A 71865-nucleotide genomic window follows, 5' to 3' on the forward strand; every position below is an offset into this window, starting at 1 on the left:
GGGGGTGTTAAAGATAAAATTCCCACTCAGAAGTCAATGGAAATGTAGTTACTGGCAATTATTGTGTGTTCTCTGTTTCCCTTGTAAGCGAATTGACCTTTAAAAATAAAATTGCTCTTGATTGTTTTTAAAATCTCATTATCTGTGCTTCAGAGATTGTTCCCAACTGTTGCCCATATATTTTTAAAAACTCCAAATGTCCTGTTGTAAATCACAGTAAGTAAAATTTCTTGGATTATTAACTTTCTAATGTATTTTAAATATTCATATTGTATAACTCACAATGAATAAACACATGAATTATCCAAAAATTGAATACTATTCAGTCATGAAATAGTATATTTAAAAAATATTTTATGATATGAAGAAATATTCATTATATAATCTTATATAAAAAAAACAGGATATAAAGCTTCACAAAGAGAAAGTTCTCCATTTGTTTCATTATGTTTAAAATAATGATTACAGGATTATGAATATAATAATGGGTGAGTTTTATTTCCTTCCTTATGTCTTAAAACAGTTCCTTTGTAATTTCTGAATACTCTTATAATCAGGGGAAAATTTATAAAAATGTCCAGCTATCTGTTCAATAGAATTTAATTTGTCTTTAAGGTAGATAGGGGAATCAACATTGTTCTTCTCTTTTAAGGTCAAAATAGTGAGATCCTGAATATAATCACATAACTCATGGCAAAGAATTGGAATCTGAAAGAGAAACCAACCTCTTAGATTGACAGGGCCTCTTCCTCACCCCACTTAGTTTCACCTGGGAGAGACTTGCAGAGCTGATCTCTGCCCTGGTCCCTTGATGACTGGCTCTCTGGCACTGCTTTCCTCTTTGCACTGCTGCTTCTGGAGGAGGCCCAGAGCCTGAGTCTAAGGCTATGATTCCCAAAATGTATCTCTGGATTATTACAAGTTTCAAATAATTGGATCTTTGTAGTTGAGATCGTTTCAGGTACAGATGCTGTTGTTTCAAAGAGCACCATTAACATGTTTCTAAATTGCTAGAAGCCTAACTTCAGAACCAGCATGCTGTTCTCTCCTTGAGCACTTCTTGAGAACAAGGACTATGTCCATTCTTTTCCAAAGATTCTTAAACAAATTCTCAGTACAAAGACTTAATATTTGTCATGGACTCTTCTTCATCAACACTCATTAACTTACTAGTCAACAGCCTCAGAACATTGTACTTTGAGGCTACTAGTTCAAATTCGGACTTGGTCCACAGTGTATACAAAAAGAAACATTTCACTACCAGGTAAAATGACTTGATCATCAAATGGGGGATCACTAAATTTTCATTTAGAGAATAAAAAAAATTGTAACTTACTTGAAAGTGACTGTTTTAATTTTTTCAAATAACAACTATTTCTTTCTTTTGTTCCTGACTCTTGACAAGCAAAAACTTGGTTACCTGGTTTGTACACATGTAGATTTGACTTTAACTGGTACCAAGAAGAACCCAGGCATCAGTATTTTTTTTTTAAATCTCTTTTGACAATTCTAATGCTTTGCTAGGTTTGAGAACTACTGATTTAAACTGTGCATCTTTGCCTCTATGACATATTTAGTATCTGTGACTTATCCGATGCCAAGTCTTTGGTCAAGAATGCAGCATCCAATTATAACACAGATCCCACGGGTAAGATCAGTTTTAGGATTTTCCATGTGGTTTCCAGAAATGTACTACAGTGAGAATCAAGTATTGTTGGATATTTTATACTTTTCCAATGTCCAAATGCCCTCAAAAGAAGTACCTAAGATAAACCTGTTTTCTAGATGTCTGCAGAGGCTGTGAACAGCCCCCACAGAAAATCACAATATGGGTCTTCTACAAAAACCCAACCTTTTGTTCTTCATGGGATTCTGTGAGAAGGGCTTAAAAAAGCAAATGAGGCTACCAGAGAATCTCTGATGCCTGTGTTGGAAAAGGAAGTTTTGCTGGTAAGCCAATAGCCCTTATCCCCAGGGTATGAGACACACTGGCCCCTCCAGTCTTCCTGCATCCCTGTCCAGGAACTGGATCTAGAATCACTACTCTGTCCCCACCTGCCCATGATCCCAACTCTATTCCAAAGCATAAGGACCTGATTTTCTGATTTTCTGCACACTAAGTATGAATTTCAGTGTGGGAAGATGAGGTCCTATCTGATCAGAGCCCAGAGAAGAAAACATTTTGAATAAAGGCAGTGATGTGGTTAGCCAGATACTGCAGCAGAGAGAGAAACAGGAGTAGGCAAAGGAACAGGGAGACTTTGAGACACTGTCCATTTGGCAAGAGAGAGGAGAGTAAAGAGGCAATAATGTTTCATGGGCTTAAAATGTGACTGATTCTGGATCAATATCCAAAGAGTTCTATTGGACAGAAATTAGTTTTGAGAAACAAATTCATGAGCTTGAATGTTTGAGGACAGGATATTGTGGGTAAAATAATATGACATCTTTTCAAATTTAAGCAAGTGCCCCTTTATTGGATTAATAAAATAGATCATGAGGCAGAGGGAACATAAGGGAACCTGCTAGGAGTTAGTATGGGCCATGTGAGGCTCTCTGGCTATATCTCACTCCTTACTTTCTGCTCCTTGCATGTGCTAAGCCTTATCCCAGCTCCATATTCAGGCCCTGTCTAAACTACTGCCCTCCATCTTCTCTTCGAAATTCTCTTCCTGTTGGTTCCTCTTATTCTCCCTGACTCTTTTTGGAGACAAGATGGCCTTGAAGTGGAGCTGAGTGATGTCATCCAATACCCTGAGGAGCCCCCATGCAGATGTGATATGGGAGCCAGGGAACTGTCCTTGGAGAGAAAAGAGTCTTCCCAGAAAGAAGTGGGGATTCACCAGAGTTCAAGAACCCTGAAAAATATTTTTAACTTAATTTCACCTTGACATCATTTTGATAAAAGTAAGGTGCTTCCTTGAATTCTCTTATGTTGAAAAAAGTAGTGTGTGTGTGTGTGTGTGTGTGTGTGTGTGTGTGTGTGTGTGTGTGTTTTGAGGTATAGCTCTCTTGAGAAATGAGTAAAGTGAAGTTTTTATGGAATTATATAAGAGTTCAGGATATCATGGAAAATTATATTTTAAAAGAATTGGTTCTTTAAATTACATGTTTTAGATTACCCCCCTGCCCTTTTTTAAGATGCAAAACATTTCAATTCTTGAAGTTGACTCTTTTCTAGTTGCCTAAAGCTAAGAAAACATCATGGTGCTGAGGAAAGAGAAGGAGTTGTGGCTCTTGCTTTGATGTTAAGCAGCAGCCTTGTGACCTTAGAAAGCACTTGTATCCTCTCAGTCTCAATCCCATCCTGTAAGAAGAGGTTGGGCCGGGTTATTTCTGTTGCAGAATTCTCACTCCATAAGCTCAGTGTCCGTTCTAAAACCCAAAGTGCCTTGCCTGTAAGCTAGAGTTTTATCCAAAGCTCAGCTGCCCTCCCAATTCAAGAATCAAATGCTGCCTGCACAGTAGGCACTCAGTTCTATTGTAGATATTTCAGATATGAAAGAAATGGATTCAAGGGAAGTACAAGAACTTGCTCAAGACCACCCAAGTTCAAAGCAGCTGTTTCTTGCTCTATCATGTCCTAGGCAATAGAACATCAGCTCTTGGCATCAGCTCTGTGAAGGTAAGTAAAAGATGCACTTGGCCCAGACAGGTCTAGCTGGAGAGCTGCATGCAGAGCTCCTGACTCCTGTTCTCTTGGCATGCAGGGGTCTGAGGTGCAACCCTCACATGCTGATTATGCTGCATGAGCATGCTTCCCTTTGGGGAACCGGAGTGACTGACAGTATCAATAGCAGCAAAAAATCCGGTCAGGCCGCCCAGCCCTGTCTCCATTATTTGAGTAACTGGAAACAGCCTCCTGCATCCTCTAAGAGAGCAAGGTGATTTAAGTCACACATATTTCTGTGTCATGCATGTCTAAACAGGAAGCCGAAGGGAATTGGCCTTTCAGATTTTGTGTTTTTAAGACATGTGACTAGGAATGAACGAGACCAACAATTCCTGCTGCAATTCTCAGTTTCTACAGCCTGAGAAATCTAGCATGTATTGAGGTAACCTGATACAAAGTGGTTTTCACTACTTAGAAATTAAGGTTTCTCCACTGCTCATGGAATGTGAGCCTGTGTTTAGAAGTCAATGCAGGACCTTAGCTGACACTTCCATACCTGCCAAGAGCCACTGATGTGAACCAGGTGGCCTGCTTCAAGTAGAATTCAATTATCCAGATGGCAACTGTTTCTTAATTCAAAACTTTAACAGCACTTTTTTTTCTATTATGAAAAATGAGAGAGAGAGAAGAGAATACACTGAGTTTGAGCACTTCTGGTTTATGAGATTAGAGCCATAGGAGGAAAGCATGTCCCTGGCCTCCCCCAGCTCCCTGCAGTTCCAGCCCTAAGCACAAAGCCTGCCTGGATGCCTGTCTTATTCCTGGAACAGAAGTGATGGGCCTGAAATTCAGCCTCCTCTTGGGTCTGTTCTTCGGAAGCTAGAATAACTCTCCCTCTCTAATTAGCGATTGCATTAGCAGATGGTATTTTTTTTTTTTTTTTAAGTGAAAAGGAAAAATGAGAAAAGATCTTCAAGGGTTTAAATTGCATTTGGAGACAATACTTTCTTTTTCCTAAGGAGGTTGTTCAGCATCAGCCTCTGAACACAGAGCTGCCATGTTTCAGTGATCTTATTTCCCTGGTTCTCCCCAAGGGTTTGGTAATCACAGAGCCAGTTCAGAGAGGTGGAGTGTTCACTGACCTCTACCATCCAACTGGGTAGACCCAGCAGGCTGCGTTTCAGTAGACAGATTTCTTTGTTGGACTAGAGATTGTGGGGAAAGAGGAGAACTGGCATAAAGTAGATTCTGTTCTTACCCCTCCTCTAGACTGATTTTTGTGAATGCCTTCATCCTTCCTTGGCCTTTGCATCTCCCAGGCTTAGTAGGGATTTGGTATCAAGAAAAGATCATTCTTTACTTTTTCTGAACAGTTACTACATGGTGGACAATGTTCTAGTTCTTCATGTGCATCGTATCAACTGATCCTGATAGCAGCATAGTGATATAGTTACTATATAGTTTTTATGGATTAAAAAGTTTCATGTGAGTAAGGAAAATAATATTGTTTGAAGAAAATATTCGGTTGGGATACTGTTATTTGATCAACAGTTTTGGGTCCACTACTACCACCAGCAGCAGCATCTTCACTATCACCACCACGCTCTACTACTACCTCCATCACCCTACCATCATCACCATCACCAACTCACCATGGCCTCTACCACCACATTCATAATCTGGTGTCAAATGTTAAGTTGGCAGGGACTTATCAAAAAAGCAAAAAGCTGAGATTCATTGGCACACAGACATCTTTAACATGAGCTATTTGGACAATTGAAGCTAAATTATTCATTAATTTGGCCTCTTCCTCCTTTTTCTTTATCCTTTATAATTCTAATCTTTATATATGACATCCATTGCCAAGTGGCTTAAAATTTTCTTTAGTCAGTGGAATTGCAATAAGCTCTAGTCTCTGAGAGAAGCAGAAGCCAATAAATGTCCTTGGTCTATTTGGAATTTTGTTTAGAAAAAAACAAAACAAAACACAGGGAACCAGATAAAATCCCTGAATCTTTCCAAAAAAAATCAAACTATCTTTCAGGGTTAGGGAATTGTATGCTAACTGATGGTTAAAATTATGTCTCAATTACAGTTTCTCATCATATCCAGCTATTTGAAAGCCTCTGTTTAGGAGAAAGTAGGGGATAGTAATGGGAATTAAGGCATGTTGCATTTGTGCCACACACAAAAAAGAGGAAAATAAATTGAGTATGCTGTCACCAAAATATTCAAGAAGGTAGAGATGTCTTGAGATTCTGGATTCAATACTATGATCAGAGGAGCTTTGATTAATGGGTTGGTTATGGAGTCCTATCCCAGCGTTCTGGTACTGCCAGAGAAATCTTTCTGAAGCACAAATCTGATCATGCCACAACCCTGCTTAAAATCCTGCTGTGAGGCCCTGTGTCCCACTTGATAAAATCCAAGTCTTACTATGGCTTCTAAGTCCCCTACGGACTGTCCTCTGCTCGTCTCCCCAACCCTGCAGCTCTCCCTCTCCAACATAGGCTGAGCCATTTTGAATTGCTGGCCAGACCTCTGACAGACTGCTTATATCCCAAAACTTTCGCCCATGTACTGTTTTTGATAGTGTCCCCCTGCCCCCCAAACACACAACCACTTAGTGCCTCCAATCCATCTTTCAAGGTCCAGCTAGGGAAGCCTTCCCATTCCAGGCACAACTAGCCACTTCCTCCGACACATGTCTGAGATACCAGTATAGATACAGCTCCTCTCACTATGTTACTAACGTCTCTATATGTTTTTCTTTTATGTCAGACTGTGAGCTTTATGAGGGTAGAGAATACATTTTAATCATCTTTATACACCAGTACCAAGCACGGGGCTGGGCTCAAAGTAGATAACAAATAATGGTTTTTCCAGGTTTTTTTTTTTTTTTTTTTTTTTTTTTTTTTCATGAATCAACTCTTAATTTTGTTAAACAGTGTAAAAGTACCAGAGTTATGGGTTGGAGAAGGTTCTTTATGAGAGGGGAAGAAAAGAGGGAGTCCTTCCTAGAAGTTTATTTGTAAGAGTTCCTACGTGGAGGTTATCCATCACTTAAATGGCAGCACCCAGAGTAAAACATAAGCTGTTAAAAATGAATTGAGCTGGTTACTATTCTTGTACCTGACCTACTTTTTAGTCACTTTCTACAGCTGTTACAAAAACCTCCAGAATTTTATAAATGAACCAAACCACTTTTTGATGGCCTCAGTATTCACTGCTGTTAATGGTGGTTCTTTACTGAGAAGAAACATTTTCTGATACCCCCTTTTAGTGCAAAGGCATCGATAGGAAGGGAATTGCTCTCAAAAGGACCAACTTCCACAGAACATTCTCCATTGTTTTCCCATAGAAGATGTTAAGGCCAAGAATAGCAAATCCATACGTGCCAGTGATGGCACTTATTTCTTCAATGCCCTTGTCTGTACATCTTCTGAAGCAGGCAGAGTTGGATGACAGTCACCTCCTGCCACCACTTCTCTGTTTCCAGCTTGCCCATACTGGGTTGTAAGCATGCTCCAAGACATCTCCCTGGATGGATAAAGATAGAACACTGGTAGCAGAATAATTTTTCAGTTCAAATCTCTTCTTTGTTGTTATTTGATTTTCGTTTGCATAGTTGCTGATTTGTAGAAAACAATTAGTGAGTTTTTAAATGCCAGAATATCATAACATTTTATAGTGTTTTGAGTTGAAATGAGGGAAAGTGGTGTGTGCGTGTGTGTGTTTGTGTGTGTGTGTGTGTGTGTGTGTGTGTGTGTGTCCCTGTGTCTGGGGCAAAAGTGCTAGAACACAGAATCCTAGTTCTTAATTTCAAAATCCAATGTAAAACACATGGGAAACAACTAAAGAATCCTTTATTACTGTTTATGCATAAGAACTGCTGTTCATAAGAGCACTTTATTTAAGTGACAGTTGTGTTAAGGGGAGACTGAGTAAAATAAATGGAACTTAATTCCATTCTGATTGATCGTATCTAGAAGTTATGATGGTTGTCAAATAAATGCTGACACTTCTAAAATTTCCAGGGACAAAACGTGGTGAAGTCTTCCAAAAGGAATTAAAAACTGCATAGAAAATAGGGTTTGGGAGGAAAGTTAATGGGAGTCAGAATTATTTAACTGGCAGATTGTAATGGTTAGCAATGTGCCTAGAACTGTGCTTTGAAAGCAAGAGGCAATAGATCTGCTTCTGAACAGGAGAAGGGAAATAAATTTGCACAGGAGGTGTAGAAATGGGCTAGGAAGAATTTGGAAATGATGAGCAGAGCTAACTTTAAAGCAGGGAGAGTGGCTTTCTGGGGGAACCTGGGAAATGGGTAAAGGGTAGATGCCTGCTAATTAATGATTGTTTTCATGCTAACTGTAGGGCAAGTTAAGCCAAAGAAAATCCTGTCATTCCAGATTCCTAGCTCATTGATTTCCCACTTTTTTCCCCCTGTGGAAAATGCTAACTTGGGGTGGACTCCAACTCATATTCTAAAATCCTTAATTGCAGTGGTGTGTTTATTCAATCCAGCAAGTACTTACCCAAAGTGTTAACATTCCTGGCTCAAAATACCGACTTGCATCATATTTTTCAAACATCTGCTGACTCCATTCACAATGACTGGGTCAACCCTCCACGGCTGTGATCAAATCCTCCTTAAAGCTATCCAGGCTTGGCAGCCTTTAGGTCTATAAATGCTGGTTCTCTGGGCCAATCTGTTTAATTGTGCCCCAAGCGAGGAGCATAAAAGGGGCTGATAGGATAAGAAGCCCATAGAATAGAGAAACCTTACTTTCCTTGCCCTCTCTCTCTTCTAGAATCCACATTTGTTCCCTGTACTGTCTGGGAGTTAGAAAATGTACTTGAAAGTCCTATCACTGTGCTTGGAATATCCAGTGTTAGTCACTCCCTGAGTCTGTTTCTTCATCATAAAATAAGGAGAGCATTACATTTTGGATCTCTAAGGTTTTATTCAGAAGGTTTTATTTCAAAGGTTTTATTCTAAGAGTGGAAAAGAAGGTTTTTCCAAGAAAATGACTTTTCTACCTTTGACCACTTAAGTTTCAAAGTGTCCCTTTCACATCTGAGGATTCTGCAACTCAGTTTTGACCAGGTCTTCCCTTTTCTTGGTTCCATAGACATGACAAGAGATCCATATTTCAACGAGGCAGGGTTTCTTTCCATCATCCTTTCCCATTGAAAATTAGTTCTATGCTCAGATACCTAACATTAGAAGTAGGAAGATGGTCCCCATTTTGCAATTTGGAGACCAGACTTCCTCAATAACAAGTGACCTCATGAGAGCCCCTGAGCCTCTAGTTTCGCACTCTGCTTTGCAAATTTGGGAGAATTCAAGGACCTCATATATATAAAACTACCATATGAAACCAAAATTAAAATCCATACTTTAGTTAACATTCCCTCTATTTTCACCTTTTCTCCACCCACCCAAAGAGCACTAGATCTTTGGGGTCCTCCTGAGAGGACTTAAATAACCTGTAGCTACCAAATAAAAGTAGGAATGGAAATACCTTGATTTATCAGTGTTATTTTGTTAAATAAATGAGTGATAACTTATGGAGGGAGAGTAAGGAATCAGCAGGCAGGAGAAAGTTACATTGTTCAGACTGCTTTCAACATTGAGTTGTTGCTGCATTTAGAGCAGGGCCCAAGGGGTAATTAATCTTAAACAAGCTAAGAGATCTTTACCAAGTAAAATTCTGCTACAGAGTAACAGTAAAGGGGGCAGTCAGGCATAAAAATGTGCCATAACTGAAGGATTTTTTTAGAACTTTGATAACACTGTAACCTTTTGTTGAATTAACAGTGTTGGGAACTCTGTTATGAATTTGGGGGCTGTTCCTTCAGCAGTCATGACTTGAATTCTGTTTTCAATTCTGCTTTCCATGTCCTGGAATGATTAAATCAAAGTCTGAGGACACAACAGCCCTTAACTGTGTATCTTTGGGCAAGAGGAAGGGGACTCTTATAGAGCAACAGTTTCTTTCATAAAGGGATGAGATTTTACTAACTATGTAACTGATAACACAGTTGCTAGGTGTTTTTCCTATTTTCCTTCCCCATTTTTTTCAAACTTCATATCCTTGTTTGTTCATGTTGAATTAATTCTTGAAGTTGATAGGGTTGCTTTGATTTGCTTAGGAAGTTAACATTTTCCTTGTTTTTCATAGACATTTCCCAGACATGTGGAGTGACTTTCTCCTGTGAATCCTGTGGTTCCCCAGTGTACTTGACTTCCTGACAATTGTTGATAATACTTTTCTTTTTTATGTTGGAGAACTTCAGTCAATAAGGCCTCTGTTATGAAGCACCCAGGGTTGCAGGTGGGTGCAGTCTGGGCCCCTCGAAAATCCAAAACTGCCTTGGAGGAGTTATACTGTGCAGGTGGGCAGCATGGAGAAGCAGACAAGACTTCAACCACCTCCCCTTTGAGTCACCCTTTTTTGCTAAAGAATGTGTTTCTTGGGGTTTCAGGTTTTTTTCCCTGAAAAGAGAGTCCCCAAAATGGACAACTAGGTTTCATTTACACAGTAGTGTAAACGAATTCACTGGATGTCCTTTGAATTGTCATTTTGGGGTCTTGATTGGAGTGAGATGTGAGTTGCTGTGGGAGGTGGTGTGCTCGGGACCTCTCATGAGGCCAGTTCAGTCTCATTTTCTGGTGGCGGAGTCGGAAGTGAATACTAGGACCCCAGGTCAGAGGAGGAATCCGGAAAGGCACTTAGAACCTAGGGATGCCACCGCAGGTGGGCGTGGGTCCTGGATTCTGCAGAGAAGCAGAGTACCTCAGACGCATGCCAGTTACCGTCACAACCGAGGTCCCTGGTGCATTCCTTAGTCCCAGACTGACAAGCTGGAAAAGTCATTCCGTGCGAGCTTCTGTACCTAGTCTCCGGCAACTGGGTGAGCCCAGTACCGAGACCATACCGCATCCACTGTGAACTTTCAGTGCCCTACACAGCAGGTGGGTCACGCTGGGGCAGTGCCACGGAAGGAAGGGCGCGGGAGTACCACAGACTCTAAGTCTTTGCTGCCCAGTGAGGAAGCGCTCCCCACAACCCTCTCGGGACTTGGGCACGCGCACCCGGGGCCCCGGCGCCCTCCTGCCGGGAGCCGGGACTGGCCGCAGCCGGCGCGGTCCCGGCCCGGGGGTGGGACTTGGGGCGGGGGCGGAGCCAGGCCCGAGGCCGGTGTCAGGTTGCTCCGGTAACGGTGACGTGTGAGGCGTGGGCGGGGCCAGCACGCAGGTTGCATATTTTAGGAAGTGAGGAGGAGGCGCGGGCTTGAGCTGCGGCGGGGTCTGGGGCGCAGAGCAACGGCGGGAGGAGGCGGACACGTGGCAGCAGCAGCGGTAGCAGCCCCGGCGGCGGCGGCAGCAGCAGCGGCGGCGGCATCGGCCGGAGCCGCCTGCCGCCCTCCCTCCCTCCCGCCCCGCGGCAGCCCTAGCTCCCTCTGGGCTCCCCCGGCCCCGCTCGCTCGGCCGGGAGCTGCTCTCTTCTTTTCTCTCTATTCTCAAGCGACAGGACCGGGCGCCAGGCACAGAGCACCGCCAACATGGGGAAGGGGGTGAGTGTCTGGTGATCCCGGGGAGGGGCGCGGGGATCCCTGGAGGGGAAGAGGAGGAAGTCTGGAGGGCCACCGCGGCCAGCGGGAGGCCGCGGAGGAGGAAGCGGCGCGGCGCGGCGCGGCGCGGCTTAAAAGACGACGCACTTTGGAAATGGAGGGAGCGCCGAGGGGACGCGCGGCAGCGCAGGGCGGTGCACAGACCGCGGGCAGAAGCTGCGGGCCTCCGAGGCCGTGCGCGCGGCGGCGGGGGAGGTCCTGGGGACCGCGCTCGGGAAGTGGCGCCGGGAGGAGGGACGGAGGTAGCGGGGCCGCCCCGGGACGGAGCGGGCCGCCGGTGGCATCCCCGAGCCCGGCTCCCTCCCCCCGCCCGCACCTCCCGTCCCTCCCTCCTCCCTCCGTGCCCAGAGGAAAGGCGCGCCCCTCCCCTTCCCCTGGGGCGCTCCGCCGGGGCCCCCTCCCCGGCTGCCGTTCCCGCCGCGGCCCGGCGCCGGCGGGGGCAGCCTCCGGGTCGAGGCTCCTTCTACTGGAGGCGCTGGGGCTTAGCCAGCTCCCCGCAGAGGCGGCCGCCCTCCCCCAAAGGAAAAAACTGGCTTCCCCTTACTGCGGAGCCAGTCGGGCGTGCTGGTGCCAGAAAGGGTGTGTCTTCACCGCCCTAAGATGGCCTTTAAGGTATACTTTTGAGAGCTTTAATGGGCCACTTTCCATAACAGGATGCGCCCGTGGTAATCGGAGTTGCCTTGACAGTGGGGAGAGGTGTGCGAATTTATTCGAGGGATGGGCCTTGAAGGAGGACAGGCTAACCAACCAGGGCCTCTGGGTACAATAAACCCGAAAAACTTGGGCAGTACGTGGGGGTAGGAATGGCTTGCGGGTTTCCAGCACCCAAGAGGCATCAGGAGTCCAGGAGAGTAAGTGACACCAAGCGGGAAAAACATTGCTTTCTGTAATGCGCTGTAGCCACTGCAGAACGCTGAGTTTAGGACCCCAAAAGAGCCAACGACTAATTGAGGAAAAAAATTACGCAAAGCGACCCTGAAAATTATTTGTGGGATGAGAAAGCACCAGGTCATGAGAATACAGGTGGGAGAGAATCCACTCAGTCGTCTCCAAGGCTTAGCGCGCAATGCCCTGTAGATCTTTGCTGGCTCTAAGGCGCCTGGGTGTGGACAGAGTGATGGGGCAGAGGGAGGGCCTATTCTTCAGTGACTCTAAATGGATTTTGAAGAAGGTAATTGAAAGGCTTGGGCCTGGGGTGGAGAATAGAATTAATTGGGAATGCACAACATGTGTTGTTTTTAAAAGCATAAAATGTGGAGGTCTGGTCCTGGTCAGGTAGCATCAGAGCAAACAGCTGAATGCCGGGCTTCTTTCCCCCCTCCCTGCAATGGAAACTGGTTAGTGGCCTGTGTTGTACCACACCAGCAAACCTTTGGTCATTCCTGTAAATATTTCCTTCTTTAAAGCTCATTCTTTAATTTTTTTCTTCCCTTAAAAAAAGTTTCTTTCCCAAGTGGAGACATTACTGATTTTAAGGAGTATGGAGATCACAGATGTGTACTGAGGCCTAGGAAGGTGAAGTGACTTGCTCAAGGTCAAATGGTTGGTCAGTGAAAGAACAGGAGTCCTGAGTTTCCTGAACAGCAAGTGATCTCAAGCCTAAACATACACTTACACCTTCACCCTTGCCCTATAGGCATGCCTCTAAAGTTATTCTTCAGATGAAACTGAGGTATTTGTGATATTGAATTCTAGGCCAGGCAGATGTTTAGGTAAGTAAGTTAATGCCCATATGTCCACACTCATGCACAGCAGTGGTACAGTAGCGATACACCTTAGTAGTTAGTGGAGGTTCAATCTACATGTCTTATGATGAAGGCACTATTCAAATGTAGACATGATCTTGTTGTCTACTGGTGAGCAAACAGGTTAACATTGGATGGAACACTGCCTGTCTGCTGTGTAGTATTTAGTATTTGAAGTGCCCTGAAACTGATCATTAGGGTGTGTGTCCGTCCGTCCATCCATCCATCCGTATGCCTGCCCGCATGTTCACGCGTGTGCTTGTCCCAGTGGTGAATTGTGATGATCTAGATGTTCAGAAGGACATTTCATGCTGAAATGTTGGGATTTTTCCACATGGGGATTAGAATGTGGCTGGAGTGGTGAGTAAAGCCCTGCGGATGACTGGTTAACCAGGAAGCCTGTGCCGGCAGTTAATTTTAAGGTCATTGTTAATTTCTTCCCCTCCTCTTCTCAAGTGCCGTTTAGAGTTTAGGTCTTGATGATATTTCAGGTGATTTTTATGTCCTTAAAAATCTAGTTTCCAAGCATTTCATAAGAAAACAAAAGAATGGCTCTTGCTGAATCATTCCTGGATGAAATAGGATTTTGTCCCTTTTTTTTTTTTTTTTTTTTTTTTTTTTTTCTTATTGGGTGTTTTTGCCAGTGACTGGCTTAAGTCCTCAGCTAGGCCTACCACCCACAACTGTTTAGCTCACCAAAGGTACACACCATAACTGTTCAGAACTGCAAGAACTCTGTTCTCTCAAGTTTATTAAAGATGGGGGAGGGAGTTCTCACCATACTTTCACTGTAGTTCTAGATTTGGTTTGAATATTAACTTAGTCACCTGGAAAATAAATCATAGCTTATGGGTAGTGATTTAAAGAGGGGCAAGGGAAAGGATCAGGTGAAGGCTGCACAGGGGTACACATGTCAGCAGAAATCCTGGTTGCATGGTGACATTATCAGCTGCCCTTTTGAAGCTCAACTTGAAAGTGTGACTAAAATCCTTTGGCTGCTATAAAGCTAGTACTTTAGACTCAAAACATTGTAAGGCAGAGTCCTCTGAATGGAAAGTTGGCCGGCCAGTCCAGGAGCAGGTGGAGGGGTAACAGGAGGAGCTGCCCTGAGGGGTAGAGAGGAGTTTTGAGGTTACTTACCACCCTCCTTCTGTCAGTTGTTGAGTATATGCAAGTGTAGCAGTTCCTTGCCTCTTGGGTTCTTTCTGTACCCTCTTATCGGGTTGTATCCTCTTTTGGTAACTTTCTGTTTGTTAATTTGTAGTGTTCTCTGCCAGTAAGTTTGTAGCACTACAGTGACTCACCTTTCCGTGGGAGGGAAGGAAAAGGGGAGGCCTGCATCATAAACCTGAAAAGATGGGGAGCAGCTAAAAAGCAAGCCTAAAAAATAGAGAACTAAGAAGCTGCTTCAGAAAATTCAGTAAGGTGTTTATCCAGGTGAGGACTGAACTTTAAAAATGTAGACTGCTGGGAGTGTTATTCGTAAATCACATTTAAAGTTAAGAAGTGAATTCAACATCTTAAAGCACAGTAGACCTGGCACTCACCTATGTTCTATCCCAGAACCCTTCAGAATCATTGTCTGCTTATTCTTTTAGCAAAAACTCCACCAAGAAGTGACTTTGTCTTCAGATCAGGCTGTGCTCTTTTAAATAAATCTAAACTGAATGAAAAAGAGGCTTTAAATAGCTTTGAAAGATTCTGTATGGAAGAATAAGTGAAATAGTTGCTTCCTTTGAAAACAAATAGGTGTTTAAGAAGAAGAAAGAAAAAGTCCTGAAGTTTCAGTTTCTGATCTGGCCCCAGAGTACTCACCCCAAGGATCAAGTGGAGTCATCTGTGTTGTGTGTATGGTGAGTGCAGGGCCAGTGTGTGCTGTGGCTGTTGTTGCTGGGGCTTACAAAGTAATTGGAATTGAGAGGACATCAGACCTTAAACTGAGTTTGCTGTTCCTCAGTTAATTGGAGCCCTTTCAAAGCTAGAGAACAGTTTTCCTTTCCCCTGAAAAACATTAAAAGTTCAAAATGTTGGGAAAAACTGTTAGTTGCTCTTCAAAGGAAAAATCAAGTAGAATTGTCCGTTGATGCTGCTGAGAACTGTTATCTTTACCCAGAAGGAAAATCTGTTGAATAGCATCTTAGAGTATTCATCTACTTTCATTTTTCAAGTAAAGGACTTTCTTCACAATTGGTTATCATTTTTACATTTTTTTAAGTCTTTTGAAGTGAATTGAATTTGTCAGCTTTGTGATGCTAGGGAGCCTGGATCCAGGTCTGTACTGCTTTCTTCTAGCTGCCCAGGGCCTTCTGCCAGCCAGCAGGCCAGAAGGAGAAACACGAGTGTCAGATCAGATGGGCTCATGGTAATCAGAATGGCTGGGTTTGGACAGCAAAATACTGGGCAAAATGTTTCCCCATCACTGCCAGCGCTGTCCAAATCTAGATTGCTCTGAAAATAAGGTGTCCAGAAAGTGATAACACAGAATGAAGAGAACTTTAAAGTCTTCTCCTTTTTAAAACTCTCCTTTGTGAATGTGTTTTTGGGAAAGGAAACGTTAACCAAGTCAGGTCTGAACTTTCTCCCATTGCTTTGAATTGAGTGTATGAAGGGAAGTGTGTTCTTTGGCCCGAGTCAGAGAGAGACTGTTCTTTGCATATGACTCACCTCATTAATTGTGCTGAAATCCGTTGTTAGGAATCCACAAGAAGTTCCTCACATTTATCTGACTGATGTTTGGAAGAGCAGGTTCTGTTGGTGAGAAAAAGAGGTGCCCACCACCTTATACTTTGTCTCTGGTTTCATTTGGATCTGGAGCCAAGGGATTTTTATCTAATAGGCCTCATTCCCTAGTTTCTTTGTGAGTTTACAATGAAATATATCTGGACTTTATCTCTTTATCTGGTTTTATTCAAACCCTATTTAGTAACAATGATCTGATATTCTCTGTTGGTGATCTGAAAAGTTGATTCCCAGTGGCTTTTGCTTTATCTTTGGGACTTGAATTGTTTGGGGGCCTGATAATCAGCCTCAGGTTTTGTGATCAGTGGACCTCGGTGTTTATCTTTCTAGCCTGTAATCATGATGTTATCCGGGGCCCTAGGGCACTTTGGGGCTTATTCTCATGTTTTCTTCTCCATGTAATGTTTCCATAACACCATTTTTCTTTTATTTCCTTAGTCTTTGGATGCCTTCATCCTCCTCAGCCTGAGAGTCACTTTACTTCCTAGTCTGGGCTTCAGGGTATCAGTCGAGGATGCAGGGTACAATGGAGGGTGGAGCTCAGTGGTAGACCACTTTCCTAACATGGACAAGACCCTGGGTTTGATCCCCAGAATCCCCCTGCCCCCCCCAAAAAAAAATAACTTGGAATTTATTTGGCCCCCATGGTAACACTTCTGTGAGTTATGAACCAGATTGATCTGGCAAAAAAAAAAAAAGGTGGGGTGAGATGTAAAGATGATAGCAAGTAAAGGATGCTAAGAAATAAGCTGAAAGTTTTAACTCGCAGGTGCCTAATGTAGAGTTAGAATAAGTATCCCATTGAGAAATGTAAGAGGTATGTGTGCGTATTCATTTTTTGTTGTTGTTCATTTGTTTTTAATAAATAGAAAAACATGTTTCTTGGAGATAGCAACTCTACACTGTTTAATATTTTTGGAATTTTCATTTTTAAGCCATCATAGGTATATGCTATTGCAGTTAGGTAGGCTGGTAGGCTCATTAAAATTTACATGCAAGCGGAGAAAGGGGAGAAAGGTTAGGTCATATTACTTTTGAGATGAGGGAACTCCTCCTCCCCCCACCCCCCTTGTTCTTTTTTGTCCCCTGCTGGTTGATGGGCTGCAGTCCAGGTTTAGAGATAGTGAGCTGGTCTTACAAAGGGACCTGCAACTTTGGCCATACTGGAGTTGGATTCTCCAGCACGTGTGTCTGGGTACATGAGGGGAGGAAGAGTAAGGCATGGTAGTCCCTTGGTACTAGCTCCTGCGGTGAAGTGTCATTTGCTGGGACAGGAGAGCAGCTACTGTACCGTTACAGTGCGTGTCCTTTCCCCCTAAGACCAGGCCATCTCACAGCCCTCAGGTCCCTGGCTAGAATATATCTTGTATAACTAAACCACTTAGTTTTCGGAGCAAAAGGAGATGAAATAAACTGGACTCATATTCATTGATTGATATTTTCTTTAAGTTTTAATTGACAAGATGAAATTTTAAAATGCCCGAAGTAAGTTGTTTTTCTTTAAAGGTTTAAAGAGTTTTCTTAGAAAGTGAGGAATACCAGTAATATATGTTAATTGGAACCAAGTTAACATCATAACCCGTGTGTGACAGTGTGCAGAGGGCCTTTACATACACAACTGCATTTGGTGATGATTTAATAGTATATTACCCAGGGAAATTTGGAAACAGCCCCCCCACACCTTTCTTTTATATTAACCCCAAATAGGCAGTGCCGCTAGGGAACTGGCAGGATCAGAGCCTATCCCCTGGCTTCTATGCCAAGGTGGAATTTGCCAAATTGAGTTCAAAGGTGCCATTTCTACAACTCAGCCAACTTTGAAGTGGGCTGCATGTGGGGCAGTTACTTTTACCCTTCTTGTGTCCTCTCTTGCTAGTCAAAAGCTACTGTTTGTAGGTTTTAGAAACTTTTGTTTTGTTTTGTTTTGTTGTTTTTTTCTTTTGATTCATTGTATACAAATGGGGTACAACTTTTCATTTCCCTGGTTGTACATGAAGTAGAGTCACACCATTTGTATAATCATATGTGTACATAGGGTAATGATGTTTGTCTCCGGTTTTTAAGTGTGTCATTTTCAGATTTGATGGCAGTTCCTTGACTAATCAGACTATCAAAATGCCTTCTGTAGGGTCTAATCGTTATGCCAAGTGCTGTTCTCATTTTGGGGAGGAGTAGACTGAGGTTGACTGTTCAAGGTCAGGTAGCTGGCAGGAGGCAGCACTAGAATGACTGGGGCTGAGTTCAAAGCACCATCAGCAGAGCTGTCTAAAGGGAGTGGGAACCTCAGGCTTCCTATTTCCCTCTAATCATTTTCAGCAGAAATTCCAGAAATCTAAAACACTCCAGGATCCCTGCTGGCCACAGGACTTGTGCTGACATGGTGGGACTGTCCTTAATGCATGGTGGATGAGATGTTAGAGGCTGGGGCTGGGTGCTATTGGAGGTCACTAAGCTTAGGCAGACCTTCAGGGATATGCTCCTGGATGGAATCTCTCCCTAACTTTGTTGCACTTCTGTGTGTGGCCTTTCCCCCACCCCCACACTGCTTATTTTTGGATATTCTCTGTAGCTGTCATATCTGTTCCCCACCCTTCCCCCTTTAAGTGATTAATTACTGAAGAAGAGGAAGGAGCATCTTCCGCTCTAAAGGTTTTGGGGCAATCTCCCTCACTCATTGTGAGGATTCAGCATATATTTTTAAATGACTGAATCTTGTTACATGTTTTAACTTTGGTTCTTGTCAAGAATTTTCTCTTCCTAGGTCTATCTACCATTCCCTGCACATGAATCAAATAGCAAAATTCCTAGTGTATCTTTGAGAAGACAGAATAAAATAATGGGAAGCACAGAATGAAATAATGACACTGGCTGAAACTGTGTCACACTGGGTGAGCCCCTGCCCTTTCTGTGACTTCCCAGTTCTTAAATTAGAATGGAAAAGCAACAACAGCAAAAAACCACAACCAACTGTAGTTTTACCAGTGGCCCTTATGAGAATGGTGTGGCCTGTTGAGTGTCCCTTGCACTTTTCCTTATAACCATGATGCATGATGGGAATGAGGACTTATTTCTTCCATGCTCTGTGAGAGTGGGGAAGTGATCTGGACTTCCTAATTGGAAAAGGAGGATCTGCGTGCCCAGTACCCAAATGAGTGGGAGGTTGCTGAAGTTGATTGAATAAATGCAGTTTATCCTTCCCCCATACACTGACCTTTGTTTTCCCCAAATACTTTTAAAAGAAATAATAAAGAAAATCCTGTTTTATCCATTTTTACCAATGTTCCCTGTCTTACCCAGCACCCCAAACATACACACACTCGAGTCCTTTCCATTTTGAAATTATAGAAATTAAAACTGATAGGAACTTAAGTATTTTTTCTAGGAGGATAAGCTAGTATTGAATTATTTTACTTGTGGAGAAGAACTAAATTGAATAAACTGCTTAGTTTTGGACTAACACTGCCTGGTGGAAAAAAAATTAAAATTTTGAAGAAAATGCAATTTCTTCTGTTGATACTTTTCATGTGCTTTTCACAAATGACTTCATTTAAAACTATGCCTTATGTGGCATGAATTGATGAAGAAAGGGGAGTTTTTAGAGAATCGAGGTTCCCATCTAGCTCACCATTGATAGCTGTGGAGCTGCAAGCAAGACATCTATTTTGTGAACGGTGATAAGACTTTGGAATGTATCCAAGGCCTCGCTGCTCCAATAATTCTCTCTCCCTTCTTTTGGAGTGGAAAATATTGTAAAACCGAGAGTAATCAAAGCATTCAGTTGGTGAGGCTGAGGGGTTTTAACTCTGATTTCCATTTATTTAAATATGTTTTAATGGTACTCAGCTTGCTTAAAAATTCGTGAACTGGATTTTTAAAATCAATACAGACTGGCCACATAAAAGATCTTAGAAATCCCTGGTCAGTGTCTTTAAAATGATTTTGTAAGTGTTGTGCTTTCCCATGAAGTATGTGAAGGTAATGGCACTTCAGACTGTGGACTCCTCACTAGTAGAAGCCCTCTCTTTTCCTCCCTTTTGTTTAATTTGCCTCTCTGCTTCCAATGTGTGTGACTATTTTTCATTTTAACTCTGGCACCAAGAGCTATACTCAAAGAGGCACTCACAAATGTGGTTGCTGCACAGTGGAGAGAATGTCAAGAATGTTGACTATCTTTAGACCTGCTCCATTCTGAACAGATAAGATGAAAACTAAAGTACCCCACTCTCTCTTGGAAGAAGTTATTTGTCAAGTCACACTGCCAAGGACCACAGAAGTTGAACAATGTAACTGATATAAATATCTCCCACACCCACTAATTTAGAACAGGATTTCTCTTTGGAGTCTTAAATTCAAGTGGGAATATTGTATTTTATTTGCAGCTTGTTGAATTATGACTGAAACATACTTTCTTTCATTTCAGCACAATAAAATTGTAGACACATGAGTTCCTAAGTATTGCTTTGATATATTTCTGAAAGTTAGAAATGAGTAAGGGTAAGCCATAAAATAATAGTAGTAACTCCACTGATCTATTTTAAGAAAATTGCTAATACTTACCTTGCCCCCTAATTTGTAGTTGTGGGAGGCAGTCTTGTGGAGGGGGTGGGTGTCTGGAATGAGGGGCCTCTTTTGGCCCAGGAACTGACTTTAGAGCATGAAGTTGCGGCTTCATGTAGATAAGCTCAGGCGTTTTAAATGGGTGGGGGAGTGGAACAATCTAAATTTAAACTATAGAATCAACATTTTAAAAAAAATTCTTCCAGTTTTCTAGAGGCGTAGGTGGATCCTGTGAATTATGTGATAATACACACGTTTTTCCTACTTCCTGCTTATGTCAAAACATTTCCAGTGACTTTGATTTGGGGCATTTTATTTTTAGGTTACAGAATGAGGTGGGGACTCCTTTTTTGCGGGGGGGTCTCGAAGAATTTTGGGGACTTTTAGGCTGACTTTTTTAATATGAAGAGGTCTTATGTGAGTAGTAAAGATATTTAAAGTCAACACATAATGTCTTTGCAATGCGAAGAATTTAAACACAATGTAAAAGTAGCCAGCATTTAGGTATATCATTTAGTCTTCTCAGAAACCCTAAATGAGGCTGGCACTATTCTTATCTCCATGCTGTAGAGGAGGCAATTGAAACTTGAGCACTAGTGACTTACCCAAGCACACACACAACTGGACTGTTAGAGCCCAGAACTTGATCTCAGGCCTGTCCCGTTCAGAAGCAAACTCTGGAATCCTAGAATGCGCTTTAAATTAATAGTGTAAAGATGGTTCCATTCTTTCTGAGGGGAAGATGGAAGGCTGCTGAATAGGAATTTTGGCAGTGGCACTACTCTCCTTATTCACCCCAAATGGAAGTTGCTCTGGCAAGGCCATTCTGAGGCCTGCTGTAACTTCCCCACTATTCCTCATGCCCTTGAGTGGAGAAGGAGTGTCTTGTATGATGGTGGTAGATGGTTTGTCTGTGTAGTATGCTGTATCACTGCATGCATTCTTATGAATGGTATCCCAGTGACCATTCCAAATGATGAGGCCCACCTTAAAACTCCCAACATGCCCTGCTGCAGACCTTCAGTCTCCAGGTGCTGTCCTTAGTTCACAACCACCCCTTTCCCACATTGCCCTGTAGGTTGGACGTGATAAATATGAACCTGCAGCCGTTTCAGAACATGGCGACAAAAAGGGCAAAAAGGCCAAGAAGGAGAGGGATATGGATGAACTGAAAAAAGAAGTTTCTATGGTAAGTACCGGAGGAAGTTTGCTTTCTGTTCTTGTAAGCACACACACCCCTGCCCCAATCCTTCAGTCAGAGAATTGTTTTATTTTGGAAGAGGTCATAGCATCTGTATAGCTCTTACCCAGTTATAGAGATCAATACTTAAAATTTACATTTTAAAAAGTTTTTGAGTATCCAAATATTTATTCACCCATTCAGGCATAGACAAAAGTCCACAGAAGGAACTGAGGCTGATCTCAGGATCTTTGCTTTTCTCTGGCTTATTTTGGACAGACTTCCACAGATATACCCTGTCTAGACTCTAGAGAAGTCAAACAAGTCTTACTACATCTCTCAGAGTTGCTGGGTCTGTAATGGACCAGTTAGTAATGGGCCTCCATCAGCTGGTATTGACCAGCTCTGGTGAAGTCGTCGCTGTCAATAGCTGTGTAGTTACCATGCTGTTGGGCACAGGTGAGGGTATACCAACAGAAGAGAAACTCGTTTATAAGCTTAATGATGGGAATGAGCCATGATGTTCTCTTATGCTACATATTTAATTCTTTTCTTTGTTTTTGTTTTCCCTTAGGATGACCATAAACTCAGCCTTGATGAACTTCATCGTAAATATGGAACAGACTTGAGCCGAGTATGTTCTCGTTTGAGACTTGTGCAGGACCCTAGTTTCCCCTGTCACATTTTGCCTTGTGTCATAGGTTTGACCTTGGGGGCTCTCAGGAGAATGGGAGAAAGCCTTAATTCTTTTTGTAGATGGTTTGTAAAAAGGGAATGTGTTGAATGCCAAACAGATAAAGATAAGTAGTCACTGTTTCAGTGTAGACTCCCTGGCCACCCTGAGCTCTGAGAGGGGTCTCAATCAGTCTTCTGAAGTGTTCTGTGACCTGAGTCAATTACTGAAATGCTCTATTTCCTTACTTTTTTTTTTTTTTTTTTTTTGTACCCGGATTGAACCCAGAGGCACTTAACTACTGAGCCACATCCCCAACCCCTTTTATATTTAATTTAGGGACAGGATCTTGCTAAGTTGCTATGGCTGGCTTTGAACTCTCAATCTTCCTGCCTCAGCCTCCTAAGCTACTGGGATTATAGGTTGAGCCACCACAACCAGCTATTTCCTTACTTCTAAAAGGGGCTTATAATAGCTTAAAAAGAACTGTCAAAAAAAAAAAAAAAAAAAAAAAAAAAGGTTGATTAATTTAAAGCATGACACTCAGTACCTGGTGAGTAGATAGTGCTTAGATGTTTGATTGCTGTTTTGATTATTCTACCCAGGACTAATCCAGCATGGACTTGAGGCAGAGAGGGTCTTAAAGAGTTCCCTGTTTTTTTCTCTTACTGCTGCACTTTTCTTCCTGCTTCCTGCTTTCCCCAAACTCCTGAGTGGATTCTAATATTAAACATAACTCTGACCCAGAATATAAAAAGTCATTTTAGGCAAAAATGTGTTTTATATCCGTTGTGTTATTTTTTTGTCGTTTTGTAGTATTTTGATAAGAACAAATAATCTTATTTTCCCCTCTTGATAGGAGTCATATATCTGTATTGTCAGTGAACTCTGGCTTTAGACCCATCAGCAGATAGCAGGGCATCTGTACAGTGGACTTTCCCACTGACACTTCTCAACTGACAGTTTTACTGGGAGTTTGCTAAAGTATGCATATTTATTACTATCTTAATTACCATCCCAAGAATAAAGTTCTATACTTAAAACTTGGCTGTTAACCCAGTAAGAGATTAGATTCCTACAGAAAATTTACCTCCTGAAGTTTGTTTTCTCCTTTCCCTGACAGAATCAATCCACAGAAAACTCAAAGTTTTTAATTTGCAGAACTGAATTGAGTAGTTAAAATATTTATCTTTTTTGTAAAAATGCAATTTAGTATGAATCCTTTGATCTAAAACTTAGGGGAAAAACAGGTTGGATTCACATGTATCCTTGAATCATTTTTAAAAGTTTTAATTGACGTGTTTTGGGTTTGTCAGGAAACTTTGGTTCATTCATTTTCCCAAACCCTGTGGGGAATCAGCATCAGAGTTAGTCACGGGGGCATTGACCAGGTCCTACCTTGGCTCAGCAGCTCGAGAAGCTGTTTCCTCCCTACATCTTTTGTTGCAGCCTCCCAGCTACCAGGTGAGCACCTTAGTTTGCAGGGCTGGTGCCTGCCTTATCTTATATTCCTCTGCTCCTCAGGGCTTGACAACTGCACGAGCTGCTGAGATCCTGGCCCGAGATGGTCCCAATGCGCTCACACCCCCTCCCACGACTCCTGAATGGGTCAAGTTCTGTCGGCAACTCTTTGGGGGATTCTCAATGTTGCTGTGGATTGGAGCAATTCTTTGTTTCTTGGCTTATGGCATCCAAGCTGCCACAGAAGAGGAACCTCAAAACGATAATGTGAGTTCTGTAATTGTGCATGTGGGTTAGTAGGTACAGAGTCTCCATCTCCCCTGCCCACCCCCTTTTTTTTTTCAAGTTGCCGCTAGTTACTTGATGGGTTTAAGCATACATTCTTCCTGGTTCATTCACTTTTCTCCCTCCACCTTGCACTCTGGGTACTCCTACAAGATGTCCATCCTATGCAGCTACTATGAGCAGGCATCTCTGCTCAGATCATGACCCAGGTCTGGCTGTCTCTCATTAGATGACAGAGAACAGCTTTTTTGTTGGCACATGACACCTGTCCAGAAATATTTGGTAGCTGTTCTTGGAGAAGTCATAAGTTGTTTGAAAAACCTCTATTTTAGTAAAGCAGGAGAAATGAATTCATGTAGAATATTTCCAAAAGTCTAATATTAGTGAACAGGTGTCTGTGAAATTCTGAACCTTCTGTATGTAGGATCTAGAGAGAGAAGTAGAAGAAATGAGTTCTGTATTTCTGAAGCCTTGATCTCTCTGTTAAGTGTTTGCTTTTTATTCAGTCAAAAGAACCAGAATGCCCCCGGTTCTTTCCTAAGAGCCACAGTCCTAACTTGTCTGTTCCTTCTCAGCTCTACCTTGGTGTGGTGCTGTCAGCTGTCGTCATCATAACTGGTTGTTTCTCCTACTATCAAGAAGCTAAAAGTTCAAAGATCATGGAATCCTTCAAAAACATGGTCCCTCAGGTACCTAATGCTTTGTCCTTTCCCCTTGGGTGACCTAGCCCCTAAAATGTGAACTAATGTCAAGTTAAGGTTTTTCAACTATTAAGTGACTCCATCCAAACATAAACTGAAATCAAGCATAGTGTCTAAGAGTAATATCTCTTAGGTAATTAGAAGTATGGGTCATTTGTAATTTCATTTTCTTGTTTTGGACACTACCCTTTTCTGGTCGGTATTCATTTCACAGTATAAACTGTTTTCCCCTTCCAAAGCAAGCTCTTGTGATTCGAAATGGTGAGAAAATGAGCATAAATGCAGAAGAAGTTGTAGTTGGAGATCTGGTGGAAGTAAAAGGAGGAGACCGAATCCCTGCCGATCTCAGGATCATATCTGCCAATGGCTGCAAGGTAGATTTTTCTAAGCAAAACCTCTCATAGCCAGATCTGTTGCTTGGGCAGATCAAATTGGGGAGCAGAAGCCCCTGATGAGGCCAGTGTATTCACATGACTCTTCATTGTTTTCATGTACAGGTGGATAATTCATCACTCACTGGTGAATCAGAGCCCCAGACTAGGTCTCCAGATTTCACAAATGAGAACCCCCTGGAGACAAGGAACATTGCCTTTTTTTCAACTAACTGTGTGGAAGGTAAACTATTTTAAGGCACTATTTGGCATGATGTGGCATTTATCATGGGCACTAACAAAACAGAAGAACACTGCGTACAATTTCTCTTCTACCAGTGGTGGTCCCTTGCTGTCAGGGAAACCTAGGCAGCCTTGTGGCAGTTTTCCTCTTCCCTCTGCCTCCTCTATACCTCTCGTATTGACAGCAGTAGTCCCAGTATGGATATTGAAACTGCTGTCCTGGCAGTGGGTAGAAATCCCTTTGCCAAACTTATGTTTAAAACAAACAGCAAAAACAACCAAAAAGCTGGTCCTTTAAAAATGTGTTTTGCCCCTTTTTGAAACCAGCCTATGTGATTGTGCAAATTCCGTGGTGTCGTTCCTGTTCTGTACAAATTGGTTCAGCTCTCTCTTGCTTTCTTTTTTCAGGCACTGCACGTGGTATTGTTGTGTACACCGGGGATCGCACTGTGATGGGAAGAATTGCCACTCTTGCTTCTGGGCTAGAAGGGGGCCAGACACCCATTGCTGCAGAAATTGAACATTTTATCCACCTCATCACGGGTGTGGCCGTGTTCCTGGGTGTGTCTTTCTTCATCCTTTCTCTGATCCTTGAATACACCTGGCTCGAGGCTGTCATCTTCCTCATCGGTATCATTGTAGCCAACGTGCCCGAAGGTTTACTGGCCACTGTCACGGTGAGAAGCTTGGGGAAGTTGTGGTCACCCTTACTCAGCATCTTGCATGGGTGCAAGATACATGTGCTGGCCTCTTCTAAGGGGTTACCACTTAGGTTTTATCCCTCATGTTTGTATGTATTTTTTCTGCAGCACCATGTCACACAGTAAGCTTTGAAAGTGAGAAAACCTCAGCATGTGTTTATTCAGAACCCAAAAATATACATTTTGTTTTTAAATTATCATATGATCTAGAATAGTATAATGGAGAAAGAAGAACTTGGGAATTAGTGGCGGGGTTGGGGGCATAGAATGTGGTAAATTCTGGCCGTTATTATTTTTCTTATTATATTGCCTTTTTGAGGGGGGATGGGGAGGAAGCCCCATAAACATATAGTCTTTAGAGTTCCGAAGAAGGCTGGAAAGCATTTTAGACAAATTCCTTCCATATTAGGGTATAGCACCCTACCTTTGTGTGTGGAATTCTAGCCTGGTTCAGTGAAGTCATATTTTTCCTCATGTCACCTAGGTATGTCTGACACTTACTGCCAAGCGCATGGCAAGGAAAAACTGCTTAGTGAAGAACCTGGAGGCTGTGGAGACCTTGGGGTCCACATCCACTATTTGCTCTGATAAAACTGGAACTCTGACTCAGAATCGGATGACCGTGGCCCACATGTGGTTTGACAATCAAATCCATGAAGCTGATACAACGGAGAATCAAAGTGGTAAGAACCGAGGCTGCTTTGCGCTGTAGCTACCTGCCCGTGTTAAGCTTGCTTTTTGTTTTTTGATTTTTTTTTCTTGTTCTTAGGCTCATGACAGTTTTTTGGTTTGTTTGATTTTTATCATTTATAAAGAATGAAGGGTTTTTTTGTTTTTTTTGTTTTTTTTTTTGCATGTCAATAGAAAAGTTAATGTACCCTGCACACTCCTGAAAAATGCCTAAAACCTGGTTTCATTCATTAGCGAGTGAGACACATCATTTTAGACTTTTATGGGTCTTTACTGGGACACTGAGAATGTAGCATTCAAAGTTAATGTGTCATTTTCCCATGTGTTTTCTTGCCTCTGTCAGGTGTCTCCTTTGACAAGACTTCTGCCACCTGGCTTGCTCTGTCCAGAATCGCAGGTCTTTGTAACAGGGCAGTGTTTCAGGCTAACCAGGAAAACCTACCTATTCTTAAGGTATGCTCTGGAGGTTCGGGTTGGCCTTGCAGTTGCTTTGGTGTGGTGCTGTGGACACCACATAGGAACCACCCTCAGAGCAGTCCTGTTAAATGGCATACTACCTTTGTGTGTGCACAGTCACTTCACTGTAGAGGGCTTGAGCTGTCTGTATGAGGCTTCACTGTGTATAGCCCAGATTGTGTTGCCTACAGGTCTGAAGGATTTTAATGCACCAGGATCCATGTTGTTTGGAAAAAAGGGGAAATGTAGTAAAAATCTGACCCAAATGGGATGAAGGGGACGTGGGAGAGAGTCTTTCTTGGTGAAGATGTAATAATCCAGTTTTACTCTTCTTGACTTCATATGATATCACCTAACCTAGAAGACAGCGAGGGCTACTTTAGTGACTGGATAATCGTATTTTCATATTAGGATACACTAGATTCCAGTAAATCCCTTAAGCCATTTATTTTCTTAAAATAGCTCAGCTATTTCTCTTATCTTATTTGTTCTTAGCTTGTTAACTAATGATGCAAAAATAAGCTCATGGAATTCTCATGCAGTGTGGAATGACTGAGATTTTATTGTGTTGCCCAAGCAAAGACACAGGGTCAGAAGAACCATGAGTTGCATAGAGTCTTTGAGTTCAGCATGCCATGCAAGGCTCCCTGGGCCCCTCTGTCCACTGTGCTAGTTCTCCATATGAACAGAGTTGCCAAAACAACTATGGCCGAGCTGTAACTGAGCTGACTTCTATTGTGAAGATAGTGCTTGCTTATTCTTTAAAAGATATTTTCCTGCCAGGTGTGTATACCTGTAATCCCAGCAGCTCGGGAGGCTGAGGCAGGAGGATTGCAAGTTCAAATCCACTCTCAGCAACTTAGCAAGACCTGTCTCAAATTTAAAAAAATAAAAAGGGCTGGGTATTTGGTTCAGTGACAAAGTACCCCTGGGTTTAATTCCTGGTTCTAAAACAAACCAAAAAAATAAATAAATAAAAGAGGTTTTTTGGCATTGAATTGATGCTGGTTTATGGATGATGTTTATTTTGTGCCTAACCAGAGATACCTACTTCATGTTTTTCCTTATCTCAAAGTAGAAATTTTCAAGACTTCAGCATCAAAACTCACAAGTAGCAAATCTTTCCTGATTTAAAAACCCCAGAAAGATAAGAGGAGATATATTCTAAGCATTTGCAGAATTGGTTCATGTTAGTGATATTATTACCATAATCTTGTAGAAGAGGGGCAGTGGCTTCACTCTGCTTAATAACTGACTTTTCTGAATGACCCCACTTATTTTGTTTCTTACCAAACCCATCCACCTTCCTTCTGCAGGGCTACTGTATTGGTAAGCATTAATTTGTTCATCTGCATGTGCAGCCTTAAAGATCAGAGTTCTAAAATGCTTACCTGTATAAAAGTTATTTACAGCTAACTAGTAGTATTGTTAGTAAGACACAATACAAGTGTTTCACCAGTAAGCGTATCACACAAACTTAAGTTGTGAGTCTCCTGAAGTGGAGACTATAACAAAAGTGCTGGCTGATTACATTGCCGACGACAGCCTGCAGTTTACAACCTTCAGGCCCAGGTAATTTTGCACAATCAAATTATGTTTAGAATATGAATTCCTTTGCTGTGCCCTTAGCAGTTTGTTCCCAGTTCTGAGACTACTCCCTCCCTCCCATTCCATTTTTTAAAAGTTCTAGGGCAATGAGGGATGCTACAAATGTTTACTTTCTTATTTGGTATTTTCAGATTCATAACCAGAAATATGTAGTTAGGAAATAGCATTGGCTTTGTGACTTTTCAGCAGGCCAGGGGAAGATAAAAATAGGTGAAGCAGGTTGGGAGGGTGTTTTGCTTCTTCAGGGTAGGTGACACCTTCACACAGCCTGGTGCCAGAGCTGGTATGGGGTGGGGAGGGAGGATGGAGTTGGACTCTGCAGGCTGGGAACCCAGGAGTCTGGGTTCCTGTCACTTCCAGTGATGCTGCTTCCTCCTCACATGTCTGGTCTTATCTGACAGGATTAGAATATGCCCACAATTCTCTTTCCTGTTTTCCAGTGATGGCTCAGTGAAGCAAGGCTTTGGGGGTTAATTAGTGATGTTTCTGTTGGCAGCGGGCAGTTGCAGGAGACGCCTCTGAGTCGGCACTCTTAAAATGCATCGAGCTCTGCTGCGGCTCTGTGAAGGAGATGAGAGAGAGATACGCCAAAATTGTCGAGATACCCTTCAACTCCACCAACAAGTACCAGGTCTGGAGATCCAGGGGGGCGTGCAGTGGGCAAGGGCAGGCTGGGGAGAAAGCAAGGGAGGAACATAAGCCAGAAGAAGACATTTATTGAGTATCAGTAGGATAAATAACATCTCTTGCAAAATACATGTTTGTGGGTTGGTGGTGTAGGGAGGGATCTGAGTGCCTGTGCCAGTCCCCTTGTTTCCAGATTTCCTTCAGGTAAATTTTATTAACATACACACACAAAGTTGCACTTATTCACGTATAAACTTGTGAATACACCTATAGTGTTAGTTTTTCTATAGCATTCAAAGTATGTCACAATGCATGTACTTCAGAGTACAGAAAGGAGGTCTTGGTTCATTTTCTAACAGATACTAAGTTGTGAGTGAAGCCTGTTTTCCTCATGGATGGCCCCACACAGCACCCATGTTTCCATCTGAATGTTCCTTCACAGTTGTCCATTCACAAGAACCTCAACACCGGTGAGCCCCGACACCTTTTGGTGATGAAGGGCGCTCCAGAAAGGATCCTGGACCGCTGCAGCTCTATCCTTCTCCATGGCAAGGAGCAACCCCTGGACGAGGAGCTGAAAGACGCCTTTCAGAATGCCTACCTGGAGCTAGGAGGCCTCGGGGAGCGTGTGCTAGGTAAGCAGCTAGGCTGCCCGAAGCGCCCAGGCAGGACTCTGTCCAGTGCTCTAGTCTCAGACAGTCACAGATGATCATATTCACCTCAGCCTTGGTGTTCTGTTGACCTTCCTTCAAGTCATTCTGGGGCAGTCCTACTTCTTGATTTGCTCCCTCTTGCTTTGAAAACAGTAAGTGCTGGAGAAAGGATCAGTGTATTGGGCTGTGGGAAGAGGAGGCCTGATGGTTTGCTTCTGACTTGTACTTAGACCTGTGGGCTCATGCTGGTCAGTTCTACTAAAGATAGAGGAGGAAACTTTATTATCTAACCCTTGTTGCTATGGCCATGGTCTGCAAGTTTAATTAAATTAAAATTAATTAATTCTTAGTGCACCTAGGGTGAAGCCTTTCCTGACTGCTGTAGGACAGTTGTGCAGCTCCAGGGGAGCTGGTGCACCCGCTCGTAAACTGGACTAGCAGTGACCATTCAGGCGAGGCCACTCCCTGTGCTTTCTACCCTGACAGCTGCTGGGGCTTGGAAGTTCATTATGTGATTCTTCCCATTCTCCTGAGCATGGCTAACTTAGAACTGATTAGCTGGTCTCATTCTCTGGTGCATACGCCTTCCTGCTGTCCAATCCAAAGATCACGGTCTTCTCTGAAGTCATTGTGCTTCCCCTCCTTCCTCACCCCAAAGTAGCAGCAGCCTCTCTGTCTTGTGTCCACGTGCCACCTTTTATACCCCTTGAAAGACCATTGTGACCTTCTTATGGTATTCAAAGGAAGGTCTTGGACATCTTGGTTGTTGAAGTAATGACAATATTAGCAGTAAACCCCTTGGCAGAACATGTCTGATCTGCATTTAATCTCTAAGTAGCTAGCATGAGTCCCCACTTTCGTGCTCAGTAATAATATTTTGGATAAGTGAACAAGTGAGCAGAGATGTGACTCCCACAGGAAGCAGCTGAGACAGATAATTAAATGGTTTACCAAATCTAAACATTTTACTATTGGTGGGGTGGCAGGTCTAGAACTCAGATAGGCTGGTGCTCAAAATTAGTGTTAGCAATTCAGTCTATTCCACATTAAACAGATGCTATTTCAGATAATGCTTGGTAATGGGTTCTGTCTTTTGGGTGGTGTTTCTTTTTTCAACATTTCTGTCTTATTCCTAATGTCAAGTAAAATCATTACTCTGTTATAAAACTTGAGTTATAAGAAGCATTCCAAACTAAACACGTAGCAGGAGATTGGCCTGGTGGACAACAGGCTGTAGTTGTCCTTCGTACAGTACTGCAAGTCCTCATGGGGTCCCGACCTTCCTCGCAGGTTTCTGCCACCTCCTCCTGCCAGATGAACAGTTTCCCGAAGGCTTCCAGTTTGACACTGATGAAGTGAATTTCCCTGTGGATAATCTCTGCTTTGTTGGGCTCATCTCCATGATTGACCCTCCACGGGCTGCTGTTCCTGATGCTGTGGGCAAATGTCGAAGTGCTGGAATTAAGGTAGTGCCCAGCCACTTCCTTGGCCTCATCTGTTGGGACTTCAGGATGCCCACCTTGTGAATGTCACCTCTGGTGCAGGCAGTCAGCTGCTTCTCCCACCTGTACTATTAATTTCCCACCTCCAAAGCTTTAGTTGGAACCAGAAAGGTCACATATTATAAAAAGTTGGTGTAAACGCAGATGAAAGATTAAAAGGCGGACCTGCTTTTAAATAAAATAAATATAAGCTAAGTAAAAAACAAAAGATGTGGAGCTTTAAATTTGGAAATATTTGAATTACTCTACATCAATAGTCTAAGCATTATCACCTCATAATAACAACAGTTTTGAATCCTCGTTACAAGTTGTTCTCCTTCAAAATTGGGCAAGTTCCTGGAAGCCAACTAGCAATATATAGTACCTTTACAGTCCTACCAGCATCTGATTTTTGTCTTTTTCTTGCTGGGTTAGGTAAGTTTGATATTTTTATGTGACTGTATAAAAGGAAATATAGATACTGTGTGTGCATTGTGATGTGATCATGTACCAAGATAAAATCTGGGCATTGGCTTTTTGTTTCTGTGAATACTGTGTTTCAGCAAGTTGATGTTTATCAGCTCCATGTTTGCATTCTTTTCCTTTTGGTATTCCAGACTGAATTAGCCTAATTTCCCCTTGTCTACCTACATGTAAGACTTTTTTAAGGTCATTTGCTTGGCAGCTGCATTCAGTAAATTATCCCGTCTCTTATCACAGGTCATCATGGTCACAGGTGACCATCCAATCACAGCCAAAGCCATTGCCAAAGGTGTGGGCATCATCTCTGAAGGTAATGAGACTGTGGAAGACATCGCTGCCCGCCTCAACATCCCAGTGAACCAGGTGAACCCCAGGTAAGGTGGGAAGCCTGGTTCTGTAATGGGCTGGCCCTGGTTGGAAACCCTCCTGCACTGCCAGAGAGCTCATCACAATAGCCAACAGTGAGGTACTGCTTCCTGTTCTGAGTGCTGTTTTTAGTGACATTGAGATAGGTATGATTCCCATTGGAAAGCTAAAGCTTAGGAAGGTTCATAGCACCTCAAAACTGGTAGTCATACAGTAAATCTCTATAGTCCCAATTTCATTCACTTAACGACAGAGCAGTACTGTCTCAAATCTGGTACCTTGTCAATTTCCAGATCCATACCAACACAATAAAATGAGAAAGGGCCAATCGCCTGAGTAATTAAGGCCAAAAAGGGAGAAATAGTTGGTAAGAAAGTAAAATAGATAATGGAGACAAATATGTTTTGTTTTAGTAAGGTTTAAGGAGTCCTCACTGAATTTGGGAGTTAGAGTAAGATTTGGTCTTTCATCAGCTCTTCCACTTTCTAAAACTTGGCCGTGTTACTTTATTGTAAAAGGGAATGGGGAGATGGGGAAAGAAATATGGTAGACAGGCCTCCGCATTGGTGCTTGTGAGCCTTGAATGTGATAATATATATGAAAATGCCCTGTAGCCTGTAAAGTACTGCGTAAGAAATGCTCATAGATCATGAGGAAAGTTCCTTCTGTCTTTGTTCTGTGCATAAAGTATTCCGCATAGTTTAACACATCCCCTCTGGAAGTGATAGGCAGCATGCTGGTGAAGTGATGGGTAACCATTTTTATTTCTTTTTGGTTCTGATTCTAGAGATGCCAAGGCCTGTGTAGTGCATGGCAGTGATTTGAAGGACATGACTGCTGAGCAGCTGGATGACATTTTGAAGTACCACACCGAGATTGTGTTTGCCCGGACTTCCCCTCAGCAGAAGCTTATCATTGTGGAAGGCTGCCAGAGACAGGTCAGTGGGCTGCAAAGGTGGGGCTGCATCAGGCTTTGTTGGACTCAGTGAGTAGAGTTCCAGTGATAGCCAAGCAATGGTGGTGGGAGCCTGCGAGCTTCACCAGACTCAGTGTATTCCTGCCTGTCAGCAGCTCCCACATAAGGGTTGTTGGGGGAGCGGAATTAACTGTTAAGTGGTGACAGAAGTACTTGCCAGTGTAGCAGTAGAGCTCCCCACTATGGCTGAGAACCTGATCTCTGGAGTCATCTACATAAGGAGTATGAAGTCTTAGAAACTAGTCTAAGTATACACGGGGATGGCTAGGAGGCTCTGGTTTCCAACCTGGAAAAGTCTAGAGGGTATATGTCCCTATAGGAATGAGACTTCCAAGAGTTCCATTCACCAAAGCCATTCCTGAGTAACCCTAGTTAATATGGGGACAATAGTTTGTGGTCACTTCTGGACTGGTCTGTCCAGTCTCGGTGAGGAGGGGAGCAGTGACAGTAAGTGCTGAGTGGAGGCATGCATCACCTTTCTTTCCATCCCTGGAAGAGGTGAGTTTTATTAACCCATCTCCCTTCTTGTTCTGGGTAGGGTGCTATTGTGGCTGTCACTGGGGATGGTGTTAATGACTCTCCAGCTCTGAAGAAAGCAGACATTGGGGTTGCTATGGGGATCGCCGGCTCAGATGTGTCTAAGCAAGCTGCTGACATGATTCTTTTGGATGACAACTTTGCCTCAATTGTGACTGGAGTAGAAGAAGGTGAGTGTCATACTTAAGGATGTTCATGAACCAGATTCTCCGATTGACATCCGTTTCTGCCCTTAGTGGATATGTTCAGTTTCTAGTCTTCCTGCCTCTTTACACATACAGTAAAAAAGTCTTGCTTTCCTAGGTCGTCTGATCTTTGACAACTTGAAGAAATCCATTGCTTATACCCTAACCAGTAACATTCCGGAGATCACCCCCTTCCTGATATTTATTATTGCAAACATTCCACTCCCACTGGGGACCGTCACCATCCTCTGCATTGACTTGGGCACTGACATGGTAAGTGAATGTCACGACAACACATCGGGGTAGTAGTAATAGCTCCTCCAACACCAGAAGTAGTATTCATTCCTTGTTCCTGGGACCCACAAGGCTGGTGTTAGTGAAAGAGTTCTTAGGGGCATGAGCCAGGTTGTGTCCCAACCTCAGCATCAAAAAATCAGCACAAGAATTCTTCAGTCACACTTATCAGATAGGAATCTTCCCTTCTGTATGGTTTTGCCCTTTTTTAAAAAGAGGTATTCTATAATATTATTTCATGGGATTCAAAAAAAGATTTTTAAAAAGGGAAAGTAAGAATTTTTATAACAAGATCTCATAAAACCATCTTCCCTGTTTTTGGTAACTGTAAGTCCTTTCTCACCTCCTGCAGGTTCCTGCTATCTCCTTGGCATATGAGCAAGCTGAGAGTGACATCATGAAGAGACAGCCCAGAAACCCCAAAACCGACAAACTTGTGAATGAGCGGCTGATCAGCATGGCCTACGGACAGATTGGTGAGCCACAACACTGAGCGGGAAGCTGACACATGGAAAGGATCTGTAGTGGTCTGTCTGCCTCAGATCAAGGTGGATTTCTGAGATTTTAAATCCAGGTTGAGCCACATAATTTAGGGTTTAGACTGGAGTTTTTAAACATTTTCTTCTATGTGAAGAGAAATCTCTGGCTGTCTGCCCAGTGACTTTTATGGAAACTCTGGTTCTTTAGTCTGAGCACCCTATAATTTAGCTTGACTCTGCCTGAGAACAGAGGATGTCCTTCCTCCGTTCTGAGCCCTGCAGAACACCAGGCTATATGCTAAGGAACTATGTGTATCATGAACTCAAAGATAGCCTTCCCTGGGGATGGATGCACACTTAACTGTCACTAATTTGGATGGAGGGTTAAGCACTTTAGAAATTTACGGGTTTAACAGTGTGGCCAGTAGACACCACCAGTTGAGTGTAACCAACTGACAGGTAGTCTAGAGGTAGTGTGCAGTTAGTTGCCTTTCATTTTTAAATCCTTTGTTTGGTTTCCTTCAAGGAAACCTGGTGAAGATACCATGAGCATCTTATTCTAGATTAATGGGTTACCTTGCTGTGAAAACTAAGGTGAAGTAGAACAGATTAGCACTTTATGCAAATTATGACAGAATCTCATTAGACAGCTGCTGGCAGTAGTGTAATTGGCTGATAGCCCATGCCAACCTCCAGGACGACTTAAATTTGAGAGACAGATGGCCAGGCCTCTGGATGCATAGCATGAATCCTGTCCTGAAGAACTTGGGGTGTGGTGGTTGAATTGGACAGGACAGGAAGAAGGGTCCTGACACTGTGAAGGTAAGAGTTGTGTCAGAAGGTACTACAGTGGCAGGCAAAACAACAATGTGTAAAAGTCTTGAGGTGGAAAAGAAGTCACTGATTTTCTGATTAAAAAGGGGGAAGTCAATTTCCCCTTGGAGTTATGCCCTGATACAAGATGATGATCAAGTAAGGGAAGTAGCTGGTTTAAGAGCAAGGACCATCCATAACTCTTTTAAACTCTAAAAAGAGACTCATAAAGCAGAGAGGGCTGCAGCTCCATGCACCCTGGAGTCCTCAAGTCCATCACTCCTAGCCCACAAGTGACGAGGCATCTCTCTCCTAAGCCTTCATCAGCCAGCAACAAGGACCTCCCTGTGTGCTCCCTCAGGCAGCCACCATGATTAATGAAGGTTGTGGAGATGAGCTTCTGGCCTAAAGGTGGTTTTCCCAACTCCTTAGGTATGATCCAGGCCCTGGGGGGCTTCTTTACTTACTTTGTGATTCTGGCTGAGAATGGCTTCCTCCCAATTCACCTGCTGGGCATCCGAGTGGACTGGGATGACCGCTGGATCAATGATGTGGAAGACAGCTACGGGCAACAGTGGGTGAGTGAGGGCCTCTTACCTGACCAGCGTCGTCGCTCCTCAAGCCCACACCACCACCAGCCATGCTGATGAAGTGCCAAGGCTTACACTTCTGCCCTTTGCATTTCAGACATACGAGCAGAGGAAGATAGTGGAGTTCACTTGCCACACAGCCTTCTTCGTCAGTATTGTGGTGGTGCAGTGGGCTGACTTGGTCATCTGTAAGACTAGGAGGAATTCCGTGTTCCAGCAGGGGATGAAGTGAGTGATAAAGGGCACATCAAGGGGTCGGCTCAGAGAAGGGCTCTGGTGATTTTTCAGCCCTCAGCAAAAAGTCCAGCATCTGGCACACGTGGCCAAATTTCTGGAACCTCTAGCCTTTGGAGCAAATTTAGGAAGCAAAATGGAATTTTCTAGTTGTTTTCATCTGACCTCTCAGTGCTAATTACAGCTAACACGTATAAAGACCACTTAATGTATGGCATTAGAAGATTAACCTCTTTGTTCCCCTCTTTCAAGCTTTTGTTTTCTCCCCTTGAATTTAGGAACAAGATCTTAATATTTGGCCTCTTTGAAGAGACAGCCCTGGCTGCTTTCCTTTCCTACTGCCCTGGAATGGGTGTCGCCCTTAGGATGTATCCCCTCAAGTAAGTTGAGCCTCTCACATTCCTAAAAGTGTGGAAGTAGCATGAGTGATGTGCATAGTACCTATTCTTCTCAGACTTCAGATGGTGTGTATGAGAATTCCTATGGATTGAAAAGTTAGGAAAGCTTGACTGAGCAGTACATTAGGTTAGCTAATCTCGACATGTATGACTGCAGCTGGTGCTTAGGATTTGGCACGAAGTGAGAATAGACAGGCTCTGGTTCCTTGCAGTTGCTCAGTAGCTAACTGTTAGGCTCTCAGGTCCTGCACAGCTCTAGTCCAGCTGTCTTTAAAGACCACCCAGAGCTGTCCTGGAGTTTGGGGACCCAGGCTCAAATCCTGATTTGCTTACCCTAGTTGCTGTGTCATCCCTCACACGCCCTCCTCCTTTCTGGGTCTCCGCTCCCAAAGGAAGATGGTTGAAGAGCAGATCTGAGGCCCCTTTTAAGTTTTTGATCTGTCATAGTAGATCTGATTAGAGCAATCAGTCTGACTCCAAAAGTCTTCGGTCAGAATCAGGCGGCCTTACAACACATTGAATGATTTTGCACTTCTGTTTAAACTTAAATTTTCACACTCAGAGTTGACCTTCAACTCCGGTAGCTGTTTGAAACATTGAGTGTGTTTGGTAACTGTGTTGGTCAAGGTTAAGCAGCTACAACTTGATTAAAATATGTTAAGCCATAGAATGATGAACCTTTGAGAAAGCCTTTGATTGAAAGCATCAGTCTCCTAGGAATTCCCACTTACCCCATCTTTGCTCAGACTCATCCGGACCATCTCTCAGCCAGCCTATTGCCAGCACTACCATTCACCGATCTCATCCTTATACTAATCAAAACCCATTGGGCTCATTTGTTGCCTGTTGCGTGTGTGCAGGAGGCACCCGTCTATGGTGCAAGGTGAGACAGGCATCCAGGGAATGTCTTGCCATCCCAACCTGTTCTTTAGCCTTATCTTGTACCTGTATAAGCCTGTGGGGGGTGAGTTCAATATTCCCCTCTGTTCCACCTGTGTTTGATAAGATTGCTCCCTTCTGTTCCCTCTCACCCCATCAATCATGATAGTCCTTCAGGGCTGATTGCCCTCTTGGTCCTGGACAGTATACCCCTTTCTTTGGCATAATCATGAAGGCATTACCTGCCGTGTCTGTTTTGTCTTTGCTTCCCCAGTGCCCTGAATAGAGTTGGCGCACAGAGAGGCAAGACTTGACTAAGTTGAATTCTATCAGCTTGGGCCAATGTTTTATCAGGAGGAGGCCAGGAAAGGTCACCGAGCTTTCTAAAAGAATGAAATGGAAAATCACACTAAAAGATAGCCATGCCTCAGGACATTTTCTAGGCCCTTCAATCCTTTGTGACCCCATAGAGAACTTGTTCCTGACAGGCTCTGTCCAGTTGTGGAAAATGGTTTGGTTCCTCTGGTAGTTGAGTCAAGTGTGGTCACCTTTTCCCTGCTGTGGAGGACACACAGGAAGAGGAGGTGACGGCCAGGGCTCTGCCAGAGCCAGCCTTCCTCACATGGGAGCTCAAGAGAGCAACCGGAGGCTGCCTGGAACCTGTCTCCAGGCTGGGGACCATGTGGTAGCAGCCTCCAGGGCCCTTGAAGGCCTTTGTCATCTGTTAAGGCTCAGCTTTTCTTGATCCCCAGGAATAGGACTCAGAACACACAACTGGCTATCTCAAATTCCATTGTCAGGGACCAAATTTAGGGGATGAATAAACTGAGTTTGATCCACAGTGGCAGGTCTTCAGATGCCAAGACTTGAGACAAATGTGTTCAAAAGCTTAAGCTTAAGCACTTTAGAAAAAGAAGAAAGAAGATATCCAGTTGCTCCAGATCATCAACAGAAAATGTATTTGACTTACCTGGTAAACCAGTTCTTATGGAAACCAAACTGAAGATGGACAGGGCTTCCTTTAGGAAGCCCACAGGCTGGCTTCTGCATCTCTAGGCCCTGGGCACATGCAGCAGCAATCTGCTCTTGAGGAGTTCTGTTTGTTCTGTGATGACTCAGTAGTTACCTGCGACTGCTCTTTGACTGACCGTTGCCTGGTCATCGTGGTGGTGAGAGTCTCTACCTTCAAATTGGGTTTGTGTGCGTGTAACTGGAACCTGGTTCTACTTCCAGGCCTACCTGGTGGTTCTGTGCCTTCCCCTACTCCCTTCTCATCTTCGTGTATGATGAAGTCAGGAAGCTCATCATCCGGCGACGCCCTGGCGGTAATTTCAGCTTTTTAACTTTGGTTGGAGCGGGAGGAGGCTGGCCTGTGATTTTCTTGGCTTTGGTCAGTTTGCATCCTGATTGCTGAGGCCTTTACACCAGCAGACTGAACTGACTGCATTCATGTCTGCAGCCCCTGAATCTTCTTAGGGTTTGAGAATAGATCATGAAACTGCGAAACACGTATAATGCAGATAATACTTGTCAGAAGCCCAAACAACCTTTCCAGATAACAGTATTTCTCAAGAGTTCAATAAATACACTTAGCCAGGCATGGTAGCACACATCTGTAATCCCAGCTGAGGCAGGAGAATCATGAATTCAAGGCCAGACTCAGCAACTTAGGGACACTGTCCCAAAATAAAAATGGTCTAGGGATGCAGCTTAGTGGTAAAGCACCCTGGGTTCAATTCCAGATACTGCAATAAATAAATATATACCTAACATGCATATATACATACAGTTGAGGTCCCATGTCGAATTGGGGTTATAACATCCCATCCTACCTCTGTTACCCTCAGGTCAATTCTCATTCCTCTAGAATGCTGGAGCAAGGGCTCACTTTAGTATCTTTTTCTCTGTCACTCACAGGCTGGGTGGAGAAGGAAACCTACTACTAGTCCCCTGTCCTGCACGCCGTGGAGCATCATGCCACATACTCTGCATCCATCACCCACCCCCTCTCTGTGTACTTCAGTCTTGGAACTCGGAACTCTACCCTGGTAGGAAAGCACCGAAGCATGTGGGGGAAGCCAGACGTCCTGGAATGAAGCATGTAGCTATAACGGGGGGTGGGGGGAGGGCTGCCTGAAAAACATCCATCTACGGAATGACATCGGGGAAGGTTTTTATGTGCCTTTTTGTTTTTGTAAAAAAGGAAAACCTGGAAAGACTGAAAGAATACATTTTATATCTGGATTTTTACAAATAAAGATGGCTATTATAATGGACTTTGTCTTGTGTCCTTGTCACTTCGTGTGTGTGTGTATGTGTGTGTGTGTGTGTGTGTGTGTGTGTGTGTGTGAGAGAGAGAGAGAGAGAGATCATCTGTGGGTCCCTAGGCCAGCAGCTTCCCCTGGGGGCTTGTTAGGAAGGCCAGCCCAGACCCAGAGAGTCCAATCAGCAGTGTGCTTAATGTGCTCTCCAGGTGCCTGGTTCATGTTCAAGTTTGAGACGCAGGCTTAAGAGGAAACCCTCTGCTTGTGCTTATTTGTAGTAGGTGAGCCTCCCTGACCCATTTTTCCGGGCACTGCCTCGGGTGCTGCGCTATGACTCCACCTGCTGCCTGTGCTACTGGTTTCTTGTTGACAGGAAACTTCAGCTGAGGGACTTCCAGACCTGCAGTGTAATGAGCCCTAGCTCAGGCCTTCATGTGCCTTCATGAGGGTCACAGCCCCTCAGGCCTTCCCCACTGGCTCTCTGAAGACCACCACAGCCTCCAGTGCCCCAGGCTCAGGTTTGTCTGAAGCAGGAATCTTCATGCACCATGTCAGACCTGTGTGATCATCAAGTGCTTCTCCCCATCTGACTCTTCCAAAGTTGGCACCAACTGAACCACTGCAGGAAGTGGTCATGTGCTAGAGACCCTGATAAAAAGATGAAAGGGATTCAGCTGCTTCAGGGTTGCAGCTGAAAACACCTGCTTTTAGGGGTCCTGCAAGGTTCCTCAGGCTGTCTCTCGTCTCTCTGAGGACTGGTAACTGCCAAGCACTTCCGGTAGATGTCATCACCAGTTGTCCCCTTTGAGCAAGGAGCAAGTATAACAGGAAGTACTCACCTGTGGCACCAAACAGTGGTGGTCTGCCAGAAGATCATCGTATTTTTTTCTTCTGAAAAGTTTAATTCATTCCTCAGGCTTCTGTGCAGCTCTGATGGGAGGGAAGCGATGAGGGTGGCCCCTACCCACTGCTGCTGCTCCCACTTTAGCTACAGGACCTGGGAAGGGGCAGGGTTGTCCCTTCATCTGGGACATCTCTACACTTGCAGGCAAGTCATCCTTAATGAGCCATGGTTCAGACCAACATAATGAAACAGACCTCAGGAATAGAAGGCTGGAAACCAGTGGTAACTAGGTTCTCCTTGAGGTCGTCTTGTACTGCAGGGACTCAGCTGTGTAGGCAGGAGAGAGGCCATTCTGTGTGCCTAGACTGGCACTGGCCTCCGACTTATCCCCACCCCAGGCCCCATATGTCTGCTCTCTGGCACCCCTGGAGAGTTCACCAGTGAGCACACACTGTCCTGATGAAAGTCATGGATATTTCCTGATTCAAGGATTGAAACAGTCCCAGGAAGAGGCCCCCAGGGAGTCCCCAAGCCAGTGCTCCTCCAACTTCTCTAAGAAGCCTAGTCTAGGAAACACCTAGGAGAGGGTACAGAGGTGAAAGGGAGGCTCTGTATCCTTAACCCCTTTTCCACCAGGATGTTTCTGCCCTGTGTATTTTGCTGCATTATAATTATTCATAATAATGGGATTTGTTACATATTCACACATGCATGTGACATAATGTAATTTTCTCAATATTGTTCCCCAATATTTCCACTTCACACCCCTTTTCTCCAGATCCCTTATTTCTGCCCTTTTCTATTTGACAATCCTTTGAAAAAGATTATGGCCCAAATGTTTGATCTAGAAAAAGGAGATTAAATAACCTGTAATTTGGGAGTAAAGCTGGTAACAAAACCAGGCCTCCTAACAGTCTGGAACTTTCCAAGCATTCTAAGTTGAGAGAGTATGGTTCTCTTCTCTACTTGTTCACATGCAAGTTCCCAGGCTAGCCCTGTCAGTGGTATCCAGAAATATTTCCAGTAGCAGAAACGGTTCCTGAGGATGACCCTCAGCAACTGTCTATGCTCTACCTAGGATGCCTCTGAACCCAAGCCTTTGCAATGCCCTTGGCAGGCCTTGGACTGCAAACCCTTAGGCCACTCCACAAACAAGCCCTTATCCTCCCTACCGGTCCTTGCTCAGCATTGACACTGGCTCCCCTCCATCCCTTACATCCCTGACCTGCACCTCTACTTCTAGTTATCACCTACCTCCCTTCATAGACAAGATGCCAGGAAGTCAGCACATCCTCCCTTTACCTGCTCACCTCCATCACCCCTCCACCTCTTCATCTCCTCCAATACCAGTCCACCAAAATTGTCCAGCTGACCTCCTGTTGTTGACCCATGGGACTTCTTGGTTCTTTCTTGGCCTCTGCAGCACCTGCACCATCCATCATATTCGTCCTGAAATGACTGTCCTCTGTCATCGTCTCTGCCCAGCTTCACTCTCAGCCGCCTCCACCTCCTCCTCGACCTTTCGGGTTCTTCACGGATGATACCCTTCCCTCTCCCTGCTTCATATTCTTCCTGGGATAATCCTTTCTGGCTCTCATCCGGTCCTCTCTCCTGAGGCCCTGACTCATGACCCAGCAATGTCCTGGATGTCTGCGCACTTGAGTCTTAACCCCTAATGACAACCCTGTGTGAGGGCCTGAAAGCACGAGCGTGCTTTGAACAGTGAAGAGGCGCCATCCCTGGTTCTGTTACTCAAGCCAAAATCCTGGAAGTTGCTGAGACCACCCCCCCACCACCCAGTCAACCCCAAACACTGGGGAGCACAGGCTATGTGTCGTGGCAGCCTTGACACAGGTATGCGCCCTCTTGCTTACTAAATGATGGTGGGCGTGTAACTTAGCCTCCATGCTTCATTTACTCTAGAGTAAGGGTGATGCTTCAGAGTTGTCAGACTGAGATCATACGTGAAGGGATTCCGACTGTGGCTGGCACGCCCCAGGTCATTTTCTCCATTGCCACTGCTCTTCACATCTGTACCTCTGCATCAGCCCCTGGTGGGTCCCCTTACTTTCTCCCTTCTTCCTCTAAATCAGCAGTTCTCCAGGAGGTGTCTGGACTAGCAGCCGCAGCCCCATCGCCTGGGAACTTGTTAGAACTGCGAGTTCTCATGCAGACCCACTGAATCAGACACTGGGGCAGGGACCCCAGGAATGTTTTCATAAGCCTTCCAGGAGATTCTGATGCACACCAGACTCCAAGAGCCATTGTTCTGACCGGCCCTCCACTGGGTTGCTCCTCTCTGGCACCTGTGTGTCCTCACCCTGGAGCCCAGCACATAAACCCTCTCTGCTCCGTGGAACTCCTGCACACTATCTTAATGTGCTGCACCCCCTTTCCTCTGCTATCCTGCATGTCCCCTTGGCAGCCTCCCCTCCCATCCTCCTTCCCCAACCTTCACTCACCTGGCTAATCCACTGGCCTATTTTTTTTTTGGGGGGGGGGGGGATGTTTGTTTGGGAGGATTTTTTGTGTTGTTACTGTTTTTTATTTAATACTAGGATTGAACCCAGAGGCACTTTACCACTAAGCTGCATCTCCAGCCCTTTTCATTTTTTATTTCGAGACAGTCTCACCAAGTTGCCCAGGCTGGCCTTGAACTTGTGATCCTCCTGCCTCAGTCTCCTGAGTACCTGAGATTATAGGTGTGCACCACCACACCCTGCTTCCACTCACCTTCTGGATACCATTTAGGTCTTTCCTCTTGGGGAAGCCCTCAGTGGGTCCTAGTTTTTGAATACCTTGCTGTGCCACTACACCCCTGTTTGTGTTCCCAGATGGACTGTGAGTTCCATAATGCCATAGACCAGATTGTACCCTCCCCAACATCAAGCACAATCAGTGTTTGCTGAGTGAATAAAAGTTTTTTCCCAGAATTTTTTTTTTTTTTTCTTTTTTGGCTGTTGCCCAAGCAGCCATAATTCGAACATTGTCCTCTCACCTGGAGTCTGTTTCTTGGCTCAGAGCTGACACTTCGCCCAAGGGAAATCCGTGCCCAGGCTTGCCACCAGTCTGCTGAAAGTTAGGGCCTCTCCTCTCTTGAGGCTGCAGTTTGAAAACAGAGTTTAAGAAGGAGTCATGCATGGAACTGGCAATTATGGAGTTGAGTGGAGGACCATGGCCAACAAAGGTGTTCAGTAAAAAAGCGAGATCAAAAAGAGACACAGGGACACCAAGGGGACACTGGTCCCTGGACTTGCCTGAGCCCTAGAGCTTCTCAATTCTCCTCCTGGGCCTCAACTGATCTGCTCTTTAGAGTGTTGACGAGTCCCCTGCACTGCATTCTAACTGCATTTCTCAGGTATGTAACCATTCTTTTTTCCCCTCTAACCTCTAGGGTCCGTGAGGTCAGAGAACCTGACTGTTCTTTTCTATTTTAGCCCTAATGCTCAGGTCAGTGCGTCACACAGAAAACACCACGTTAGGACAGCAGCCCACATTCTGGACTCAAAGAGAAGGGCCAAGGGGCAAAGAGCTTGTCTGTCACCACATAGTACAGCGGCGAAGGAAAGACTGAGACTGACGGCCCACACGGGACCTGTCCCGTGGTGACCGTGGGCCACCTCTGATGCAAACCTGCCACGCAGGTGTTGAGCTCTCACAGGTGTGGGGTCTCCCAGGGGGGCTCAGGCTGGCTGGGGTCCATATGGGATGTGGGTGCACAGTCTTGAGCACTGGGTCTCTTTGTCACCTGCTTCCTGTCACCTGCGTGCCTGGAGAGAAGTGGTTCCACCGTGGTTCCAGAAGGCTCACTCAGTTTTTCAGGTGGGCAATGTGAGCACGTCACTTACAGTCTCCAAGCCTCTCCGTCTACGAAGTGGAGACTGTCACAGCCTACTTCACCAGGCTGCTGTACAATGAAGTACAATGTGGAAAGAGCTTGGCACAGCGCCTGATCCTACATAAAGTTTCAGAAAACATTACCCCAACCCTCAGCACATCTCCACTCTGAATGTACTCCAGGAGTCCCCGGAAGATAGACCTAGGGGAGAAGTTTGATTTCCCATGTAATGGAACTAGCTACTTAACTATATAGCGATCGTCATGTGCTGAGCCATGTCTCACAATGTAACCATTTTACAAATGAGAAAACTGAAGCTCAGAGAGGTGAAGTAACTTGTCAGAAGTCACACAGCTAATAAGTGGCAGAGGTGGGCAAGTCTGCCTCCAACCCAGACAGTCAGGCATGGGATCTGGGATCCTAATACTTTGTACCTACACCTGTGCATGCTGCAGGAGTGGACTGCAGTGGTAAAGAGCTTCAGCGGGGGCCAAGAAGCTGAGAAGGGCAGTGTTTTAATGAAAAATAAAGAACAGGGAAGGCTAGAGTTGGTGTTAAAACACAAGATCATGGAAACTTTCTTGGAAATGAAACACACGCTGTTGAACAGTTACTCAAATGAATTTGCCCCCAGGAGCTGCCAGGTGATCAAGCTGCAACTTGCGCAACGGGAAGGTGAGAGGGCAGTGGCGCTAATCCTGGGCAGCTTCGGCCTGCCTCGCCCATCAGGCTAATGGGCGAACTGCTTCCCAGGCTGTGGCCACCTAGGGACAGAGCTTCCAGCTGAAGGGTGGCAGGTCCCTTAACTTCCACAGGCTGCAGAAACGCCCCTGTGCGTTAATGATTGTTTTCCAGTACTCAGAGTTTTTAACACCCTCTTTCCCGGACCTGCCTTCTATAAAAAGCAGGGTCCCTTCCCTCCCTTTCCCTGCTCTTCCTCCTCTCCCCTTCCTCTCCCTTCCCTTCACGCATCAAGCTGACTCAGAACAGTTCATCTGTGCGTAGGAAAGCAGAACTCTTTAAAGACGTAGTTCAGTAATGTGAAGAATCCTTTTGTAGTACGAATAATTGCTCCACTTGAAACTAGTTGCAAGCTTTTACATTTTTCCTAAAATGACAGACATACAAGGGCATTGATGCCAACTAATTTGTCCCAGAGATGTACTCTCTCCCTTTACTATAATGAGAGTCTTCCATGTGTGTTCTCTCTCAGAAAAACAGACGGTAAAAGTACTCAAAGCCACCTCTTCCTCCCATATGTTTGTGCCAGGAGAGAAGCCCAGAGCCCCTGCAGGCCACCCATTCTAGGGCCCTTGTCACTGGGACCAAGAGGCAATGTTTTCTAAGGAGAGGGGAACCACATTCACTAAACATGTACTACTGCCTGCAGCACTGTCTTTGGCACTTTGTTATTTAATCCTATGACACAGACAGAGTAGAAGGACAGTATTGCCACTGTGCAGAGAGGGTAATTCAGAGAGTTTAGAAACTTGTACAAAGTGATTGAGAAAGCGTTTGAGCACAGATCGGTAAGTCTGGGGTCTTTCTACCACACCAAGCAGCCTCCCTCTAGTAGGTATAAAAGTCCCCCATGTTGCCATTGGTAGTTTTTACTTAGACATTCTCACCCTAAAGCTGAGACCTGACATAATCTCACACATATACATGTGCGCTCGCAAATATCTGTGGGTCCACACACTTGGGCGTGCATCTAGCTAGGTATGCTTATCCCAAAGTAGCAGTGAGGGCAGGAGCTCCCTGGCTGTTCAATAAGCCCTGTGCCTTTTCTTTTCAGCCACATTTTCCAACCTCCCTTGTGGGAGTTGTGATCACCTGACCATTCTAGGCAATGGAATGCAAGCTGACCTGATATATGCATCACTTCCAGGGCTGATCCATAAACCCTTGCAGAGAAGAACATTCTCTTTATACATCCACCAGCTGAATGGTGGAAGAAATAGTAAGGCCCTCCTTGGCTGCACGCTAGAATCACACAGGGAATTTTAAAGCTCTCCATACCCAAGCTGCATTCTAGACCAACGAAGTCTGAATCTCTGGAAGCAGAATCCAGGTGTGAGGATCTATTAAAACTCTCCAGGTGACTCTGAAGTGCATCCAAGATTAAGAACCACTGCCTGAGAGCAACCAAAGTGTATGCCCAGTCCAGCAATAGAAGCAACACCTAGGAACTTGCTAGAAAAATGGACATTCTCAGGCCCCATTCCAGGCCTAAAGAATCTGGGGAGTTGTGTTAAACTCTCCAGGTGATTTTGATGTGCACTGATCACTGCCCTGGAGGAAGGGGCCTGGGTCCTGCACTGCTGCTTGGAGAAAGGCCCCGTGGGACAGCCACCATATCACCAACACTCATGTTAGACTATCGTGTGGGTGGGAAATAAACTCATTGTGATTCGATAGGTAAAGCAGCCCTGTGGCTTCAGAGAGAATATGAACATCAGGAGGTGGGGAGCGAGCGGTGGTGTGCAGGCGTGGCTCTGACAAGCTCAGGTTCAATGTTCAGGAATGTAGCGAGCCTGCTAACCACATTGGCAACACAAAGTTGACCAAGGCTGGAATAGGCACACCATGGAAATCGTCAAATGCCACAAACCAGGGCTTCTTTCCTGGGAGCTGGGTGTTGAACATTAACCAGCACACCACTAGAGTAAGCGTCAGAATGGCAGAATGGCGCAAGGGTCCTGCATGGAAATGAACTATCAACGGAAACGCCATGACGTGAGGTTCTGAGCCCCAGCCAGCTCTTGGGCCACTCTCAACCACACCCTTTGAGTGCCAAGTCCTTGTATCTAGAACTTCTGGAAGCTGAGAGACGAAGACTATAGGAAGCAGAGTGGTTAAACCCTTAGAAGAACCTTGCAGGTTAAGAATCATGAGCAGCTCTAGGTGGGTTTCTTAACCTTGGGGATGTAAACACCTTGAGTCAGATAATTCTTTGTCATGGGTGATCCTTTTGCATACTGTAGCATGTTTAGCAATATCCCTGGCCTTTACCTCCTAGATGCCACTAGCCATCTTTCTCCTCCAAGCTGTGACACAAAAAAGTATCTTTGGGCATTTCTAAATGTCTGCAGGAGGGCAAAATCACCCCTAGTTGAGAGCCACTGGTTAAGAACTATTTAGATGGAGCTGATATATGGATGCTAACATACAATAAGGAGGTAGGACTAGAAGTTCATAGGATTAGACAAAGGGGAACGAAAGGAAGGGAGGGGAATGGGAACTGGAAAGACAGTGGAATGAATGGGACATAACCTTCCTATGTTCATATATGAATACACGACCTGTGTAACTCCACACCATGTACAACCACAAGAATGGGATCCTGATTAGAATAAGTTATACTCCATGTTTGTATAATATGTCAAAATAAGTTCTATTGTCATGTTATCTAAAAAGAACAAATTAAAAAAATTTTTAAAAAGAACAATTTAGATGGAGCCAGGGATCCTGGTACACACCTGTAATCCTAGCCACTCAGAAGGCTGAGGCAGGCAGATAGTAAGTTCAAGGTAGGTCTCAGCTACTCAGAGAGACTGTGTCTCAAAATAAAAAATAAAAAGAATTGGGGTGCAGCTCAGTTATAAAGTACCCCTGGATTCAATTTCTAGTACCTCCCCTCAAAGTATTATGTAGATAGGAAGAGACAGCCTAATGCGAGAGGGCCAGACCCATTACAATTTAGGGAAGAAGATTCTTGGGTTCAACCCAAGTCTCTTGTGGACCTCAATCAGTCTTGTCTCCTTTGTTCCCTGTCTGATCACTCCATTCCCTTTCTTACCACACAGTTCCTGGAGAGTATATCACTACATTTAGTTTTTAGATTGGGAGTATCCAGTGGTGCTCCCAAATGCTCCAGGTGTGTAGGCTTCTCCTTCGACACTACTGGCCTTCATTCCTCCTTCAAGAAAGTATGATGCAAGTACTAAGAAAACTGTTCAAATGCTGTCTTGTCTGATGAATCCTGGCTCTACCACACTTCAGTTGTGTGACATTAAGCAATTTTATTTTTTAAAGCAGGGATTAAACCCAGGGGTACTTAACCACTGAACAACATCCCTGGACCTTTTTAAACATTTACTCAGAGACAGGGTCTCTCTAAGTTTCTTAGGGCCTCACTAAGTTGCTGAGGCTGGCTTTGAACTTTCAATTCTCTTACCTCAGCCTCCTGGGCTGCTGGGATTATAGGCATGCACCACAGGCCTGGTTTAAGCCAATATCTAGACCTCTCTGAGCCTCCATGTCCTTGTTGACCAAAAGGAGAAAGCATCATTTTCTATTTTGAAGAGTTGAAAATAAAATGAGAAAATACTCAACAAATATTGGCTATTGTTTTTCACGAAACAGATTTTACAGGGTACAATCAGTGTGATGGACTCTGCACCACAAGCTGGGGACAGAGTCTGGCTCTGTCTTTGCTTTGTATTAGCTTTGCTTTGTGTTAAGCAAACACAACACAAAGGCTCAGTCCCTGCTACACACAGTCTGGAAGACAGTGCAATGATTAGGGCTTAAGAAGAAGTATGGTAAGTGCCTGAAAAGGAAAAACGTTCCAGTATTGTAACACTCACAGGAGGAGGCTTGGGGATTGGGAGGAGGCTCCTTGAGAAATTGAAAGTGTGTGCTGGGTAGACCTTCCTGTGCTCCACTGGGGGTATTCTGATTTTTCTGGGCCTTCCTGATGGAACACTGAATCTTATCTCTATTTCCTTTTCCCTTTTCTCAGCGATGCCCAACCTCCATGACTTTCTTCTGCCTCACAGGTAACCATTTTAGTGTTCATCTTTTAATTTCAATGTGTTTTTATAATCTGGGAATTCTGTGTGTGTGTGTGTGTCTTTGCGCGCGCACACACCCGCGTGCACGTATGCTTGCACACATGCTTTTTAACTTTTAACATGAACAGTCTCTGAGGGACACAATAGTAGAGATGATAATGTAGCAAACCTGTGTGTAGCCATTGCCTAACTTGAACGGTGCCAACATTTTGTCAGTTTTGTCCCATCTCTTCACTGCCTTCCATCCCCACTGCTTGCTCTGTGGAATATTTTAAGACCTATCCCACACATCATTTCACCCATAACCCTTCCATCTCTCACAGAAAATGACTTTTAAAAAACTCATAACCATCAAGTAGATTCTTCCTCCACCTCCGCCACTTTTCTTAAGAAACATCTTGTCCTTAAGATCCATCCGGGTTGCTCTGGGCACTCCTCACCCACTGCTTCTAACTGCTGAGTACTCCTGACTGAGTGCATCCACCACATTTGACCTCTTCTAAGTCATGGCCACCCAGGTGGCGAGCTGCTCCCCTCCACTGCCAGGAAAGCTAAGCGAACACCCTCACACGTAGCTCCTCGTGGCTCGCTGGGAACTTCCCTGGAGGCAGAATGGTGGGTCACATGGAACGTGCTTGTACATAACCTGACCCAAAGGACCAGACTGCCCTTCAGCATGGCTGCACCAGGGTTCCTAAGTCCCCATATCCTGCCAAACACTTCAAGTACTCGGCTTTCTAGTTGTTGTCAACCTGGTGGATGTAGATTTCTACTGAAATTCGTATTTCTTTGGTGATTTACAATGATTTGAGTATTTTGTCACGTTTGCTAGTTTTTAAAATTTTTTTTTGCAGTATTAAGGAATGAACCCAGAGACTCTCTACCACCAAGCTACATCTCCAGGGTTTTTTTATTTTTATATTGAAACAGGGTCTTCCTAAGTTGCCCAGGCTGGCCGGAAAAAGTATATCTTTCTGCCTGAGCTCCCGAATCACTGGGATTACAGGCACACACCACCGCATCCAGCCATTTGTTAGAATTTAGAGTTAATTTTTCTTTTAATAGCATGTTCATATCTTTTACCCATTTCGTCATTGGGGTTGATGAGGTGTTCCTTGTGTGTTGTAGATATTAGTCAGTTTTAGACCTTGCAAGCATCTCTCCCAGTCTGTCATTTAACCCATGGGCAGAACCCTTTTGACCCAGTATCCACCCTCCCATCACCAGCTCAGGGCAGTCACCTGCATGATCCTATCCACACGTGGGGCTCAATACCCTTTGCCAGGACTGGCTGTAGGAACAGAGTTGTGACCTGTTCTCCATTGAGAGAGAAGTCCATGGGAGACATATAGGAAAGAGGTCCTCACTTTTCAGAGACACAGGAAGATCTATTGTCTCTTCCCCCTGGGTGTTCTTGGGTAGCAAACTGAAGCTTCTGCAGCCACTTTTAGCCTGAGGATAAAGCCCACCAGAAAGGCTCCACATTCTCGGTGGCATGCTTGAGACACAGTATCACCAACCGTCAGGCCTCCCCAACCTCTGGACTTCCTTTTAAGTGAGATAATAGATGTTCATTTTGTCTAACCTACATTGAGCCAGAGTTTCTGATACTTGCAGTGAGAAGAATAATGACAGACATCATATCTAAACCAAAGATTTTCAAATATTTTGATTACAATCACCAGTAAGAATTACTTTTTATATGGCAATCCAGAATACATATACCAGAATCAATGCCACCTGCCTACCTTTATTAGGTCTAATATGCTCACATAGGCACTATTCTATTCCCACTGTAGTTTTTTTTTGTTTTCTTTGTTTTTTTTTTAAATGATAAATGTGACCCACAAAGTTAATTACACAGCTCCTAATAGGCCATGATCCACAGTTTGAAAATACTGCTTTAAGTCTCAGATCTCTGAACTGGGGCCTGATGGAATAATAGGCTTTAGTCAAGTAAGATGGGGGCAGGGAAGGAGGTGGGGGGGTGAGGTTTTTCTATGCAAGAACATTGCAGAGGTCTCAGTGGGACAGGCCAATCAGACACCTCCCTCCCCCAAGGGTGACCATTGAGTGAGCCCTTGATAAGCTTTTGTGGACTGCTGAGTTCCTCCCACAGCTCTCCTCCCAGGATGCCTTTCTGCAGCCTTATTCTGGGAGTAGATGAGACTAGAGCTCTTATCTCACCTCTGCCTGGCCCTCAGGACACTGTGGGCCCTGAAGCCTGCTAATTAGAGATGGCTGGAAGGATTACCAGGCCCTGCTCTGGCAACTGTGCCCAGCTGTAAATTCAATACCTAGTGCCACACAGGGTAAGGGCTCACCTTGATAAGGCCCCAAGACAAAGCAAGAAGACAGATAGGGTTTGTTCTCGACAGAGCAGTCACCCTCTGAATACAGTTTTTGTTTAAGCCCCAAGGCTGGGAACATTCCATGGCCTGGCAAACTCCCTGTCTCCTCAAGGTCAGTCCTTCCTCAGCATTCCTCTCTGGAAACGTCTCCCACGGCTGGCCCTGCTCCTGCCCCCTGGCTTTGGGGGCAGTTATATAACTCCTAGGAAGACCTAGAAATGCAAGCATATGGTGCCCTCAATTCCCAGCACAGCCTGGCTGCTTCACATTTTTAGCTGGTGCCGAGAGACTGGCTTTCACACACACAAAGGTGCACACAAGCGCACACACGTACATGTCCCTGACTCACAACCACATTTCTGCTGCAGTATTTAGACTTTTTGCAAGTTAAATACAACCTCTGGAGCCATACAAAGGTGAAAGTGTAGGATATTTGTCCCAGTAACTGTAAGGAAGGGGAAATGCATTCATTAGAATAGATGGCGGGAAAGGCCTCCAAGGTAGGACACAGAAGACCATATTATACTGCCACTGCAGAACCAGGGCTCCTTGCACCCTGGCTTTGGCTCTGAGGACAGCATGTGCCTGGCAGCTGAGTTCTCTAACCAAAGCCCACCAGGCTTGGTGTTGAGTGCACAATTTCGATGAGCATCCATTATATATTTGCAATAAGTAAAATGTTAGGGAAGAAAGCTTGGTTTGGGGGAAGGGAGGTATCTAGAAAATTTGTTTCCCAAAATGTTTTACTAGAGACCCTGAAAATTAAGATTCAGAAAGTATTTTACTTAAAGAAGAAAATATGAGTAAATATTTACAGAGGAGTTTCGTTGTTACAAACACTATAGAGTCGGGGTCAACCCAGATTCTCATTCTGGCTCTACCACTTACTAGCTGTGACCTTCAATAAGTCCTTTAACCTCTAAGTCTTAGTTTCCCAATGTGTAAAATGGACAAAACATTGTGAGAGTGTTTGTGAGGATTAAGTGAGATTACAGAGCATTTAGCACCATGACTACAAAGAGAAAGAACTTCTAAATGTAGCCGATACTACAATTCACTTTAAATGCAAGTGAAACACCTTTCAATTGGATGATGGAACAGATTTTAGGTCAATTTTCTTTTCTCCCTTACTCCGTAAAGTCTAAACTACTGGAGAGAGGAGGAGGGATTCACTTAAGCAGTCCTGTGAGGTGGCTGCATCCAAGAAGTTAACTCAGAGTGCCGGGTGTAATTAAATACTGCAGGACCCTCCTCTGCCAGATGGGCTGGCTCTGATCAGGACAGGCTATACACTTGAGCTCCTGACTTACCAGGTGTGGGAACCAATGGGTACAGCAAATGCAAATGGCAAACAGGGCAGAGAGTAAATTCATTAAAGAGGGCCCTGATCCAGTCCCCAGAGGGTTTGCTGGCTGCCTGGGCATGGCTGGCTTCCCTTTGGCTCTCTCTTCTTACACAGTATCTGCCCTCTCTGTTTACCTGTGCTCATAAGAAGCAGGTAGTAAGAATATGTGTCCAACACAGTGTGCAGCTTGTAGATCATTTTAGGGAAGAAGAAACTGCTACTGTACTTCTAGTTAAATGTCAGGAGATATATATATCTTCCTCATAATCCTCACAACAACCCTATTAATTCCTCTTTACAAATGAGGAGACTCCCTGGCAGGCTGCTGAAGATGTCCAGTTAGTTGTAAAGGGCAGTAATGATGGAGAAAATTATTTATTTTAGCACCAGCCATTACTCAAATCCCTGTAAATATCATTTCATTTAGTCCCTTTAACAAGCCTGAAGCACCAACATATCAAAGATATTTTGATCTCTCTTCAGAGCCCACACTGTCCTTTGTCCGGTGCAGAATTGTTGACTGGATCTATTCTATTGCTGTTGTCCCGGCAGGGGTTAGCCAGAAAACTCCTCTTAGGGTCGGGAAGGGGTCCCTGCATTTACAAGCAGATGGCCCATATTGGAATTAGACACTGCAGTATGTGCATAAGTACTGCATAGGCATGATCTCATTCAGTCTTCATACAGTTCCTGAAATCAAACTGCCACTGACCTACCTCACAGGAAAAGAAGCAAAGGCTGAGAGGTTCTGAAGATGCACACAGTCGTCCAGATGGGTCCAGTTGCCCAACCCGAGCCTGTTCTGAGATGCTGATTGGTTTCCGTGCTATGGTGGCCACCTAGGACCAACCCGCAGAGCCTGACCAGGCTTCATGGTGGGTTCTGAGACTGGGGCTCCATGAAGCTCACCTTGACTTCCAACGCTAGCCAGGCCTCCAATAAACAGGAAAAGGAACCGCATCTACCACGCCAGGAGTCATCCCATGAACAGCCCCATGCTTAAAACTAAGTGCATTCCTGAAATGTAGCTATTTTGAAAGTGCCAAGAATGATAAAATAATTATAACAGTACCTGTAGTTCTGCCACCAAGCAAACCATTACTGCTTGCATGTATTCTGCTCCATTCTATGTGTATGGGATTTATTGTTCTATAGCTGAACTAAAATGCCCTAATGTGTTATTACAAACTCTTCCTCACTGTGAATTTTTACGATAGCATTTTTCCCCCCATTGGGTCCATATGCTATCATGTACCTGAGCATCTGCCAGATGTCTTACATTCAAGTGGTTTCTGTAATAAACATTCTTGTGAATGGAGTCCTTTCAATATTTAGACCAGTTTCCTTAGGTCATATCCACAGCAGTGGATTTATAAGATAAAAGAGTTAGAACGGTTAAAGGCTTTCAGTATTGCTGAATAGCTTTCCATGGGAGACGGAGGGAGGGTTCGGGTACTTCAAAGCTTCCACTTATATCCTAAAATGTTCTTTCATGAAAACAGTTAAAATGTACTTCCATTGAGAGGTAGTGACCCTTTTGGAAAGTGTTTACATTTAAATCCAGATCAGAGTTGAAATAGAAAATTTTATGCTGTAATTATGGGCCTTCAGGCATCAGAAAACAGGTTAGGGAGGTCCTTTGTATTAGGGTTTTTCTGGTGACCCAGAGTGGGTGACCATTTATTCTGCCTATACTTAAGACTGCACTTGACTCCCAGCCCTATGTAGAGTTCTTAAGGATGTCAAAGGTCAAGGGAAGAAGTGAAATATTCCATGAATCCACAGACTTTGAATGATTATGTCTTTTCTCCTGCAGATGCCAAGGTAACTCAGGAATAGGTGAAAGACAGAGCAGGAGTCCAGTCTAGTTACTCTTTTACTCTTATAAATCCACTTGCTATCTGGCATGGTCGTGCCAATTTACCACATTTGTTCTGTGATCCCCAGGGAAGATTTGGAGATAACCAGCAGGAAGGCTATCTCCCTATGGGCAGGGAGTTTAAGAATTCTGCAGGGATTGGGATGCAGGTAGGAGATGGAAATATCACCTCTTTGCCCGGTGAGGCAAGTCCATCTCTTCCTAAATGCACTCTGTCTTCTCTGGGATCCTCCCCTTCCCCAAATCTTGGGAGAGTACCCTTCAGTTCATTGCCATTCACCCTACATTAGAGTGCTCTTGTCCTGGGCTTTGCCTTACACCATCCACATTTCTCCTTAGAATTATTGGACTTATTCCCCCAACCTGCTGGGGACACACTGACAGACAGACCCCACCAGGAAGTGCCTCTGCTGAAAAGAGATACTTCCCTCAATATCACCCCCCCACACACAATTTCTGGGGCAGTCCACACCCAGAGAGGTATAAGGGTCTGGCTCCCTCACACCACCTTCCCATCTCCTAGGGAGTCAGCTGGGGCTTCTGTGAAGGCCACTTTGCAACCCATCTTCTTTCTCTGCCCAAACTCTTCCTCAGTTTCTTTCTCTTTTGAAGGTGTTAATCCCAAGGATATTTCCTGATAAACTTCCTACATGGAAATCTCCATCTCTGTATCTGCTTGTGGAAAATCCAACCTGTGACATCGGTCCTACGTGACATATACACTGGCTACTTTCTTGGTCCCTTATCTAATAAAGATTATCTAGCAACAACAGGGGATAAGGTCACAACTCAAAATAGGCTGCTTTATGGCTCTGTGACTTGTGTGTGTGTGTGTGTGTGCGTGTGTGTGTGACTTCTTTTTTTCTGATTTTCACAAGCTTTGTCACACTATGACTCCTATTTCTAGACTACAGATGGATTTTTAAGGTTGATAATCAGATGATCTTAAAATAGGAAGATGATTCTGGATACAAAGAGCTCAATATAATCATGAATTGTTAGACATAGAAGGAAGCAGAAGAGAGAGATGTATCTGGAAAGGGATCAGAGAGATGCAATGTGAAAAGTACTGGACTCGCTATTGCTGTCTTTGAAGATGAAGAGGGTCCACAAACAAGAATTATAGGTGGTGTCCAGAAACTGAAAAAGGTAGGGGAATAGATCCTTCCCCAGGGCCTCCAGGAAGAAATGCAACCCTGCCAACACCTTGATTTTAGCCCTGTGAGATCCATGTCAGATTTCTATCCCACAGAATTGCAAAATAAGAAGTCTGTATTGTTTTAAGCCATTTCATTTGTGGTTGTTTATGACAGTAACAATAGGAAATGAATACACTGGGCAAATTCACTCTCCACCCACTTACAGGGGAGGCCCCAGCAGGAACAGCAAGGAGGAAGCAACTAGTACAACTTGTTCACACAAATTACACAAATTACTCTTGGCTCTTCTGTCCTGATGCTACAGCGAAGTTGAAAAGTTCTAGTATTTTTATATAACCCACTTTTTTTTTGGAGTGAAATAATACATCCAAGAATTTTAGCAGTGAAAGAGAGTAGAGTTCATCTCTATCAATAGTTTTCAAGCCTTCTTTTATTGGGGGAACTCTTTATTTTTAAAGGAATTCACATACATGCAGTATCCAAGACAGATACAAGCAGAGATGTTCTGATTGAAGCCTAAGGCCAGTTGTCTTTTGCCTCACTGAGGAATTCTAGCTCCAAGGACAAAGTGTAAAAATTGCAGACATGATCACTGGGTCCCTAGGCTGCAGAAGCAAAGCAAAATCTGAACTCAGGTCTCTAGCCTTAGTGAAGAGCCTAGATAAAGAGATTGACTCCATGATATTCTCAGCAGTAAGCTGTCTACTGGCCTAGACTCTCTGATTTCTGTGGTCCATGAAATTTGTAGAACATTTGTCAATTTCCTTTAGGCAGAGCTATACCTTTATTTGCATGTGTGTGTGTGTGTGTGTGTGTGTGTGTGTGTGTGTTGTGTACTGGATTTTCACACCCATTGTAAATGGAGTAGGCAACTTACTACTACCTGGTATGACTGTCCAGTAGCAGAAGATCTGTCTGGCTCCAAGCTTCTCTACCCACCAAGATACCAACACTCCACCATTGGAGTCACCAAGGCATTGCCTTCAGAAGTCTCCTTTCAAAATTCAAATATGTTTCATTGATTCAAATGTTCACATTTTGTCATGTGTAAACATCTTTCATATCAAGCCCTAACAAAACCTCTGGATTCTTTCAATTATAATTGTTTTCTCCTTGTACATAAACAAATGTAGCATCTTGAAAGTCACTGACATTTTAGATTTGAAGAAACATGGCATGTGACTTGGAAGGGTGAGAAATAAATTGACCTGTTTGGGACTAAAGTAGAAATCAGAGTCCACAATGAGTGAAAAGCATCAAGGTAAAACTTAGTTAAGAGGAAGAAAAGCAGGAAAGGCTCTGTGTGTAGATAGCAATGTGTGTGCTTGTGTGCATGTGTGTGTACATGTGTGTGTAACATAGTGTGAGGGCTCTGAACATCCAAGAACAAAAGAAGAGAGAGGATGGGCACACTGGAGAGGTTGCTAAGTCGATATCAAGTTTATATTCTGGCCTAAAAATTAAATTAAGATCCTCATCTGTTTTGGGAAGCAAATGAGTTTTTAAAATGGTCCATAGAGTTTGTTACAATGACATTCATCACTTCAGAATCAGTAATTAATCAAGTAAATATAGAATATATAATTTCAAGCATAATTGAACTCCTTCATGCTACAAAATGGATGTACTTACTATTTCTGTGTACCAGCTAAAGGTTAGCTGGTAGCTAATGTGAGCCATACCAAGTGAAAATCAGTGAACAGGATATGTCTGCCTCGTTGCATGAACTATTAGTGCATTTCACCAGAGTCTTAATCAAGATCAACAGCTGAAAAGTACTTGCCAATCCTGGGATGACATTTAAGACCTAAAAAAGAGAAATATACTTTTGAAATATAGACATCATTAACTTTCATTAACTAATAATCAAGACATGAGCGTGTTATTCAAACAATTTTGTTTGAGAACAGAAGGAGAAACCAAAATTGCAGTCCAGGGGCTTGTTATTTCGTCTCTCCTGCTACAAAAATTAGCTATTACTTGGTGTCCGGCCAAGGCCATGAAGTTCCACTTTGCTTGCCTTTCATTTTAAATTTGGAGATGTGCTCCTCTGGAAAACAAACTGGCATTAACACATAATAAAATTCTGTGCAAAAGGACAACAGACCTTTAAAAACCACACAGAGGAAAAAAAACAACAGTTTTTTTTTTTTTTTTTTTGCTAAAAGATTCATCATGTTACTCTGCCATTCACCAACATGGATGCAAAAAGCTGAACTATTTTTGTGTTTGTCAGAAAAGTATAAAGGTCTAAAGAAGAAATATCACTGATGGCTTTGCGGAACAGAACATAATGAACTGCAAATCTCTCAGCTCCTGCAACTCCCTCCACAGCCCTCGCAGCACTCCCAGCCGCAGAGCAGGCCTGCTCCTAGGGCACTCTGCACACGCTGCTGGCTTGGGAGCTGAACCTACGGAAGGCACCGCAGATAGAGATGCAGAAGCCATCGCTAAACCCAGCCCTCAGGGAACAAATGAGACACAGGGCGGGGGGGGGGGGGGGGGGGGGTTTGAAGATCTGGCAAACAGGTGCTGTCTGTGAAATCATGTCCCAGTGTGTCAAACTTGTTCATGGCGAATTCTACAGAGCGTAGCCCACCCTGTTCCAAGAAGGCATGTGCCAGAATTCAGACATTTCCTAAGGAAGTACTGTGTGCGAGGCGTTGCTAGGGGCACCAGAGAGGACGCAGACAATAGGATCCCTGTCCTCAAGGAGCCGACCAACTCATGGGAGAGGCAGAAAGGACCACAGTAGGCTGAGGGGGTGGGACTGTCACCCAGCCACAAAAGGTAATTGGGTGCCAAGGGAGCCACAGGAATTCTGAAACTGGACAGTAAGAGGCTCAAAGACTGTGTAGGAGCACGTGGTAGGTCACGCCATCTGTTTGTGCCACACTTGGAGGACTCAAGAAAGGAACAAATGGGAATGTAGCTTGGTTTTCTAGCAATGACAGGAACCACTGCCTGCGTGTGATCACGCTTTCACCTTTATCTTCTGGGCTTTGCCATGGACTACAGCCACTGCAACAAGACTACTCAGTAAGGGCACCCATTGGGCCATAACCAAAGGGAGCAAAGAGGACAGAGGCCTTGTGGCTGACTGAGGCTCCCATTGTCCTGGCCTGGTGTTAGAGCCACAGAAGTAGAATCTCATTCAACCCTGTACCACAGTTCAGTTTAGAACAGTTCCATCAGCCCAGAACAAAATCTTATTCCCTTTAGCTACCGCCTCCTCAACCCAAGGCAACTACTAATCTGCTTTCTGTCTGGAGAAATTATAGAGATTTGCCTGTTCCAGGCATGTCATCCAAGTGGAATTACACAATAAGATCTTTTGCATCTGCTTCTGGCTTCTTTCATATAGGATAATGTTTACAAAGTTCAATCATGTCTTAGCACAGACCAGTATTTCTTCCTTTTTTATGACCAACTAATACTTCCTTATGAATATACCACATTTTATTTATCCATTCATCAGCTGGCAGATATTTGGGTTGTTTTCATTTCTTGGCCATTATGAATAATGCTGCAATGAATAGTCATGTACAGTTTTTATGCAGATGTATGTTATCAATTATTTTGTGTATATACCTAGCACCTGGCATCAATAAATATCCATTGAAGATGGTGGAACTCACCTGTGATCCCAGAGATTCAGGAGGCTGAGGCAGGAAGATTGGAAATCAAAGCAAGATTCAGCAACTTAGCCGGTCCCTAAGCAACTTAGCAAGACCCTGTCTCAAAATAAAAAATAAAAGGGCTGGGGACGTGCTTTAGTGGTTAAGCACCCCTGGGTTCAATTCCCAATACAAAAAAAAAAAGATCCATTGAATGGATGAATGAATAGAAGTTGTCTTTTCATTTTCTTAGAAGATTTTCTAACTAACATTAAAAACTAGTGGCAAGTGGTGATTAAACCTGCCACAGTTCTCTTTGTGACTGATGTGGTTTGAGGGAGGCCTGACCCTTCCTGTGAAGCTGAGGAAGTGGGAGGTGGAGGGCAGACAGTGTGCATGCCTGCCATGTGACCCAGGAACACAGAGGCTTGTCCTGATGGCAGGTTCTCTGAGCAGTGAAGGCCCCACAATCCAGCTGACTCATTCCAAGTGACACAGCTTCCAGGAGCAGCCAAGATGAGACTTCACAAAGCCAACACTTCCTAGGCAGGCTGCGGGATAAGGATAGGAGGAGACAGGGGCTTTGTGCTCACTGACCCGCCATCCAAGGTATGCTCCAGAGTACAAGGGCCTGGCTGTGTGTGTGAACGTCAGGGGCAGAGCTGGGGCTCACGCATCTTTGGGTGCACTGGCATTTCAACGGACACACTGCTGCTCATATTGAGGTTTATTATCCATTATCAAGGGCCACAGAGGGATTTGGAGTTCTCACCAGTCCTCAGATGCCATGATGAAGTCTCAGTCTCTCAGCCCCGTCCTCCTGTCCCACCCACACTCCTCTGTTGCTCTGGCCTACACTGGCCTGCCCAAGCACAGGGAAAACTGCTTCTGTAGCTGGATCCCAGATTTATTAAGGGCAGCTGTGGTTGACAGGTGGCCTCCCAGTTGGTTTGAGGCAGGGCCGTGCACTCCTACAGGTGCTCCTGTGGCAAGCCAGCCTGGATCGGTTCCTCACAGATGCTCTGGCATCTCTGACCCAGCTGTCCTGGGTTCACTGGTCTGGGTGGAATTACAACAGGCAGATTGGATTTCTAGTTTCGGAGCTGAAGGAAGGTCTCTCTTCCACCCAGGTGGGGGTCTGCCTGCCCTTCCAGCCCAGCTGAGAGTCAGTGTGAACCCTTCATTGACATTGGGCCCCACAACACTCCCTCCTTTGCTCGCTCTCACATTTGGGCTCTTTTCTCCCCAGCAAGAATAACATCTTAAGGAGAATAGTTCTTTTTCTATAACAGCTTTCCTGAAATCTTCAGAACACAGCCCCCAATTGAGAAATCAGCAAGAAATCTTTTCTCTACCTCATTAAATCATGTCCACGTCTAATACTTATCCTATAAGCCTCGTCCTTACTCAAGGTCTCCAGAGTTATTGAACAGATAGCCAGTATTTTATGCCCAAATAATATTTAAGAGTCTTTTTTTTTTTTTTTTTTTTAATTTCAAAAGTAGTACATGGGTCTGGAGATGTTCCTCAGTTGGTAGAGTGCTTGCCTCACATGCACAAGGCCCTGGGTTTAATCCCCAACGCCACAAAAAAGAAAAAAAAAAAAAAGTAGCACATGTCTAATGTAAATAATTTTAAAAGTATACCAAAAGGAATAAAATCCACCCATTACCCCACACCTAGAAGTAATTCCTATAAAATATTATTGATGTCTATTCTGATGTTTTTCTATTGGCATTTTTAAAAATTGTGATCATAGTGTGCATGCTATTTTATGATCTGCCTAACTAGTTTTGCACATTACTCAGTATTTTCTGAAGATACACTGCTAGAAGTGAAATCACAGGACCAAAACTTATGAACCAGGGCCCCATGGTTGCTAGGCAAGTTCTTCATTACTGAGTTATCATCCCAACACATTTTTCCTTTTTTTTTTTTTTTTTTTTTTGAGACAGGGTAAGTTGCTGAGGCTGGTCTTGAACTTGGGATTCTTTTGCCTCCACCTACCAAGTCCCTAGGATTGTAGGCCTGTGCCTGCAGTTGTGATAGGCACCTTCTGATTGGAAACCTCCACATAAAAAGACAGGATGAGGCTGCAATGAGCAGGACCAGTGATACCAAAAGCAGAGCAAGAAAAAATGATAAGCAGGCACACCGGTGGGCAAAGGGCAATGTGCTTACAAAAATACTTGCATTCATCCAGAAAATGTTACCTCAGACTCCCTATCTCAGTGTCCTCTGCTTTAAAAGGTAAGAAAGCAGACAACACGTTTGAGAGGGAGCTCCTTCCAAGGCGCCTCAGCTGCAAGTGTTCTTTCAGCAGGAGCAGAGCAGGTGGAGCAAGGAGGGGTTTTGGTATCAGATTCAAGACTCAGCTTTCCTATGAACCCCACAGAAACACAGTCATCTGCTCTCAGTCTGGGGTCAGTCTGGCCTCAGTTTCCCCTTCTGAAAATCACAAAGAAAATGAGAAGCTGCTCAACAAGTTTCCTGTGAGCATCAGACAAGACCAAACTATGCAAAGTCCTTGGTAAACAGCCAAGGGCTGATCTTACTGGTAAGAATGAGCACTGGAAGGAGTAATGGTTGTGTCCCAGGAGGGGGACAAGTGCTTCCCTGGAGAGCAAGGATAGAGCAGCTGTGATTCCCTCCTATCCTATCCCCACAGCACACAAAAACTTAGGAGCTGCCCCTCAGTAACTCTTTTTGACACTAAAATGATTGAATAAGAACTTGTTTCTTTCAGGAGAAAGGAAAGGCCTTTTCCTATTAAAATTCTGGCCCTCGAAGTTTTGCTCAAGACCTGACATACTCAAGGCTTTTCTTGATCCTTCATATCATGGGGATTTAAGTGCTCTACATTCATAGGAAGTTTAATTGGCTCCCTTGCTAAAGCATTGGCTCCTGCCTTTTTCCTTTGCATTTGTGGCAGTTCTCAGAGGAGAATCTGGATATAATAATGTCCCAAGGTGAAATGAGGTGACATGCTGGAAATTGCTTGGAAGAGAATGAAATACTATGCGAAGATAGGGGCTAGCTCTCAATAGTCAGTGACATTTAGGAAAGCCTGTTTAGAGCAGATAGATTCAGGAATGTGAATTCTGGAGCCAAAGAAATATGTGTCGAGTCCTGGCTTTGTCTTTTACTAAGTGCATGACTTTTGGCATGTTATTTAATTTGTCAGAGCCTCATATTCTCCTCTTCATCACAACTTTAGCCCTGGGAAGTTGTCTTCATTTTCCTGTATCTGGGACTTACCTCCCTCCACTAGACTGTAAGCCCCAGGAAGGCAGGGATGCATTCAGCCTTGTTCACCCAAGGATCCCAGGACAAGAAGAGCATCCAACTCCAAGATGATTTTTCAGACAGTGAGTAATTCTGCACTACCTTAGGACGTTATCTATAGGGACTCTGCTTTGTCATGTCAAGGGTGGTTTAACATCTGGGGTAAGGGTGACAAGTCAGGAGTGTCTGTGATAAAAGGAGGGGTAGGATGGGCACCACTGGAAAAAGAATGAACCTACTCAAGTCCAATAGCAACCGACAGTCCACTCTTTCAAACAACATGACCACCAAAGGGATTGTGATTTTAGCAAGTTTGGGAACCCTATGGGCAATAAACACTTCTAAAAAGGACCATTACTTTTGGATTATAAATTATTTCTTGCCTTTTAAGTACATATACTTAAATCATTTCTCCACTCCTACCAAAAATAAAAGAGAGTTAAAAATTTGACTAACTCAACTTAAGACTTCCAACTCAGTCCTATATATGGCCCATATGGGTCAGTGCACTCTCTCCTCTCTTCCAGGATAGGACATCCTTCTCCCTGCCTTTGGCCATCTCCCACCTGAGACCTCCTCACTGTGTCAACCAGAAGGCAGCTGGTTATGGCTGGTGGGGTGGAAAGGCGCCAGCCCTCCCTACAGAAATGTCTAAGAGTCAGGCACCCAGTGGCACATGCCTGCAATCCCAGCAACTCAGGAGGCTGAGGCAGGAGGATCACAAGTTCAAAGCCAGCCCCAGCAACTTAGGCCCTAAGTAACTTAGTGAGACCCTGTCTCTAAATAAAACATAAAAGGGGCTGGGATGTGGCTCAGTAGTTAAGTGCCCCCTGGTTCAATCCCTGGTACCAAAAAAAAAAAAAAAAAAGGAAAGAACTATCAGGGGTTTCAAGACCTGATCTGCTTCCTGTCCACTTTCCCACACTAATCAGCCCAGCAAGAGGAGGACCAGGACTGGTCCAGCTCTGCATCCACACTCCTGGCAACATGTTGAATGAATGATGGAGGAGGAGAAGCTGGCCTGAATGGATGAATGATGAATGAACAGGCATGAGGGCCACCTGCCTGCCAAGTGCTGTAGGAGGCACTGCTGCCTCCTTCCCTGTCATCTTCATGGTGATTCTGTGAAGTTGTATGATTACATCAATTTAAAGTAAGGAAACTCAGCCAGTTTGCCAAAGAATCAACCAAGTACTCACATGGTGATTTGGAACTCCCAACTGGCTGGTAAAAACTCAGTTTGTGATTCAATATATGAGAAATTCCTAAGTACTTTAATTTTTTTTTTTTTTTTTTTTTTTTTTTGGTCCCAGAGATTGAACCCGAACCCAGGGGCACTTAACCATTGAGCCATAGGCAAGCACTCTACAAATTGAGCTATATACTCAGCAGATCTTGAAGGTTTGAATGAGGAAATGAAATTAAAGTGATATTTCCTCCCCAAAGATTTCAGTTACAAAAATTAAACCAATCTGCTTAAAGTCCTGTCACATTCACAAACCCCACTTTTTGGAGGGTATCAGGGATTGGACCCAGGGGCACTTAACCACTGAGCCACATCCCCAGCTCTTTTTTGTATTTTATTTAGAGACAGGGTCTCACTGAGTTGCTTAGGGCCTCATTAAGTTGCTGAGCTGGCTTTGAACTCACGATCCCCCTGCCTCAGCCTCCCAAGCCACTGGGAGTGCTATAGCACTTAAACTGCTGTATTTTAGTTACTGGAGGGGAGCAGGAAATGGTTGTCTACCAGAACAAGGGAATTAACCAGCTACAGGGCAGTCCCCAGCCCACACAGTCCCAACGTCAGCATCTCTCCCACTTACTAGGAGCCTGGAGGAAATTACATGAGTTACACGGTCATTACAACTCCTACCCAATAATTGTTGTTCCCATCTTCTAGAGATGTGGTCAGGATTAGATGAAATAATAAATATAAAGAACTTAATGGTGCGTGGCACCTAATAAGTAATTGATAACTATTGACTAATATTGCTTCCATTGTAAAGTCCCATATTATAAATTTCTATGATATACTTTTTCATTTTTATGAGGCATTTTTCTTACTCAGGTTTATTTTCTTAAGATAAATTCTCAGATGTGAAATTCCTGACCCCAAGGGCATAAACACCCTTAGATCTCCCCACATCTTACATGTATTGCCAAATTTCTTTCCCAATATAATGACATATATGATGTAGGCAAAAGGGTGCCATCACTAACCCTGGGCCTTATTGTTTGTTTTTACAATAACTGGAGTGATTTTTAGAGGTGATCCTTTACAAATACCCATCCAGAGAAAGAGCAAGCTGGGTTTCACTGAGTAAAAGACAGAGCCAAGCGACTCAGCTGGGATAAACCCCAAGGCAGGAGAGGGCCTCTGAGGTCGAGGAGGAGAGATAAGGAAACCAATAACAGCATAAATGTTCCCAAGTGCCAGGAAGGAGAGGGACTGTAAGATGCACACTGACCCACCAGTAATGCTGCAGATAAGCCAGGATAAGACGAGAAATCTCTGAGGCCTAAGTAGCCTGTGGTGATGAAAGAGAGAAGGGACAGGTGACAGGCAGGAAAAGCTCCCGGGAGTCCAGCCAGGGAAGTTGGCAAGCTGTGGATGAGAGGTGGAAAAAAAGAAGGGCATCCAGATCATACTTTCCTACAGAGGAATTGGGAAAAGAAGCCTATGGGGGGATTCAGGGACCTGATACCTTAGAGGGACCTCCAGTTGCTAGAACTCAACACATCTCTATTGTTTAAGCCCTGGGGTTTATGGTGCTTTGATAGGCCGCCCTAGTAAATGTCACAAGGGCATTCCATATCTGACCCCTTTCTCTTCCTCTCACCTTCTGGTTCCTCTTACCCTGTTGGACTCTTCCCTAAGAGCCTTGATCACCCTCGAACAGATGCTATGCCCTCCTTCTTTAACACATGTATTGCTTCTGGTCTGTCTCCTCCATTAGAAGTTACCTGTGTCATGGCATGTTTGTTTTGTTCACTGATGTGTCCCAAGGGTCCAGCACAGCACCTGACACATGGAAGGCACTCAATAATTGGTAAACAAATGCACAGTATGGGGGCTGATGCATGGAATGCGTGCTGCTTCTGTTCCACATGTCTCGACCCTGCTAAGCACTACCTGAAGCTCTCAACAAGCCTCTGGAGTAAGAACTATGATTCCCACTTCATATCCCAGGGGTAAGAACCGTGTTGCTTATTCTACTTCTGTAACACGGGATAGTGCAGTCCCAGGCCTTCGGATCCTGCTGCCACGCTGGCTCTCTGATCAGTAGAATAGCCCTTGCCTGGTTTCCTAGAATCAGGGTAGAGGACCGGGGCGGCTGCTGCTCCACCGCCTGCGGAAAGTGTTTTTGGAGTGACCCTGAGCCACGACTGGCCACCGCCTAGTGGGTAATCCCTCGAGCTTTCAGGCTTGGCTCCCTGGTGACCCGCAGGGGCCAGATCACACTGGAGCTGCCGCTCACTCGTGTGCCTGGGAGGGCGAGAGAAAGGGAAGACGAGAGAGAGGCCAGCAAATGAGGGCAGGGGAAGGCAGGCTCTTGAAATTCTACGACTCACCAGGAGCCAAGTGGGCCGGGAGGCTGGCATTACTGGCTGCGCTCAGCGGGCACCCAGTGGGCAAAATTCCTGTTGCCCAGTTCTCCTGGGACGGGGGTTGAAGGGCAGACTGTAACTCTGTAGTTGTATTGTGACGAAGAAGGAGGAAACAAGAGCAGCTGATCCAGCCTGGGTCGGGAGTGCCCACGTGCATACAGATCGGCCTTTGTGTCCTGGGCCCAGACAACAGGCTGTATTCTTCCCCCACCTCGGTGACGTCCTTCACGGACATGTCCCCAGAGTGCATTATCAAAGGATTAAACAGCTATGGATCAGATGACATGGCATTCCCTCTGGTACTCACTCTGCCTGGGCTGTGCCTTCTCTTGTCTTTGAGCACAGAGCAGGTGGCTGGTCCCAGCTCTTCCCATGGGGGGCTTACAGGGACCCCTGGACAGCTGCAGGCCTCAGTGATGTCAGATGTCAGAATCACAAAACATAGGAGCTGGAAGGGCCCTGAGAGCAAGTCCAATTGGTGCATTTTATTGGCGGGGATGGAGTTAGGGATAGGTCCTGGGACCCTCAAGCCCTGCTCCAATAGCAGTGTCTTTACTGGAGAGCTAAACTTCCCTCAGGCCTGGCTATTACAGCAGCCCCACCAAAGGGCCCAGGCAACCTCCCAGAGAAGCCTGAAGGAGATGGGTGTCATGAAGGCAGTCCTAACTCTTAAGTCTGGACTGAATGGGTGCCAAAGAGAATGGCTTTGGCTTTACTTTCCAAGCTGAATGCAACAGATAGTAAGCACCTCAGGATGTCACTTCCTCTACTGCTTAGCAACATTGTGGAACCTCTGAGGGCTCAGTTACCTGAGGAGTGCTTCTTTCTCTAGATGTGAAGAAAACACCCCTTGAATACTAAGATTGCCACCCTCCCTGGCCTCTCAGGGTCATGCTTTCAGAGTTGGAAGACCTGCTTCTCCTTCCAGAGAGGAAAACTTCAAACTATAAGACCTTGGGAAAAGAGCTATCTTCTCTGACCCTTCATGGTTCCCCATAATATGGGACTTATGATCTCTGTCATTCGCCCCTCACAAACCACTGTGAAGTTCAAGTAAAATAATGCATGTGAGCTGCACAGTGGCACATGCCTGTAATCCTAGAGAATTGGGAGACTGAGGCAGGAGGATTACAGGTTCAAGGCCAACCTCATCAATTTAGCAAGATCCTAAAAGGGTTGAGGATGTAGTTTAGTGGTAGAGCACCCCTGTGTTCGATCCCCAGTATAGCAAAAATTAAAATAAAATAAAAAGCATGTGAAACACAACAAAAACAATGATGACAGCCATTCCCACTATTCCTACTGCTGCCACTTCCACTCTGCCAACAGCAGTGCCAAGCACTAAGCTACTGCTTGATGACCCAGACAACAGCTCACTGACTTCCAATGTCTTCACATATAAAGATCCTTTATGCTTTATATTTGCAAATACAGACCCTCCAAATTTTATTTTTGGTGTCCATGGATTAAAAATACATAAAAAGAGCACACCTTGCAGCGGCTCCTCTGCCTCTTCATCTTTTGCTGGAGAACTCAACTCACTTTGATTCTAAATGTACCCCAATAGCTCCTGGGCCACTGGTGGCTGCTGCATCTGCGCTGGTTCCTGCACATGCAAAGAATGCAGATGCATCTCCTGCAAGAAGAGCTGCTGCTCCTGCTGCCCCACAGGCTGTGCCAAGTGTGAACAAGGGTCTGTCTGCAGGGAGGCATCTGGTGAGGGCAGCTGCTGCACCTGGTGCAGGAAGAGCACTGCTACCATGCATACATAAAGCAAGGTATACAAGGGCTGAGGAGATAGCTCAGTTGGTAGAGCGCCTGCCTTGCAAGCACAAGGCCCTGGGTTTGATCCCCAGCACCACAAAAAAAAAAAAAAAAAAAAAAAAAAAAAAAAAAAAAAGTGAGGTGCACAGCCCTGCTTTTCTTATCCTAGTCCCCTGGCCCATTGGAAGCATTCCTTTTTCTATGAAGTATGTGGATGATAATAAAAGCTGTTAACTCGAAAAAAATACATAAAAGCATAAAGTTAGTTAACCTTATATTACTTATTTTATTGATCAAAATAATAAGTCCATTTAAAAACATAGTCAAACAACTAAAACACAACTTATTTTCTTAAATAAGTATCTTATTTTCTTAGCATACTTATAAACCTGCAGACCTCCTGCAATGACTCTTGGTCTCTCATCTCCTTTAAGCCTCTGAACAGTGCTATGAAGTGGCCAGTATCCCTCTCAATGGATGAGAACAATGAAGATTGACAGGAGTACACACCTGGCAAATGGTGGAGCAAAGATACAATACAAAATTTTCCGATTTCAAATTTTATACTTGACATCATGCTGTACATCTTCCAAACCTATGAAGAGACAAAGAACTATAAACTGGTGTTTGGTTATTATCCAACCAAACTGGCCCAAACTCTATAAAAAACAATCAAGATGCATGTGTTATTAGTATCTCTTTATTTTTAGTGATTATACATTCAAATTGCCTCTCTTTTTGGTGTAAGGGTCTATGAATTTTAATACACTTATAGATTCATGTAACTATTGCAACAAGAAACATAGAGAATAGTTCCATCATCCCAGAAAAACTCCCTCACGCTGTCTTCACACCTCACCCACTCTTAACCACTGGATCTGTGCTGCATCTACATAGTATTCTTTTCAAGAATGTCCTATAAATGGAGTGATTCAATATGCAGTCTTTTTGACCTTAAACTGGCATTTGGAGGTCACATATATTCATGCAATAGTAAAGACTGATACAGAAACTCCATGTATCCCTTACCCAGTTACTCCTATTGGCAATATTTTGCAAAACTCTAAAATTAAGAAACAGACCATTTTGAAGACACAAGGATCCCTCATGTTACTATTTTATATACACTCCCTTCCCTCCCAGCCCACCCATTCCTTAACTCTTGGCAACCATTGATCTACTCCTCATTTCTAAAATGTTGACATTTGAGAGTGCTGACATTTGAGAATGACATTTGTAGAATTGTATTGCATACACCCTTTTGTGATCGGCTTATTATTATTATTATTATTATAGCTTTATGGTGGCTTTTTTTTTTCACTTGGCATAATTGTTGGATGCATCCAGGTTCCAGTGTATACTGATTGGCCACTCTTTTTTTACTGCTTTACTTATGGCATGGAGAGACCACAGTTTGCTTAGCCATTCATGCATTGAAGGACATGTGGTTTGTTTCTGGATTTGGGCTATTATCAGTAAAGTTGTTATAAACTTTGGCGCACAGGTTTTTATGTGAACATTTGTCTTCATTTCTCTGGAATAAGTTCTCAGAAGTGTAATTGCTGCGTCATATGGTAGTTACATGTTTAACTTTTCAAGAAACTTCCAAAGCATTTTCAGAGTAGCTATAACATTTTATATTCCCATCAGCAAAATGTGAGTTATCCAGTTTCTCTCTATTATCACCAGATTGATAATTGGTGGTGTCACTCTTTAAAAAGGCTCCCTGACAGGTATGTGGCAGCATCTCCCTGAGCTCTTATTTTTCTTTCTGTAATGGCTGATGGTGCTGAGCAACTCTTCGTGTGCTATTGTCATCTATGTATCTTCTTCGGTGAAGGGTCTGTCTATTCATGTCTTCTGCCCATCGTCAAACCGGGTTGCTGGATTTCTTATTGTTGAGTTTCGAGATATCTTAACATATTCTGGATACTAGTCCTTTATTGGATATGTGGTCTGCAAATATTTTCTCCCACTCATAGCTTGTCTTTTCATTCCTTAAGAGGGGCTTTTGCAGAATAAAAATTTTTAATCTTTGTTAAATCCTATCGACTTTTCCTTTTATGCATCAAACTTTAAGTGGCAAGTCTAAAAACTCTTTTCCTAGCCCGAGGTCTCAGATTTTTGCCTATATTTTTGGTAAAGTTTTATATTTTACATTTAAGTTCATCATCTATTTTGAGCTAATTTTTGTGTGAGGTATGGGAATTAGATCCTAATCTTTTGAGGAAGCTTCATACTGATTTCCATAGTAGTTGTACTAGTTTACAATCCCACCAACACTGTAAAAGTATTCCTTTTTTCTCTACATCCTCTCCAGCATTTATTATTATTTGTATTCTTGATGATGGTCATTCTGCCTGGTATGAGATGAAATCTTAGTGTAATTTTGATTTTCCTTTCCCTAATTACTAATGATGTTGAATATTTTTCCATGTATTTGTTGGCCATTTGTATTTCTTCTTTTGAGAAGTGTCTGTTTAATTCATTTGCCCATTTATTATTTGGGATTTTAAAAAAAATTTTGGTGTAATGTTTTATGAGTTCTTTATAAATATTATCCTCTGTCAAAGGAGTAGCTAGCAAAGATTTCCTCCCATTCTGTAGGTTCTTTCTTCACATTTCTAATTATTTCCTTTGCTGTGCCGAAGCTTTTTAATTTGTTGTCATCCAATTTATTAACTTTTGTTATTACTACCTGAGCTTTAGGCATCCTATTGAGGAAGTTTTTGCCTGTGCCTAAATTTTGGAGCATTGATCCTAATGTTTTCTTCTAGGGGTTACTTATTTTCTGGTCTAATTCCTAGATCTTTGATCCATTTTGAGTTGATTTTTGTGCAGGGTGAAAGATAATGATCAGTCTCATTTTTCTCTATCTGGATAACCAGTTTTCCCAGCACCATTTGTTAAAAAGGTTGTCTTTTCTCCAATGTATGCTTTGGCACCTATATCAAGAATCAGGTGACTGTAGGTTTATGTGTTTGTCTCTGTGTCTTCTATTCTGTACCATTGGTCTATGTGTTTGTTTTTATGCTAGTACCATGCAGTTTTTGTTACTATAGTCTATAGTATAATTTGATGTCCACTTATGTAAAGTATCCTGCTTAGTTTTTCTCGGTAAGGTTTGCTTTGGCTATTCTGGCTATTTGGCTATTCATTTTCCAAATGAATTTTAGAACTGTTTTTTCTAGTTCTGTGAAGAAGGTCATTGGTATTTTGGTGCAAATTGCATTGAATCCTTATATTGCTTTTGTAGTATGGCCACTTTAATGATTATTAATTCTCCCTATCCATGAACATGGAAAGTCTTTTTATCTTCTGAGGTCTTCTTCAGCTTCTTTCTTCGATGTTCTAATAGTTTTCATTGTAGAGGTCTTTCACCTCCTTGGTTAGATTTATTTCTAGGTATTTTTTATGCTTTTGTGAATGAAACTGTTTTCCTGATTTCATTCTC

General features: G+C 43.9%; 1 protein-coding gene across 1 annotated transcript; it reads left to right on the forward strand.

Annotated features, from left to right (window-relative positions):
* Positions 1-10900: 10900 nt before the first annotated feature.
* On the forward strand, positions 10901-39935 carry ATP1A1 (ATPase Na+/K+ transporting subunit alpha 1). Its single transcript, XM_079114134.1, has 23 exons — positions 10901-11197; positions 21374-21484; positions 22050-22109; positions 23673-23876; positions 24470-24583; positions 24835-24969; positions 25093-25210; positions 25618-25886; positions 26395-26593; positions 26944-27053; positions 29161-29295; positions 29734-29926; positions 31235-31410; positions 32146-32282; positions 33062-33212; positions 33789-33957; positions 34091-34245; positions 34619-34742; positions 35991-36136; positions 36246-36376; positions 36661-36762; positions 38893-38984; positions 39577-39935. The coding sequence occupies exons 1-23, from the start codon at positions 11186-11188 to the stop codon at positions 39603-39605; spliced, it is 3072 nt and encodes a 1023-aa protein (XP_078970260.1). The 5' UTR covers positions 10901-11185; the 3' UTR covers positions 39606-39935.
* Positions 39936-71865: the final 31930 nt, after the last annotated feature.

The sequence above is a fragment of the Sciurus vulgaris genome (genome assembly GCF_902686455.1).
Source record: "Sciurus vulgaris genome assembly, chromosome: 1".
Lineage (NCBI taxonomy): Eukaryota > Metazoa > Chordata > Mammalia > Rodentia > Sciuridae > Sciurus > Sciurus vulgaris.

Excerpts from the sequence above, each read along its gene's own strand:
- ATP1A1 (XM_079114134.1), top strand. Across the intron at positions 31,411-32,145 it reads GTCGAAGTGCTGGAATTAAG|GTCATCATGGTCACAGGTGA; the intron begins GTAGTGCCCAGC and ends CTCTTATCACAG. Across the intron at positions 34,743-35,990 it reads CATGGCCTACGGACAGATTG|GTATGATCCAGGCCCTGGGG; the intron begins GTGAGCCACAAC and ends CCAACTCCTTAG.